General features: G+C 41.5%; 11 non-coding genes across 11 annotated transcripts; all 11 read left to right on the plus strand.

Moving 5' to 3' along the window:
* Positions 1–17,130: 17,130 nt before the first annotated feature.
* Positions 17,131–17,203, plus strand: TRNAV-UAC (transfer RNA valine (anticodon UAC)). Its single transcript has one exon. It is a non-coding gene; the product is annotated as a tRNA-Val (tRNA).
* Positions 17,204–17,869: 666 nt separating this feature from the next.
* Positions 17,870–17,942, plus strand: TRNAF-AAA (transfer RNA phenylalanine (anticodon AAA)). Its single transcript has one exon. It is a non-coding gene; the product is annotated as a tRNA-Phe (tRNA).
* A 3,132-nt stretch (positions 17,943–21,074) lies between these two features.
* On the plus strand, positions 21,075–21,147 carry TRNAV-UAC (transfer RNA valine (anticodon UAC)). The gene has a single exon. It is a non-coding gene; the product is annotated as a tRNA-Val (tRNA).
* Positions 21,148–21,813: 666 nt separating this feature from the next.
* On the plus strand, positions 21,814–21,886 carry TRNAF-AAA (transfer RNA phenylalanine (anticodon AAA)). Its single transcript has one exon. It is a non-coding gene; the product is annotated as a tRNA-Phe (tRNA).
* A 7,732-nt stretch (positions 21,887–29,618) lies between these two features.
* On the plus strand, positions 29,619–29,691 carry TRNAA-UGC (transfer RNA alanine (anticodon UGC)). Its single transcript has one exon. It is a non-coding gene; the product is annotated as a tRNA-Ala (tRNA).
* A 27,036-nt stretch (positions 29,692–56,727) lies between these two features.
* TRNAV-CAC (transfer RNA valine (anticodon CAC)) lies at positions 56,728–56,800 on the plus strand. Its single transcript has one exon. It is a non-coding gene; the product is annotated as a tRNA-Val (tRNA).
* Positions 56,801–58,398: 1,598 nt separating this feature from the next.
* On the plus strand, positions 58,399–58,471 carry TRNAV-CAC (transfer RNA valine (anticodon CAC)). The gene has a single exon. It is a non-coding gene; the product is annotated as a tRNA-Val (tRNA).
* A 2,464-nt stretch (positions 58,472–60,935) lies between these two features.
* On the plus strand, positions 60,936–61,008 carry TRNAV-CAC (transfer RNA valine (anticodon CAC)). Its single transcript has one exon. It is a non-coding gene; the product is annotated as a tRNA-Val (tRNA).
* Positions 61,009–62,387: 1,379 nt separating this feature from the next.
* On the plus strand, positions 62,388–62,460 carry TRNAV-CAC (transfer RNA valine (anticodon CAC)). Its single transcript has one exon. It is a non-coding gene; the product is annotated as a tRNA-Val (tRNA).
* A 2,163-nt stretch (positions 62,461–64,623) lies between these two features.
* Positions 64,624–64,696, plus strand: TRNAV-AAC (transfer RNA valine (anticodon AAC)). Its single transcript has one exon. It is a non-coding gene; the product is annotated as a tRNA-Val (tRNA).
* A 1,644-nt stretch (positions 64,697–66,340) lies between these two features.
* Positions 66,341–66,413, plus strand: TRNAV-AAC (transfer RNA valine (anticodon AAC)). The gene has a single exon. It is a non-coding gene; the product is annotated as a tRNA-Val (tRNA).
* The last annotated feature ends 5,676 nt before the right edge of the window (positions 66,414–72,089 follow it).

The following is a 72,089-nucleotide window of genomic DNA, read 5'->3' on the forward strand; positions in this document are numbered from 1 at the left end:
AGCATACTCGCTCATCACTATTCATTACCAAAAATACTTTCCTTCAGCAATAAAAAGGCCACGTCAGTCACAATTCTGCTCTGTTTGCCAATACACAGTAACTGTCCATCAGGTTTCATAGTGTAGTGTTCATCACTTCTGCTTAATACGCAAAAGGTCCTGAGTTAAATCCCCAGTTAAACCAATCTGTTCTTGGTGTTGAAATAATACCCTATCCAACTACAATATATGAAGTTCTTGGCTTTGTTGTCGAATGATGGGATGTTTTGGCTTCCATCACCAACAGAACTAATAATTTTTTTCCCCTGGCGGTCAAAACTCGTTTTCAATTGCCATTGCTTTGCAGGATTTCACAGGTTTCATAGTGTGGTGGTCATCAAGTCTGCTTCACATGCAGAACGTTCTGGGTTCAATCCCCAGTAAAACCAATCTTTTTTCGGTGTTGAAGTAATTTGCTCTCAACCTGTAGTATATGAAATTCTTGGTTTCGTTGCCAAATGACAATACATATTGGCTTCCATCACAAAGAGAACTACGATTTTGGGTTTCTTTTTTATTGACCATTTTAGCAGAAAACATAATCCCATATTATAAAAATCCTTTTTGTTTCAAAATATATAGTTCCCATAAATACAAAAGCAAACGACTAAACTGTGTAGAAAAAAGTAACACATTCAATGTAAACTTCAATTTAAGCAATATCCCTTTGTAGGACTAAAACTGGTAAAATATGTAATAAAAATTGTAAATTTTTCATTACCAAAAATACTTTTCTTCAGCAATAAAAAGGCCCTGTCAGTCACAATTTTGCTCCGATAGCCAATACTCTATAAATTTTTTTGGCAGGTTTCATAGTGTAGTGGTAATCATGTGTGCTTTACATGCAGAAGGTCCTGATTCAATCCCCAGTGAAACCTATCTGTTCTTGGTGTTGAAGTAATACTCTATCAACCTGCAATATAAAAATTTCTTGGCTTTGTTCATGAATAACGGGATGTTTTGTCTTCCATCACCAACAGTACTACGAATTATTTTTTTTTTTCCCCTGGCGGTCAAAACTAGAGATGAGCGAACCAGTCGCGGTTCTGCTCGAGGTCGGTTCACCGAACTGAGCTCCCGTTCGAGTTTGGTTCGTCGAACGTTCGACGAACCGGACTCGAACTGCATAGGAAACAATGGCTGGCATTCACAAAGATATAAAAACACCTAGAAAACACCCTCAAAGGTGTCCAAAAGGTGACAAACAACTCACAACACAACACAAACACATGGGAAAGTGACAAGGACATATACTCATGCGAAAACAAAAGAGCTGGACAAGGAAAAAGAGGAGGACACACAGATATATGAGTATATGCAAGGAAACATCGATGCCATTACTGTGTAACTTGAGCCCTGCTCATTTTAGGCTTCCAATCTGGATAAATTGCCTGAGATTGCCACGTACGCTTTGGGGATCTTGTCGTGTCCTGCAGCCAGCGTTCTCTCGGAACCTTTCTTCAGTGCTGCTGAAGGTCTGCTGGCAGATAAGCACACGTGTCTGTCCACTGACAATGTGGACATGGCTCTCAGAGGACTTTTCTTCCCCTGGGTCACCCAAGGGATGGGAAAGGCACGCGTATTTTTGAGAGTGTTTCATGCAAAGCATCTTTTTCTTTTTCAAAAGGGGGGTCAACTGATGCCAGTCAAGTAGGGTGTGTGTGGCCCAATTAGTGGCAACGAGGGAGACTGTGGTTGGAGTCCCCTCGCTGTGTTTCTAAAAGAACCAAGATGAACAAGTCATGGCTCTCAGAGGACTTTTCTTCCCCAGGGTCAGCCAGGGGATGGGAAAGGCACGCGTATTTTTGAGAGTGCTTCATGCAAAGCATCTTTTTCTTTTTCAAAAGGGGGTTCAACTGATGCCAGTCAAGTGGGGTGTGTGTGGCTCAATTAGTGGCAACGAGGGAGACTGTGGTTGGAGTCCCCTCGCTGTGTTTCTAAAAGAACCAAGATGAACAAGTCATGGCTCTCAGAGGACTTTTCTTCCCCTGGGTCAGCCAGGGGACGGGGAAGGCACGCGTATTTTTGAGAGTGCTTCATGCAAAGCATCTTTTTCTTTTTCAAAAGGGGGGTCAACTGATGCCAGTCAAGTGGGGTGTGTGTGGCCCAATTAGTGGCAACGAGGGAGACTGTGGTTGGAGTCCCCTCGCTGTGTTTCTAAAAGAACCAAGATGAACAAGTCATGGCTCTCAGAGGACTTTTCTTCCCCTGGGTCAGCCAGGGGACGGGAAAGGCACGCGTATTTTTGAGAGTGCTTCATGCAAAGCATCTTTTTCTTTTTCAAAAAGGGGGGTCAACTGATGCCAGTCAAGTGGGGTGTGTGTGGCCCAATTAGTGGCAACGAGGGAGACTGTGGTTGGAGTCCCCTCGCTGTGTTTCTAAAAGAACCAAGATGAACAAGTCATGGCTCTCAGAGGACTTTTGTTCCCCTGGGTTAGCCAGGGGATGGGAAAGGCACGCGTATTTTTGAGAGTGCTTCATGCAAAGCATCTTTTTCTTTTTCAAAAGGGGGGTCAACTGATGCCAGTCAAGTGGGGGGTGTGTGGCCCAATTAGTGGCAACGAGGGAGACTGTGGTTGGAGTCCCCTCGCTGTGTTTCTAAAAGAACCAAGATGAACAAGTCATGGCTCTCAGAGGACTTTTCTTCCCCTGGGTCATCCAGGGGATGGGAAAGGCACGCGTATTTTTGAGAGTGCTTCATGCAAAGCATCTTTTTCTTTTTCAAAAGGGGGGTCAACTGATGCCAGTCAAGTGAGGTGTGTGTGGCCTAATTAGTGGCAACGAGGGAGACTGTGGTTGGAGTCCCCTCGCTGTGTTTCTAAAAGAACCAAGATGAACAACTCATGGCTCTCAGAGGACTTTTCTTCCCCTGGGTCAGCCAGGGGATGGGAAAGGCACGCCTATTTTTGAGAGTGCTTCATGCAAAGCATCTTTTTCTTTTTCAAAAGGGGGTCAACTGATGCCAGTCAAGTGGGGTGTGTGTGGCCCAATTAGTGGCAACGAGGGAGACTGTGGTTGGAGTCCCCTTGCTGTGTTTCTAAAAGAACCAAGATGAACAAGTCGTGGCTCTCAGAGGACTTTTCTTCCCCTGGGTCATCCAGGGGATGGGAAAGGCACGCGTATTTTTGAGAGTGCTTCATGCAAAGCATCTTTTTCTTTTTCAAAAGGGGGGTCAACTGATGCCAGTCAAGTGGGTGTGTGTGGCCCAATTAGTGGCAACGAGGGAGACTGTGGTTGGAGTCCCCTCGCTGTGTTTCTAAAAGAACCAAGATGAACAAGTCATGGCTCTCAGAGGACTTTTCTTCCCTTGGGTCAGCCAGGGGACGGGAAAGACACGCGTATTTTTGAGAGTGCTTCATGCAAAGCATCGTTTTCATTTTGAAAAGAGGGATAAAGTGATGCCAGTCAAGTGGGGTGTGTGGGGCCCAATTAGTGGAAACGAGGGAGACTGTGGTTGGAGTCCCTTCGCTGTGTTTTACATGATTTTCGAAGGGCATGACATGCCTAAGAGGTTGAGTTTCATCATCTGCAACTTGTTGGCAACAGAAAGGCTGCCTTTACACCCTTTTGAGACCGAGGATTTTCGAGACCTTATGCCCATTGCAGTACCCCAAGAGCCGATGGCCAGTCGTCACTCCTTCTCCAAGAAAGGCGTGCCCGCGCAACCACAGTAGGTCGCACACAACCTCACCGATTCCTTGAGAAACCCTGTGTGTGACAGGGTGCATTTCACCACAGATACTTGGACCAGTAAGCATGGACAGGGGAGTTACATGTTGCTGACTGGGCACTAGGTAACTATGGTGAGAGATGGAGAAGGGTTTGCTGTACAAGTCAATCCTTCCTCTGTATGTACAAGTTCCTCCACTGCTTCTGCCTCCTCAACCTCGTGTGGGTCCTCCACCTCGGCCCAAACCCTGTGTGGTCAGTCCACCCTTCCTTGTAACTGCGCCCAAGGAATCCCACACACCTCCTTACTATGCTGGCAGCAGAGCTCAAGGCCATCAGGCGGTCAAATGTTTACTTTGAAATGTAGGGGAAATGTGAGACACCGCTGAGGAATTGTGGACGGTTAGCTCTGGAGAGTGAGACCGAGTTTCATCAATGGTTGTCTCCACTCAACCAGCAGCCAGGGAAGGTCGGGTGCGACAATGATGCAAACCAGTCTGCGACCCTTCTTCAGGACAATGTGGCACACGTGCCTTGTATGGCTCACGTGTTGAACCTGGTTGTCCAGCAATTTTTAAAACACTATCCCGGCCTACATGGCCTTCTGCAGAGGGCACGGTGTAATGCCTGCCTGGATCGACACACTCAGATGGGCTGTAAAGGATAGGCTAGAGGCAAGCCACTCACCAAGCTGGACACCCAGAACCCTGAAACCCTTTAACCCCTATACAGTGATTTGGAATTACACAGGGAACAAGTTGATCAATACCTGTGGAAGGCTGCAGTTCCAGAGAATAGTAGTCATGCAGGGTCAAAAACATTAATTGAGGAAGAGGAACAGAATGGGATGGCCAGGACTTAATCAGAAAACAAGCAGAGGTGAAATGCGGATCGGCCAACGAAGTACATAAACAGCAAGCAGGAAAAGTAGTCAGGTAACAAGCACACAAACTCATAAAACTGAACTGGGGGTAACAGTAACAAAAGGTTCATAGCTTTGTCTGGCAGTGGTCTGCAGACAGGAGGGGCCTAAAAAAGGGTGTGGTGTCTTCCCATTGGTTGTAGCTGAATGATGGTACTTCATCTGTGAGATACCCACCACCTACATTCAGCCTGTGGCTCTGTATCTGTCAAGGTAACGCAACCCAGTGGGTGACCATAACCTGCGTCCACCTGCGCCGCAGGCATCGACTCCTTTCCCATCATCAGCACTATGCACGAAAGGAACACGTTGTCACCTGGCGACCGGAGTACAAATTGATTGAGTGGACTACGTTGGTAACTTAACAGCTGTGTGCGGCAATGATGCAAACCTGTCTGCGGCCCTTCGTCAGGGCAATGTGACACACGTGCCTTGTATGGCTCATGTGTTGAATCTGATTCTCCAGCAATTTTTAAAATACCATCCCGGCCTACATGGCCTTGTGCAGCGGGCACGCTGCTATGTGCTCACTTTCATCCTTCGCACCCAGCAGCTCAACAACTTTCATCGCTCCTGAAGTCTTAGGGTCTGGCGGTTAAACGCAGGAAATACGATGTTCCAGCACGCAGGAATTGGAATCTGCTCATGTTGCAGCGTCTGTGGAAGCCCCGCAGAGCCCTGCTGAAATACGGTATGATGTATACCCTGGGCTAACTTGATCCAGAGGTGGTGCAGATCACGCTGCTGGAGTGGTGTCAGATCAAGGACCTATGCACCCTTCTACACAGTTTACAAATGTCGACGAAGATGTTTAGCACTAGCGATGCCATTCTCAGCGTGACAATTCTGGTCATCTACAAGATGGAGCACACTGTAAGCATTATTCGGAGTCAGGTGTTGGTCCAAGAGGAAGGGGAGGAAGTACAGGAGGAGTCATATGCAGAAGGGATAATAAGATGTACAAGGTCCATACGTTGAGCGGCACCTAGGCGGCAGTCATGGTGGGGGATAGGGATTAACAAGGGCACATACTATCAGCAAAAATTGTTGAGGAAGGTGCAGGAGCCCATGAAGAAATGGAGGACGAACTTGCGATGGGCATGGAAGACTCAGCAGATGAGTGAGAGCTTGCTCACATTTCGGTTGTGCGAGGTTGGGGGGAGAGGGCAGAGGAAGGAGGCACGATTCTCACCTCTCTGCCACCAACAAACCAAGGGCTTGGTCCTCCTGGATGCACAAGACACATGAGCGCCTTCTTGCTGCACTACCTACAACATGACCCTCGGATTGTACGAATTCGAAGTAATGCTAACTACTGGGTTGCCACACTGTTAGATCCCCGGTACAAGACAAAATTTGGCGAAATAATATCAGCCATAGAAAGGGACGCACGTATACAGGAGTATCTGCAGAAGGTGGTACGGATTCTTAGATCTGCTTTTCCAGTAAACACCAGTGCTGCACAGAGTGAATCTCAACGCTTTGTCATGGATAGGAGGAAATGGGCTTTTACTTGTCCACATCTGAGGGACCGAGGGCTGGCTGCTGGGCTGAGATGGCATTAAGTATGGTGTCCCTGCAGAGTTGCACTTTTGGTCATATACCAAATGAGTTGAAAAAGGACAAATGCTGGTGGAAAGGGGAACAGGTGTGTTGGAAAGGGGAAAAAAGTTTTTGTGAGTGGGTTTGGTGGTTAAGCAAAAGTAACATTTGATGAAGAAACACCATCTGTTACGGTGGGACTGGCAGATTTGGATAAGGTGGTATATACTATGTTACCGGTATATAACGAAAATTAATCCTTTTCCATCTGGGAGCAGTCAATGTTCACCGTGCTCCCAGATGGAAAAGGAGAGGTTGGCAAATGGAAAGTTAGGTGGAGGATACAGATCTGTGTGGCTATGAAACTAATAGTTGCCCGAACCGAGTTAGACGCCACTCGGATCTTGAGACTGGGAGCCCTGTTAGCGTCACAGGGTCCAAACGCCCACCCAGCCCAGGAACTCCCTGTTAACATCACAGGGGCCATTGAGTACGCTGACCGTGTGTATTGGGGCCACACCTGTGGACAGCAGGCACATCAGCAGCAGCAGGCCTGTTAATGCCACTGGGCTGCACAAGCAGGACTTGTAGGACAGGAGCTGGTCTTAACCGTTCTGAGTTACCAACTGTGGTGGCGGCCTGCATCGACGCCCTATCCCTGCCTACCTCTGGCCTAAAGCCGCAATGGGTTCAACACATGGAGGTGTGCTCTTTCGGAGCATAATAGAAGACTGCGCACCTCCTTGTTGGCTCCAGCCCGTTTTATAACCTGGGTCCGCCCCAAACCAGGGTGGACCACAATGCACCTCCTGGAGACAAAAGCAGAGTGACACGTCATGAGTGGCATAACTAGCGTCCTATTTGGAACCGCAACTTCAATAATGACCTCATGACTGCCACAACACAAACACCTCACCAGTCATCGTCTGACCATTAATAATGAGGTGACAAGTCATAGGGGCGGGCCTCTGCAAGCCATTTGGGAGTGGCCTCGCCACATCGTCAGGACACCTGATGCCCTGTGGTCTATATGGCCCCCCCACATCAGGGGCAGGGCCAAAGAGTTCATTACCGGACCTAGTTTCTGATGCAGTAAGTGCCTGAGCATGGTCAGTTGCATGAAATAGAGTCTCTGAAAAAAGACTATCAGCTTTAGCATGGTGTCTCGGCACAAAACAGGACTTAGACCCGGCACGGAATGCAAGTACCTGTGCAAAGAGGCTTTTCACACTAAGTGTGGGAGCATGCGCTGTATCCCGAAATGAAGACTTAGCGTCAGGAATGGCACAGTCAGGCTGAGCATACTCACTAGGAGAAACACTGTAGTTGGGCTGCAGCTGGGGTAAATCGGAACACGCATGCGCACTAGCTGCCTTTCCACACTTACATGTGGAGGAGAAATTGCTCTTCGGGTGTGGACTTGGAGATGCTGTCTATGAACAGAAGGAAAAGCTAAAGAAAGCCTCACTTTCTATCCCTCCGAATTATCAAATGCAGCAATGAATTCCCTGAGTTTGCTATAACATTAGCGTAGCAAAATGTGCATGAGGGTGTCCTGCACAGGTGCTAGAAATAGCTTGGCACCAGTTGGACAATAATGGAATACAACATCCAGTTCTATGATGCCACTAAATGGCAGTATTTTTTGCTATCAATATAGCTTATTAAAAACAGAGCAGGAGGGTGTCCTGCACAGGTGCTGCACATAGATTTGCACCAGTGGGCCACTAATGGAGTACAACAGCCACTTCTTGTATGCCACTAAGTTTACTCAATTTTTGGTATTATAATGTCTTAGTAAGTAACAATGAGTTTGAGTGTGCAATGCAGGCAGACGTGCTGCAAATATCTTTGCACTAGTGGGACTATACAGAAGTCCAATAGCCACGTTTAGGATGCCACTAGGTTCACTCAGTGTTTGCTAGTATAATGGCTTAGTAACAATGAGTTTGAGTGTGCAATGCAGGCAGACGTGCTGCAAATATCTTTGCACTAGTGGGACAATACAGAAGTCCAACAGCCACTTATATGATGCCACTAAGTTCACTCAGTGTTTGCTAGTATAATGGCTTAGTAACAATTACTTTGAGTGTGCAATGCAGGCAGACGTGCTGCAAATATCTTTGCACTAGTGGGACAATACAGAAGTCTAATAGCCACGTTTAGGATGCCACTAGTTTCACTCAGTGTTTGTTAGTATAATGGCTTAGTAACAATGAGTTTGAGTGTGCAATGCAGGCAGACGTGCTGCAAATATCTTTGCACTAGTGGGACTATACAGAAGTCCAATAGCCACGTTTAGGATGCCACTAGGTTCACTCAGTGTTTGCTAGTATAATGGCTTAGTAACAATGAATTTGAGTGTGCAATGCAGGCAGACGTGCTGCAAATATCTGTGCACTAGTGGGACTATACAGAAGTCCAATAGTCAACTTTAGGATGCCACTAATTTCACTCAGTGTTTGCTAGTATAATGGCTTAGTAACAATGAGTTTGAGTGTGCAATGCAGGCAGCAGTGCTGCAAATATCTTTGCACTAGTGGGACTATACAGAAGTCCAATAGCCACGTTTAGGATGCCACTAGGTTCACTCAGTGTTTGCTAGTATAATGGCTTAGTAACAATGAGTTTGAGTGTGCAATGCAGGCAGACGTGCTGCAAATATCTTTGCACTAGTGGGACTATACAGAAGTCCAATAGCCACGTTTAGGATGCCACTAGGTTCACTCAGTGTTTGCTAGTATAATGGCTTAGTAACAATGAGTTTGAGTGTGCAATGCAGGCAGAGGTGCTGCAAATATCTGTGCACTACTGGGACTATACAGAAGTCCAATAGCCTTGTTTAGGATGCCGCTAAGTTCACTCAGTGTTTGCTAGTATAATGGCTTAGTAACAATGAGTTTGAGTGTGCAATGCATGCAGACGTGCTGCAAATATCTTTGCACTAGTGGGACTATACAGAAGTCCAATAGCCACGTTTAGGATGCCACTAGGTTCACTCAGTGTTTGCTAGTATAATGGCTTAGTAACAATGAGTTTGAGTGTGCAATGCAGGCAGAGGTGCTGCAAATATCTGTGCACTACTGGGACTATACAGAAGTCCAATAGCCACGTTTAGGATGCCACTAAGTTCACTCAGTGTTTGCTAGTATAATAGATTAGTAACAATGAGTTTGAGTGTGCAATGCAGGCAGACGTGCTGCAAATATCTTTGCACTAGTGGGACTATACAGAAGTCCAATAGCCACGTTTAGGATGCCACTAGGTTCACTCAGTGTTTGCTAGTATAATGGCTTAGTAACAATGAGTTTGAGTGTGCAATGCAGGCAGAGGTGCTGCAAATATCTGTGCACTACTGGGACTATACAGAAGTCCAATAGCCAAGTTTAGGATGCCGCTAAGTTCACTCAGTGTTTGCTAGTATAATGGCTTAGTAACAATGAGTTTGAGTGTGCAATGCATGCAGACGTGCTGCAAATATCTTTGCACTAGTGGGACTATACAGAAGTCCAATAGCCACGTTTAGGATGCCACTAGGTTCACTCAGTGTTTGCTAGTATAATGGCTTAGTAACAATGAGTTTGAGTGTGCAATGCAGGCAGAGGTGCTGCAAATATCTGTGCACTACTGGGACTATACAGAAGTCCAACAGCCACTTATATGATGCCACTAAGTTCACTCAGTGTTTGCTAGTATAATGGCTTAGTAACAATTACTTTGAGTGTGCAATGCAGGCAGACGTGCTGCAAATATCTTTGCACTAGTGGGACTATACAGAAGTCCAATAGCCACGTTTAGGATGCCACTAGGTTCACTCAGTGTTTGCTAGTATAATGGCTTAGTAACAATGAATTTGAGTGTGCAATGCAGGCAGACGTGCTGCAAATATCTGTGCACTAGTGGGACTATACAGAAGTCCAATAGTCAACTTTAGGATGCCACTAATTTCACTCAGTGTTTGCTAGTATAATGGCTTAGTAACAATGAGTTTGAGTGTGCAATGCAGGCAGCAGTGCTGCAAATATCTTTGCACTAGTGGGACTATACAGAAGTCCAATAGCCACGTTTAGGATGCCACTAGGTTCACTCAGTGTTTGCTAGTATAATGGCTTAGTAACAATGAGTTTGAGTGTGCAATGCAGGCAGACGTGCTGCAAATATCTTTGCACTAGTGGGACTATACAGAAGTCCAATAGCCACGTTTAGGATGCCACTAGGTTCACTCAGTGTTTGCTAGTATAATGGCTTAGTAACAATGAGTTTGAGTGTGCAATGCAGGCAGACGTGCTACAAATATCTTTGCACTAGTGGGACTATACAGAAGTCCAATAGCCACGTTTAGGATGCCACTAGGTTCACTCAGTGTTTGCTAGTATAATGGCTTAGTAACAATGAGTTTGAGTGTGCAATGCAGGCAGACGTGCTGCAAATATCTGTGCACTAGTGGGACTATACAGAAGTCCAATAGCCACGTTTAGGATGCCACTAAGTTCACTCAGTGTTTGCTAGTATAATGGCTTAGTAACAATGAGTTTGAGTGTGCAATGCAGGCAGACGTGCTGCAAATATCTTTGCACTAGTGGGACTATACAGAAGTCCAATAGCCACGTTTAGGATGCCACTAGGTTCACTCAGTGTTTGCTAGTATAATGGCTTAGTAACAATGAGTTTGAGTGTGCAATGCAGGCAGAGGTGCTGCAAATATCTGTGCACTAGTGGGACTATACAGAAGTCCAATAGCCACGTTTAGGATGCCACTAAGTTCACTCAGTGTTTGCTAGTATAATGGCTTAGTAACAATGAGTTGGAGTGTGCAAAGTGCAGGAGGGTACAGTGGCAGGGTTGTGGGTTTCTGGGTAGAGGAAAGAAAACCTGCCTTTCTATCCCTCCTAATGGAGAAATGCAGCGAGGAAATCCCTGGCCTTAGCTATATAGACGCTGTCATCTTGTAAAAAAACCAAAGAGAAAAATTGCATGAAAAATACCCTGACTATAAATAAATAAATTGCAAGTGCTTAATAAACAGGGTACTTAGTGTATACATTTTTGCAAAAAGGTAAAAAGCTGTCTCACCTCGTCACGGTGTACCCATCTGAGACAGTCCCTAACCTACTGAAGTTAAAAACATTATCCATACCTGACTTGTGTCATGTCAAACTCCAATATGAATGGTGGCAAGTGGTCAGCTGTGTCCCAGATTAAATACACAGTGAAGTGAGACGCAATTAGTTGTTCAGTCTCAGTATTAGGAGGGCTGCGCCCCCAACTTGCAAAAAAGCAAGATAACATACAAAAAACACAAAAAACCTGAGCTGAAACAATGTTCAGTAAACATGCAACATTAAGCATGTGAATTGCAGCCTTAAGACGAGAAAAAAACCAAAGAGAAAAATTGCATGAAAAATACCCTGACTATAAATAAATAAATTGCAAGTGCTTAATAAACAGGGTACTTAGTGTATACATTTTTGCAAAAAGGTAAAAAGCTGTCTCACCTCGTCACGGTGTACCCATCTGAGACAGTCCCTAACCTACTGAAGTTAAAAACATTATCCATACCTGACTTGTGTCATGTCAAACTCCAATATGAATGGTGGCAAGTGGTCAGCTGTGTCCCAGATTAAATACACAGTGAAGTGAGACGCAATTAGTTGTTCAGTCTCAGTATTAGGAGGGCTGCGCCCCCAACTTGCAAAAAAGCAAGATAACATACAAAAAACACAAAAAACCTGAGCTGAAACAATGTTCAGTAAACATGCAACATTAAGCATGTGAATTGCAGCCTTAAGACGAGAAAAAAACCAAAGAGAAAAATTGCATGAAAAATACCCTGACTATAAATAAATAAATTGCAAGTGCTTAATAAACAGGGTACTTAGTGTATACATTTTTGCAAAAAGGTAAAAAGCTGTCTCACCTCGTCACGGTGTACCCATCTGAGACAGTCCCTAACCTACTGAAGTTAAAAACATTATCCATACCTGACTTGTGTCATGTCAAACTCCAATATGAATGGTGGCAAGTGGTCAGCTGTGTCCCAGATTAAATACACAGTGAAGTGAGACGCAATTAGTTGTTCAGTCTCAGTATTAGGAGGGCTGCGCCCCCAACTTGCAAAAAAGCAAGATAACATACAAAAAACACAAAAAACCTGAGCTGAAACAATGTTTAGTAAACATGCAACATTAAGCATGTGAATTGCAGCCTTAAGACGAGAAAAAAACCAAAGAGAAAAATTGCATGAAAAATACCCTGACTATAAATAAATAAATTGCAAGTGCTTAATAAACAGGGTACTTAGTGTATACATTTTTGCAAAAAGGTAAAAAGCTGTCTCACCTCGTCACGGTGTACCCATCTGAGACAGTCCCTAACCTACTGAAGTTAAAAACATTATCCATACCTGACTTGTGTCATGTCAAACTCCAATATGAATGGTGGCAAGTGGTCAGCTGTGTCCCAGATTAAATACACAGTGAAGTGAGACGCAATTAGTTGTTCAGTCTCAGTATTAGGAGGGCTGCGCCCCCAACTTGCAAAAAAGCAAGATAACATACAAAAAACACAAAAAACCTGAGCTGAAACAATGTTCAGTAAACATGCAACATGCAAAAATGTATACACTAAGTACCCTGTTTATTAAGCACTTGCAATTTATTTATTTATAGTCAGGGTATTTTTCATGCAATTTTTCTCTTTGGTTTTTTTCTCGTCTTAAGGCTGCAATTCACATGCTTAATGTTGCATGTTTACTGAACATTGTTTCAGCTCAGGTTTTTTGTGTTTTTGGCTGTCATCTTGTGTAGCTGTTAAACTCTGTTTTCAGGACCTGTCACCTATGGCTCTGACCCTGCCGGTATGAGCCCTTAAAAGGACTGATAGAAAGTGCTATCCTTATGCTGTCCAGCGCTGTGTATGGAGCGTAAACAGCTGTATCGGTGATAGGAGCTGCGCCAGTGATGTCTGACACCAAGGACGCAGAAGGCAGATAATGGCATGCTGGAGGAAAATGTCCGTTTTTATAATACAGGGACATGTGACATGGACATCCTATCACACATGCCGTTGCTTCTCTGGCTAAAAGTCCACTTAGCTGTGTGTGTCTGGGATTGGCTGACATGCTGGCCCTCCCCACTACACGCGCGCGCTTAGGGAAGGAAGAAAAGGAAAAAAAAAAAATGGCGATCGCCATTATCCATACAGCAGTGATCTGAACGCGCTGTTCCCGCACACTATACACTGAAATGTCATAATAGTGTGAGTCACAGAGTGACTTACACTATTACAGCGGAAAGCCAGCTAGGAATTAGCTGTTTTTTTTGCTGCTAGAACCGTTCTCTAACGTATCTAGAACTATCAAGCTTTTACCAAAAAGCTCGAGTTCTAGATCGATCTAGAAAAGCCCCCAAAATCACTCGAGCTGCGAACTGGAGAACCATGAACCACGAACCACGAACCGCGCTCAACTCTAGTCAAAACTCGTCTCTAGTTTTTATTACTGTGCAGGATTTCACAGGTTTTCTAGTGTGGTTGTCATCAAGTCTGCTTCACATGCAGTAAGTTCTGGGTTCAATTCCCAATGAAACCAACCTGTTTTCGGTGTTGAAGTAATTTCCTATCAACCTGTAAGAAATGAAATTCTTGGTTTTGTTGCCAAATGACAATACATTTTGGCTTCCATCACAAAGAGAACTACGAATTTGGGTTTCTTTTTTATTGACCTTTTTAGCAGAAAACATAATCTCATATTATAAAAATCCTGTTTGTTTCAAAATATATAGTTCCCATAAATACAAAAGCAAACGACTAAACTGTGTAGAAAAAAGTAAGACATTCAATGTAAACTTGAATTTAAGCAATACCCCTTTGTAGGAATAAAACTGGTAAAATATGTAATAAAAATTGTAAATGTTTCATTAATAAAAATACTTTCCTTCAGCAATAAAAAGGCACCGTCAGTCACAATTCTGCTCTGCTTGCCAATACACAATAACTCTTCATCAGGTTTCATAGTGTAGAGGTCATCACGTCTGCTTAACACGCAGAAGGTCCTGCGTTCAATCCCCAGTGATACCAATCTGTTCTTGGTGTTGATATAATACCCTATCCAACTACAATATATGAATTTCTTGGCTTTGTTGTCGAATAACAGGATGTTTTGGCTTCCATCACCAACAGAACTTTGAATTTTTTTTTTTTCCTGGCAGTCAAATTTCGTCTCTAATTGCCGTTACTTTGCAGGAATCACAGGTTTTAAAGTGTGGTGGTCATCAAGTCTGCTTCATATGCAGAACGTTCTGGGTTCAATACCCAGTGAAACCAATCTGTTTTCGGTGTTGAAGTAATTTCCTATCAACCTGTAAAGTATGAAATTCTTGGTTTCGTTGCCAAATGACAATACATTTAGGCTTCTATCACAAGGAGAACTACGATTTTGGGTTTCTTTTTTATTGAACATTTTAGCAGAAAACATAATCCCATATTATAACAATCCTGTTTGTTTCAAAATTTATAGTTCCCATAAATACAAAAGCAAACGACTAAACTGTGTAGAAAAAAGTAACACATTCAATGTAAACTTCAATTTGAGCAATATCCCTTTGTAGGAATAAAACTGGTAAAATATGTAATAAAAATTGTAAATGTTTCATTACCAAAAATACTTTCCTTCATCAATAAAAAGGCCCCGTCAGTCACAATTCTGCTCTGCTAGCCAATACACAGTAACTTTTCATTAGGATTCATAGTGTAGTGGTCATCACGTCTGCTTAACACGCAGAAAGTCCTGGGTTTAATCCCCAGTAAAACCAGTCTGTTCTTGGTGTTGAAATAATACCCTATCCAACTACTTTACATGAAGTTCTTGGCTTTGTTGCCGAATGACGGGATGTTTTAGCTTCCATAACCAACAGAACTACGAATTTTTTTTTTCCTGGCAGTCAAAACTCATCTCTAATTGCCATTACTTTGCAGGTCTTCACAGGTTTTAAAGTGTGGTGGTCATCAAGTCTGCTTCATATGCAGAACGTTCTGGATTCAATACCCAGTTAAACCAATCTGTTTTCTGTGTTGAAGTAATTTCCTATCAACCTGTAAAGTATGAAATTCTTGGTTTCGTAGCCAAATGACAATACATTTTGGCTTCTATCACAAGGAGAACTACGATTTTGGGTTTCTTTTTTATTGAACATTTTAGCAGAAAACATAATCCCATATTATAAAAAAACCTGTTTGTTTTAAAATATATAGTTCCCATAAATACAAAAGCAAACGACTAAACTATGTAGAAAAAAGTAACACATTCAATGTAAACTTCAATTTAAGCAATATCCCTTTGTAGGAATAAAACTCGTAAAATATGTAATAAAAATTGGAAATTTTCATTACCAAAAATACTTTCCTTCAGCAATGACGTAGGGTTCCCCCTAGTTTTGTAGCCAGCTAGGGTAAAGCAGACGGCTGCAGCCTGCAGACCACAGCTGGCAACCTCACCTTGGCTGGTAATCCAAAACTGAGGGCACCCCATGCTGTTATTTTAAATTAAATAAATAATTAAAAAAAAACACGTAGGGGTCCCCCAAAATTGGATCACCAGCCAAGGTAAAGCAGACAGCTGGGGCCTGATATTCTCAGACTAGGGAGGTCCATGGTTATTGGACTCTCCCCAGCCTAAAAATAGCAGGCCGCAGCCGCCCCAGAAGTGGTGCATCCATTAGATGCGCCAATCCTGGTGCTTCGCGCCAGCTCATCCCGCGCCCTGGTGCGGTGGCAAACGGGGTAATATATGGGGTTAATACCAGATGTGTAATGTCACCTGGCATCAAGGCCTGGGGTTGGTGAGGTCAGGCGTCTATCAGATACCCGACATCACCAACCCAGTCAGTAATAAAAAAAAATAGACGACAAACACATTTTTATTTGAAAAAACACTCCCCAAAACATTCCCTCTTTAACCAATTTATTAGAATGAAAAACAATTCCAGGTCTGGTGTAATCCAAGGGGTTGCCATGACGATCCACACTGTCCCAGTCAATGAAGAGCAGGATGTTCCCCATTGGCTGGGAGAGCAGTGCAGTGACCTGAGCTAACATCAATGGGTCAGCCCAGGTCACTGCAGGGCATGACAAGTGCTACTGTCAGCGAGGTACATTACCTGCACTGATCTCCAGCACACTGACAGCCCCTGTCACTGAGTTCAATGACCGGCGCCTTCACACCAAGTATCGCGAGAGGCCCGTGACGTCACCACTAGTCAATCTCGGGTTGGAAGCGAGGTGATGTGACAAGCGGCAGGCATGGAGGACAGTCACAGCGCTGAGGTCGGGATGGTGGGACTTCATCACCGCAGGTAAGCCGAGCGGGACCATGTGTGTGTACGTGTGTACAATACATGCCGCGGACAGGAGGGGGCGGAGCGAGCTGAGCGGGGAAGTGTGGGCTTCCTGCACGTAACTAGGATAAACATCGGGTTACTAACCAAAGCGCTTTGGTTGGATACCCGATGTTTATCTTGGTTACCAGCTTCTGGCAAGCTGCCAGCGATGGCTCTTGCACACTGTAGCTGTAAAATGCCCTGCTTTTTGTTGCTAGAACCGTTCTCGAACGTATCTAGAACTATCGAGCTTTTGCAAAAAGCTCGAGTTCTAGTTCGATCTCGAACAGCCCCCAAAATCACTCGAGCCTAGAACTGGAGAACCTCGAACCTCGAACCGCGCTCAACTCAAGTCATCACGTCTGCTTAACACGCAAAAGGTCCTGAGTTTAATCCCCAGTAAAACCAATCTCTTCTTAGTGTTGAAATAATACCCTATCTAACTACAATATATGAAGTTCTTGGCTTTGTTGCCGAATAACGGGATGTTTTGGCTTCCATCACCAACAGATCTACGATTTATTTTTTTTTTGCCCTGGCGGTCACAACTCGTCTCTAATTGCCATTGCTTTGCAGGATTTCACAGGTTTCATAGTGTAGTGGTAATCACGTCTGCTTTACACGCAGAAGATCCTGGGTTCAAACCCCAGTGAAACCCATCTGTCCTTTGTGTTGAAATAATATCCTATCAACCTGCAATATATTAAGTACTTGGCTTTGTTGCCGAATAACAGGATGTTTTGGCTTCCATCACCAACAGAACTACGAATTATTTTTTTTTTCCCCTGGTGGTAAAAACTCGTCTCTAATTGCCATTACTTTGCAGGATTTCACAAGTTTTAAAGTGTGGTGGTCATCAAGTCTGCTTCATATGCAGAACGTTCTGGATTCAATACCCAGTTAAACCAATCTGTTTTCGGTGTTGAAGTAATTTCCTATAAACCTGTAAAGTATGAAATTCTTGGTTTCGTTGCCAAATGACAATACATTTTGGCTTCTATCACAAGGAGAACTACGATTTTGGGTTTCTTTTTTATTGAACATTTTAGCAGAAAACATAATCCCATATTATAAAAAAACCTGTTTGTTTTAAAATATATAGTTCCCATAAATACAAAAGCAAACGACTAAACTATGTAGAAAAAAGTAACACATTCAATGTAAACTTCAATTTAAGCAATATCCCTTTGTAGGAATAAAACTCGTAAAATATGTAATAAAAATTGGAAATGTTTCATTACCAAAAATACTTTCCTTCAGCAATAAAAAGGCCCCGTCAGTCACAATTCTGCTCTGCTAGCCAATACACAGTAACTTTTCATCAGGATTCATAGTGTAGTGGTCATCATGTCTGCTTAAAACGCAGAAGGTCCTGGGTTTAATCCCCAGTAAAACCAGACTGTTCTTGGTGTTGAAATAATACCCTATCAAACTACAATATATGAAGTTATTGGCATTGTTGCAGAATGAAGGGATGTTTTGGCTTCCATCACCAACAGAACTAAAAATTTTTTTTTTTTTTCCCTGGCGGTCAAAACTCGTCTCCAATTGCCATTGCTTTGCATGATTTCACAGGTTTCATAGTGTAGTGGTCATCATGTCTGCTTAACACGCAGAAGGTCATGGGTTTAATCCCCAGGAAAACCAGTCTGTTCTTGGTGTTGAAATATTACCCTATCCAACTGCAATACATGAAGTTCTTGGCTTTGTTGCCGAATGATGGGATGTTTTAGCTTCCATAACCAACAGAACTACGATTTTTTTTTTTTTCCTGGCAGTCAAATTTCGTCTCTAATTGCCGTTACTTTGCAGGAATCACAGGTTTTAAAGTGTGGTGGTCATCAAGTCTGCTTCATATGCAGAACGTTCTGGGTTCAATACCCAGTGAAACCAATCTGTTTTCGGTGTTGAAGTAATTTCCTATCAACCTGTAAAGTATGAAATTCTTGGTTTCGTTGCCAAATGACAATACATTTAGGCTTCTATCACAAGGAGAACTACGATTTTGGGTTTCTTTTTTATTGAACATTTTAGCAGAAAACATAATCCCATATTATAACAATCCTGTTTGTTTCAAAATTTATAGTTCCCATAAATACAAAAGCAAACGACTAAACTGTGTAGAAAAAAGTAACACATTCAATGTAAACTTCAATTTGAGCAATATCCCTTTGTAGGAATAAAACTGGTAAAATATGTAATAAAAATTGTAAATGTTTCATTACCAAAAATACTTTCCTTCATCAATAAAAAGGCCCCGTCAGTCACAATTCTGCTCTGCTAGCCAATACACAGTAACTTTTCATTAGGATTCATAGTGTAGTGGTCATCACGTCTGCTTAACACGCAGAAAGTCCTGGGTTTAATCCCCAGTAAAACCAGTCTGTTCTTGGTGTTGAAATAATACCCTATCCAACTACTTTACATGAAGTTCTTGGCTTTGTTGCCGAATGACGGGATGTTTTAGCTTCCATAACCAACAGAACTACGAATTTTTTTTTTCCTGGCAGTCAAAACTCGTCTCTAATTGCCATTACTTTGCAGGTCTTCACAGGTTTTAAAGTGTGGTGGTCATCAAGTCTGCTTCATATGCAGAACGTTCTGGATTCAATACCCAGTTAAACCAATCTGTTTTCTGTGTTGAAGTAATTTCCTATCAACCTGTAAAGTATGAAATTCTTGGTTTCGTGGCCAAATGACAATACATTTTGGCTTCTATCACAAGGAGAACTACGATTTTGGGTTTCTTTTTTATTGAACATTTTAGCAGAAAACATAATCCCATATTATAAAAAAACCTGTTTGTTTTAAAATATATAGTTCCCATAAATACAAAAGCAAACGACTAAACTATGTAGAAAAAAGTAACACATTCAATGTAAACTTCAATTTAAGCAATATCCCTTTGTAGGAATAAAACTCGTAAAATATGTAATAAAAATTGGAAATTTTCATTACCAAAAATACTTTCCTTCAGCAATGACGTAGGGTTCCCCCTAGTTTTGTAGCCAGCTAGGGTAAAGCAGACGGCTGCAGCCTGCAGACCACAGCTGGCAACCTCACCTTGGCTGGTAATCCAAAACTGAGGGCACCCCATGCTGTTATTTTAAATTAAATAAATAATTAAAAAAAAACACGTAGGGGTCCCCCAAAATTGGATCACCAGCCAAGGTAAAGCAGACAGCTGGGGCCTGATATTCTCAGACTAGGGAGGTCCATGGTTATTGGACTCTCCCCAGCCTAAAAATAGCAGGCCGCAGCCGCCCCAGAAGTGGTGCATCCATTAGATGCGCCAATCCTGGTGCTTCGCGCCAGCTCATCCCGCGCCCTGGTGCGGTGGCAAACGGGGTAATATATGGGGTTAATACCAGATGTGTAATGTCACCTGGCATCAAGGCCTGGGGTTGGTGAGGTCAGGCGTCTATCAGATACCCGACATCACCAACCCAGTCAGTAATAAAAAAAAATAGACGACAAACACATTTTTATTTGAAAAAACACTCCCCAAAACATTCCCTCTTTAACCAATTTATTAGAATGAAAAACAATTCCAGGTCTGGTGTAATCCAAGGGGTTGCCATGACGATCCACACTGTCCCAGTCAATGAAGAGCAGGATGTTCCCCATTGGCTGGGAGAGCAGTGCAGTGACCTGAGCTAACATCAATGGGTCAGCCCAGGTCACTGCAGGGCATGACAAGTGCTGCTGTCAGCGAGGTACATTACCTGCACTGATCTCCAGCACACTGACAGCCCCTGTCACTGAGTTCAATGACCGGCGCCTTCACACCAAGTATCGCGAGAGGCCCGTGACGTCACCACTAGTCAATCTCGGGTTGGAAGCGAGGTGATGTGACAAGCGGCAGGCATGGAGGACAGTGACAGCGCTGAGGTCGGGATGGTGGGACTTCATCACCGCAGGTAAGCCGAGCGGGACCATGTGTGTGTACGTGTGTACAATACATGCCGCGGACAGGAGGGGGCGGAGCGAGCTGAGCGGGGAAGTGTGGGCTTCCTGCACGTAACTAGGATAAACATCGGGTTACTAACCAAAGCGCTTTGGTTGGATACCCGATGTTTATCTTGGTTACCAGCTTCTGGCAAGCTGCCAGCGATGGCTCTTGCACACTGTAGCTGTAAAATGCCCTGCTTTTTGTTGCTAGAACCGTTCTCGAACGTATCTAGAACTATCGAGCTTTTGCAAAAAGCTCGAGTTCTAGTTCGATCTCGAACAGCCCCCAAAATCACTCGAGCCTAGAACTGGAGAACCTCGAACCTCGAACCGCGCTCAACTCAAGTCATCACGTCTACTTAACACGCAAAAGGTCCTGAGTTTAATCCCCAGTAAAACCAATCTCTTCTTAGTGTTGAAATAATACCCTATCTAACTACAATATATGAAGTTCTTGGCTTTGTTGCCGAATAACGGGATGTTTTGGCTTCCATCACCAACAGATCTACGATTTATTTTTTTTTTGCCCTGGCGGTCACAACTCGTCTCTAATTGCCATTGCTTTGCAGGATTTCACAGGTTTCATAGTGTAGTGGTAATCACGTCTGCTTTACACGCAGAAGATCCTGGGTTCAAACCCCAGTGAAACCCATCTGTCCTTTGTGTTGAAATAATATCCTATCAACCTGCAATATATTAAGTACTTGGCTTTGTTGCCGAATAACAGGATGTTTTGGCTTCCATCACCAACAGAACTACGAATTATTTTTTTTTTCCCCTGGTGGTAAAAACTCGTCTCTAATTGCCATTACTTTGCAGGATTTCACAAGTTTTAAAGTGTGGTGGTCATCAAGTCTGCTTCATATGCAGAACGTTCTGGATTCAATACCCAGTTAAACCAATCTGTTTTCGGTGTTGAAGTAATTTCCTATAAACCTGTAAAGTATGAAATTCTTGGTTTCGTTGCCAAATGACAATACATTTTGGCTTCTATCACAAGGAGAACTACAATTTTGGGTTTCTTTTTTATTGAACATTTTAGCAGAAAACATAATCCCATATTATAAAAAAACCTGTTTGTTTTAAAATATATAGTTCCCATAAATACAAAAGCAAACGACTAAACTATGTAGAAAAAAGTAACACATTCAATGTAAACTTCAATTTAAGCAATATCCCTTTGTAGGAATAAAACTCGTAAAATATGTAATAAAAATTGGAAATGTTTCATTACCAAAAATACTTTCCTTCAGCAATAAAAAGGCCCCGTCAGTCACAATTCTGCTCTGCTAGCCAATACACAATAACTTTTCATCAGGATTCATAGTGTAGTGGTCATCATGTCTGCTTAAAACGCAGAAGGTCCTGGGTTTAATCCCCAGTAAAACCAGACTGTTCTTGGTGTTGAAATAATACCCTATCAAACTACAATATATGAAGTTATTGGCATTGTTGCAGAATGAAGGGATGTTTTGGCTTCCATCACCAACAGAACTAAGAATTTTTTTTTTTTTTCCCTGGCGGTCAAAACTCGTCTCCAATTGCCATTGCTTTGCATGATTTCACAGGTTTCATAGTGTAGTGGTCATCATGTCTGCTTAACACGCAGGAGGTCATGGGTTTAATCCCCAGGAAAACCAGTCTGTTCTTGGTGTTGAAATATTACCCTATCCAACTGCAATACATGAAGTTCTTGGCTTTGTTGCCGAATGACGGGATGTTTTAGCTTCCATAACCAACAGAACTACGAATTTTTTTTTTTTCCTGGCAGTCAAATTTCGTCTCTAATTGCCGTTACTTTGCAGGAATCACAGGTTTTAAAGTGTGGTGGTCATCAAGTCTGCTTCATAAGCAGAACGTTCTGGATTCAATACCCAGTTAAACCAATCTGTTTTCGGTGTTGAAGTAATTTCCTATAAACCTGTAAAGTATGAAATTCTTGGTTTCGTTGCCAAATGACAATACATTTTGGCTTCTATCACAAGGAGAACTACGATTTTGGGTTTCTTTTTTATTGAACATTTTAGCAGAAAACATAATCCCATATTATAAAAAAACCTGTTTGTTTTAAAATATATAGTTCCCATAAATACAAAAGCAAACGACTAAACTATGTAGAAAAAAGTAACACATTCAATGTAAACTTCAATTTAAGCAATATCCCTTTGTAGGAATAAAACTCGTAAAATATGTAATAAAAATTGGAAATGTTTCATTACCAAAAATACTTTCCTTCAGCAATAAAAAGGCCCCGTCAGTCACAATTCTGCTCTGCTAGCCAATACACAGTATCTTTTCATCAGGATTCATAGTGTAGTGGTCATCATGTCTGCTTAACACGCAGAAGGTCCCGGGTTTAATCCACAGTAAAACCAGTCTGTTCTTGTTGTTGAAATAATACCAAACTACAATATACGAAGTTCTTGGCTTTGTTGCAGAATGATGGGATGTTTTGGCTTCCATCACCAACAGAACTAAGAATTTTTTTTTTTTTCCCTGGCGGTCAAAACTCGTCTCCAATTGCCATTGCTTTGCAGGATTTCACAGGTTTCATAGTGTAGTGGTCATCACGTCTGCTTAACACGCAGAAGGTCCTGGGTTTAATCCCCAGTAAAACCAGTCTGTTCTTGGTGTTGAAATAATACCCTATCCAACTGCAATACATGAAGTTCTTGGCTTTGTTGCCGAATGACGGGATGTTTTAGCTTCCATAACCAACAGAACTACGAATTTTTTTTTTCCTGGCAGTCAAATTTCGTCTCTAATTGCCATTACTTTGCAGGAATCACAGGTTTTAAAGTGTGGTGGTCATCAAGTCTGCTTCATATGCAGAATGTTCTGGGTTCAATACCCAGTGAAACCAATCTGTTTTCGGTGTTGAAGTAATTTCCTATCAACCTGTAAAGTATGAAATTCTTGGTTTCGTTGCCAAATGACAATACATTTTGGCTTCTATCACAAGGAGAACTACGATTTTGGGTTTCTTTTTTATTGAACATTTTAGCAGAAAACATAATCCCATATTATAACAATCCTGTTTGTTTCAAAATTTATTGTTCCCATAAATACAAAAGCAAACGATTAAACTGTGTAGAAAAAAGTAACCCATTCAATGTAAACTTCAATTTAAGCAATATCCCTTTGTAGGAATAAAACTGGTAAAATATGTAATAAAAATTGTAAATGTTTCATTACCAAAAACACTTTTCTTCAGCAATAAAAAGGCCCCGTCAGTTACAATTCTGCTCTGCTTGCCAATACACAGTAACTTTCCAGAAGGTTTCATAGTGTAGTAGTCATCACATCTGCTTAACAATGGTTCAATCCCCAGTAAAAGCAATCTGTTCTTGGTGTTGAAATAATACCCTATCAAACTACAATATATGAAGTTCTTGGCTTTGTTGCCGAATGATGGGATGTTTTGGCTTCCATCACCAACAGAACTAATAATTTTTTTCCCCTGGCGGTCAAAACTCGTTTTCAATTGCCATTGCTTTGCAGGATTTCAGAGGTTTCATAGTGTAGTGGTCATCACGTCTGCTTCACACGCAGAAGGTCCTGGGTTCAATTCTCAGTGAAACCAGTCTGTTTTCGCTGTTGAAGTAATTTGCTATCAACCTGTATTATATAAAATTCTTGGTTTCGTTGCCAAATGACAATACATTTTGGCTTCCATCACAAAGAGAACTACGATTTTGGGTTTCTTTTTCATTGTCCATTTTAGCAGAAAACATAATCCCATATTATAAAAATCCTGTTTGTTTTAAAATATATAGTTCCCATAAATACAAAAGCAAACGACTAAACTGTGAAGAAAAAAGGAACACATTCAATGTAAACTTCAATTTAAGCAATATCCCTTTGTAGGAATAAAACTGGTAAAATATGTAATAAAAATTGTAAATGTTTCATAACCAAAAATACTTTCCGTCAGCAATAAAAAGGCCCCGTCAGTCACAATTCTGCTCTGCTAGCCAATACACAGTATCTTTTCATCAGGTTTCATAGTGTAGTGGTCATCACGTCTGCTTAACACGCAGAAGGTCCTGGGTTTAATCCCCAGTAAAACCAATTTGTTCTTAGTGTTGAAATAGTACCCTATCTAACTACAATACATGAAGTGCTTGGCTTTGTTGCCGAATGACGGGATGTTTTGGCTTCCATCACCAACAGACCCACGAATTATTTTTTTTTTCCCCTGCCGGTCAAAACTCGTCTCCAATTGCCATTGATTTGCAAGATTTCACAGGTTTCATAGTGTAGTGGTTATCATGTCTGCTGTACACCCAGAAGATCCTGGGTTCAAACCCCATTGAAACCCATCTGTCCTTGGTGTTGAAATAATACCCTATCAACCTGCAATATATTAAGTACTTGGCTTTGTTGCCGAATAACAGGATGCTTTGGCTTCCATCACCAACAGAACTACGAATTATTTTTTTTTTCCCCTGGTGGTCAAAACTCGTCTCTAATTGCCATTACTTTCCAGGATTTCACAGGTTTCAAAGTGTAGTAGTCAACTCATCTGCTTCACACGAAGCAGGTCCTGGGTTCAATCCCTAGTAGAAACAAGCTGTTTTCGCTGTTGAAGTAATTTGCTATCAACCTGTAATATAAAAAATTCTTTGTTTCGTTGCCAAACGACAATTCATTTTGGCTTCCATCACAAAGAGAACTACAATTTTGGGTTTCTTTTTTATTGTCCATTTTAGCAGAAAACATAATCCCATATTATAAAAATCCTGTTTGTTTCAAAATATATAGTTCCCATAAATACAAAAGCAAACGACTAAACTATGTAGAAAAAAGTAACACATTTAATGTAAACTTGAATTTAAGCAAAATCTCTTTGTAGGAATAAAACTGATAAAATATGTAATAAAAATTGTAAATGTTTCATTAACCAAAAATACTTTCCTTCAGCAATGAAAAAGGCCCCGTCAGTCACAATTCTGCTCTGCTTGCCAATACACAGTAACTTTCCATAAGGTTTCATAGTGTAGTGGTCATCACATCTGCTTAACATGCAGAAGTTCTTGGGTTCAATCCCCAGTAAAACCAATCTGTTCTTAGTGTTGAAATAATACCCTATCAAACTACAATATATGAAGTTCTTGGCCTTGTTGCCGAATGATTGGATATTTTATCTTCCATCATCAACAGAACTACGAATTATTTTTTTTTTCCCCTGGCGGTCAAATCTCGTCTCTAATTGCCGTTACTTTGCAAGATTTCACAGGTTTCAAAGTGTAGTAGTCATCACATCTGCTTCACAGGCAGAAGGTCCTGGGTTTAATCCCTAGTAAAAACAAGCCGTTTTCGCATGGCGTCTATTAGATACCCAACATCATAAACTGTCAGTACTAACAAAAGAAAAAAAATCGACAAAAGAAATTTATTTGAAAAAACAGTCCCCAAAACATTTCCTCTTTCACCAATTTATTGTAAGAAAATAAATAAAGGGGTCCCACGACGACTCTGGACCGTCTAGAATATGGGGGGGACACTTAGGGAACGTATCCCCCATTTTCTAGGAGTGCGGACCCTTCATGTGAGGAGTGTGGGTGCAATGAATCTGCACTCACTCTTCTCGGGTCCACAGCAGCAGAGTCCATGTCGTAATGGTTGCTACCAAAGCTGCAATGCCCTGCTCATGAGGTAAGGGCATGCCTAATCAGGAGAACTACTGTAGAGGAAGCTCTGCTCACTGGTATATAGGTGCTCAGAGGTAAGTCACAAGTCAGTAAGTCACAACGGATAGTAATGCAAAATCACTCTTTATTGGTCCGTATTAAGAAATTTTTTTTTTTCATAAGCATATATGTTTTTGTCCAAAACAAGTTACAAATGACGTTTCGGCCTGAGCCTTCGTCAGATTGGACTTATCTGCATGTAATCATGAAAAATGACAATAATCAGTATCACATAAGAGTGAGAGAACAATAACATAAACTCGAACAATGTAGAGGTACAATTGGGATGCAGCAAAAAAAATGCAACACAGCAAGAAATGAAACACATGATACAAATGTCATAATACAGTACAAGGACAATATAGTAATGACAAATATGGGGTCAGAGTAGGCTTAGACAGCTCTGGTACGAAAGATGTCAATCATAAAGTAACATGTGCAGTAGGTGTAGAGCTACAGTATGCATGGCAGAGCTAATGGGTAGACCGACCATAGAAAAAGAACGGAGAAAAAGTGGAGAAAAAGTGGAGAAAAAATGGAGAAAAAATGGAGAAAAAGTGGAGAAAAAATGGAGAAAAAAAAGTGGAGAAAAAGTGGAGAAAAAGTGGAGAAAAAGTGGAGAACAAAATGGAGAAAAAGTGGAGAAAAAGTGGAGAAAAAGTGGAGCACCCTTTGGTGCCTTTCATGTGGCACTAAGGGGTGCTTAGCTTTGTATTTAGCCAAAAAAATGAAAAAAAAAATGACGTAGGGTTCCCCCTAGTTTTGTAGCCAGCTAGGGTAAAGGTACCTCCCATATTGGGGCTCATTCACAGAAATAGTGATGGAGCGTTCATGTTGCCCACAGTGATCTGGCCCGGCGTGCGCGCGCCTAAGAAAAAGGACACGCCCGCCCGCATGCGCTGCACGTCACGGCGAGCGAGTTGCCGACAGAGAGGGTTGGCATGGCGACCGGACGATACATCCGGTCTCCCTGCTGACTCCGTGTCATGTGACCGCTGACCGCACTAGTGCGGTCAGGTGGCAGATGACGCACTCAACAGGCGACGGGTTCGCGTGAGGTGCATCATGGGGCGGGGCGCGCCCACAACATCTACCAGGGAGCGCGCATTTGCGCCTGATCACGGGTCCTATAAAGGATGCGATTTCAATACTTCACACAAGCCTCCTGACAAAACCAGAGTGGTGAAACGCGCGTAGAGGTATAGGTGACGGCTTCTGACCACGGGGTGACCAACTTATGACCACTGAAATGACTTCAGGTATGGACTAAAGACAGACAGTGATTGTTTATACAGGCAAAATCAGGCTATATGTCGGGGTGTGGACTGGTTAATTTCCAATTAGGATATGTGCACTATCTTGGTTTGAGTATACCGTTTTAACACCACAGGTCCTATTTAATATTTAGGCATATCATCGGTGGTCTATATATGGGTACATAGGTGTTTTACATATGTTTACCTTAGGACCTATGCACTGCGTGGCACCATCAATTCAAGCTAATTTGGGCCAATTACTTTGACTTTGTTGGTCCGTTGGATAGATTGTGTCCATGTATGGTCCCAGTGTGATGTGCCATATGTCTCATTAGATAAAAGGCCTTTTGATATTTGTCATGTGAAAGCACACTGGTGTGTTAAACAGAATTAAATATATACCAATTCCTGCATTAGTGTCTATAAATACTGGAGTCTGATACATAATACATGAGTGTTTGTCACCATCTGCTTGGAAATCGTCACCTTATTTATACATGTGCGGCTATACTATCATTCCCTGATATTCACGAAACTGTTGTCCTACATTTATCTTTGAATTATATTATGATAACATTATGAGTAAAAATAAAAATTCACTTTTGATTAAGAATTTATGGATTCCTGTACAATTATTGTAGGTTAAAATAGGGTAAAGGTGATGGCTGCAGCCTGCAGACCACAGCTGGCAACCTCACCTTGGCTGGTAATTCAAAACTGAGGGCACCCCATGCTGTTATTTTAAATTAAATAAATAATTAAAAAAAAAACACGTAGGGGTCCCCCAAAATTGGATCACCAGCCAAGGTAAAGCAGACAGCTGGGGCCTGATATTCTCAGACTAGGGAGGTCCATGGTTATTGGACTCTCCCCAGCCTAAAAATAGCAGGCCGCAGCCGCCCCAGAAGTGGTGCATCCATTAGATGCGCCAATCCTGGTGCTTCGCCCCAGCTCATCCCGCGCCCTGGTGCGGTGGCAAACGGGGTAATATATGGGGTTAATACCAGATGTGTAATGTCACCTGGCATCAAGGCCTGGGGTTGGTGAGGTCAGGCGTCTATCAGATACCCGACATCACCAACCCAGTCAGTAATAAAAAAAAATAGACGACAAACACATTTTTATTTGAAAAAACACTCCCCAAAACATTCCCTCTTTAACCAATTTATTAGAATGAAAAACAATTCCAGGTCTGGTGTAATACAAGGGGTTGCCATGACGATCCACACTGTCCCAGTCAATGAAGAGCAGGATGTTCCCCATTGGCTGGGAGAGCAGTGCAGTGACCTGAGCTAACATCAATGGGTCAGCCCAGGTCACTGCAGGGCATGACAAGTGCTGCTGTCAGCGAGGTACATTACCTGCGCTGATCTCCAGCACACTGACAGCCCCTGTCACTGAGTTCAATGACCGGCGCCTTCACACCAAATATCGCGAGAGGCCCATGACGTCACCGCTAGTCAGTCTCGGGTTGGAAGCGAGAGAAGGTGATGTGACCAGCGGCAGGCATGGAGGACAGTGACAGCGCTGAGGTCGGGATGGTGGGACTTCATCACCGCAGGTAAGCCGAGCGGGACCATGTGTTGTGTGTGTACGTGTGTACAATACATGCCGCGGGCAGGAGGGGGTGGAGCGAGCTGAACGGGGAAGTGTAAGCTTCCTGCACGTAACTAGGATAAACATCGGGTTACTAACCAAAGCGCTTTGGTTGGATACCCGATGTTTATCTTGGTTACCAGCTTCTGGCAAGCTGCCAGCGATGGCTCCTGCACACTGTAGCTGTAAAAAGCCCTGCTTTTTGCTGCTAGAACCGTTCTCGAACGTATCTAGAACTATCGAGCTTTTGCAAAAAGCTGGAGTTCTAGTTCGATCTCGAACAGCCCCCAAAATCACTCGAGTCTAGAACTGGAGAACCTCGAACCTCGAACCGCGCTCAACTCTAGTCATCACGTCTGCTTAACACGCCAAAGGTCCTGGGTTTAATCCCCAGTGAAACCAATCTCTTCTTAGTGTTGAAATAATACCCTATCTAACTACAATATATGAAGTTCTTGGCTTTGTTGCCGAATGACGGGATGTTTTGGCTTCCATCACCAACAGAACTACGATTTTTTTTTTTTCCCCTGGCGGTCAAAACTCGTCTCTAATTGCCATTGCTTTGCAGGATTTCACAGGTTTCATAGTGTAGTGGTAATCCCGTCTGCTTTGCACGCAGAAGATCCTGGGTTCAAACCCCAGTGAAACCCATCTGTCCTTGGTGTTGAAATAATACCCTATCAACCTGCAATATATTAAGTACTTGACTTTGTTGCCAAATAACAGGATGTTTTGGCTTCCATCACCAACAGAACTACGAATTATTTTTTTTTTCCCCTGGTGGTCAAAACTCGTCTCTAATTGCCATTACTTTGCAGGACTTCACAGGTTTCAAAGTGTAGTAGTCATCACATCTGCTTCACAGGCAGAAGGTCCTGGGTTTAATCCCTAGTAAAAACAAGCCGTTTTTGCTGTTGAAGTAATTTGCTATCAACCTGTAATATATAAACTTCTTGAATTCAGTGCCAAATGACAATACATTTTATCTTCCATCACAAAGAGAACTACGATTTTGGGTTTCTTTTTTATTGTCCATTTTAGCAGAAAACATAATCCCATATTATAAAAATCCTGTCTGTTTCAAAATATATAGTTCCCATAAATACAAAAGCAAACGACTAAACTATGTAGAAAAAAGTAACACTTTTAATGTAAACTTCAATTTAAGCAAAATCCCTTTGTAGGAATAAAACTGGTAAAATATGTAATAAAAATTGTAAATGTTTCATTAACCAAAAATACTTTCCTTCAGCAATAAAAAGGCCCCGTCAGTCACAATTCTGCTCTGCTTGCAAATACACAGTAGCTTTCCATAAGGTTTCATAGTGTAGTTGATAAGGCCGTAATTTAGGTTGATGCAATCTAATCATGCATCCCTCTTAAACTGTCTGCAGTCCAAATTATGAGTCACTCGTGGTAGCATGCATTACCCTCTCTTTCACTCACACCAGAGAGACATACTCAGATATGAATAGAAAGTAAGACTGATTTATTTCCGGAAGTGTTACAAATATATATAACCTTATTGGCTAGGTGCCAAGAATACGTAACACGTCTCCTATTGGATAAAGTAGAACAGCTTATTCTGTGATATACAATTTACTGTAATGTGCTTGGTTCCTCATTTATATTAAGCAATGTCAGCATGATTCACTGGTCACAAGAATAGCCCAGACTGTCTGTCTGAGTCTTATGCCAAGAGATATGTGGGGTACAGTTCAAACAACATCTTAAATCTTGTTCTTTATGGATATCTCCATGTAACTCCTGTATACTCATAATAATGATAATCACATCCCTAACAGTCCCCCCTTTGGAGATAGCCAAAAAGTCTTTCCTTACGTTTCCAGGTCTATTGATCTGTCCTAATGCTGATGGTTACCTCACTCACATACGAGATACCCCATCCCTTGTGGATGAATCTTCCCACGCAACAGACTATGCATAGGAAGCCAGATCCTGACCGTGTTCTCTAGACTGTCCTCATGGCTATGTTCCCCTGGCCCACGTTATTCAGGAAGGGGGAACGTGGCACTAGTCCTTTAATTGGCTAATATTTATCAGGGTTGGGTTCACTCAGAGTCTCATGCTCCTCAGTCCTCAGGCGGTAATGGTGGGACATCAAAGGTGGGATGTAGAGTCGTCTTCCAGTCCACATGCTTAGATATCATCATCCTGGCACAAAGTATCGGGTAGAAGAGGGAAGACAGCCATCTCCTGGTCTCAGGCAGGTCCGACATCTCTTTGTAGTGGAATGCATGGATCTTCGTCCGAAAGAAAAAGAGTGAGGGAAGAGAGAGAGAAAGAGAGAGAGAAAGATTGAGAAGAGAGGGAGAGAGAGAGAGGAAAAGAGAAAAGAGAGAGAAAAAGAGAGAGGAAAAGAGGAGAGAGAAAAAGAAAAGAGAGAGAAATCTAGATCTGGTTGGATCTGGAGGAGAAAACTTCAAAAACGTGTATTAGGCAAATGTTTAAACAAACAACAAGCTTAGTTGAAGTATCTGGCGCTACTTCTAAACAGGATTTCAGAGGGTCTCAACCTAGTGATCCCTGCTGAGGTGTGTCTGACACTGAACAATTCAAGGGGAAGACTCTCATGCCCTTGCCTTCTACACTGCCCCATCCTCCCAACCTTCCCTCTATTCTGTGGCTGGTATGGGGTGTGTAGAGTCAGTTCTGTGTCTAAGGCCTGCCATATCTCATTGGCTGGCAGTGAAAGCAGGTCACTAGCCACTTTCCATGGTCTCCGGGAGCCCACAGCTGCACCCTATCTCAGTCCTCTTCTTCTGGGACTTGCTCTTGTAGGGTCAGGACAACGTTTTCTCAAGACTTTCCATCCTTCCTTTCTTCTTCACATCTGGGTCATTCGAAAAGCACAGATTGACTGACTGTTTCTCTCGTAAGTGGTCTTGGGGCTTCTTTGGATGTTCTGTCAGTGAGGGCACTTCTTACTGCTTCCCTTGACTCCTCCAATGTAGGCCTCAACCCTGCTCACCGCGACTCTGTCTGGCAATAGCAAAGCTTCCATCCGTTCTTCTATGGCCTCATAGCGGCGTACAGTTCCATTGTCAGTGATCAAGTCTCTTATCCTCCACAGAGTAGATGCTGGCTGCCATCTTGCAGGCTTCAGCGAGAGCACATACATCTGCTTCTTCACAGACAGGCATGCGGGTAGCGACTGCTCTATCAGCACAGCGTCTTCTGCTACCAGCACCATACCCATGTGGAACCGTCTTCTTGATGCACATCTTGATCCATCCGCAAAGATGTTAAGTCAGGGTCCAAAGGTGTATCCGTCACGGTATCGAATCCAGAGTTTCAGCTATGCCAGAGTCGACTACCTCTTCCACCAAGGTGTCAGAGGTGGGACACTCCCCCCTTGGAAGAGGGAGAAGTTCAGCAGGATTAAGGACCCCACACCGAGAGATGGTGACTTTGTCAGGGAGCAGTGATGTCATACGGGCACTGATCTTCAACTGGTGCTTTAGGTAGGTGTTCAATCTGGCTGAGTAGTGTTCAAAGGACTGCTATCTTCCTCCATTGCAAACATGTAGAATGACTTCTGGGCTGGAGATGACATGATTATACTCTTCAGGTGACTGTAACTGTAACTCAGGTGACTTTGACTGTAGCTCAGATGACTGACTGTAACTCAGGTGTTACCAGCTGTAGTTGTTTGCATATGGGCTCTCGGAGACCTGATACAAAGGACTATACCCAGGTTTGTAAGAAAGAGCAATGGGTGTAACTTTGGGGTCAGGAGAACATTGAAATTCTAAAAACTAAAATCCCCTAAAATCCCGGGGAAAGAGAAAAGAGCACAAGAGGGTTTGGAAACTACCAAGCAGCACCCCCTGACTACATCTACACAACTAGGAAAAAGCAGTGGAGCGTATCTACTCTACCTCTCCTGTGCTGACCCTGTAACTCGGGGCCCTGCACTCTCCGTCATCCCGACGGTAGACCTGATGGTGGTCAGGGCCGAGCCTCCAGCGTATCCCTATCTCCTGTCAGACCCTGCAAACTAAGACACAAAGGATTACTGGGTGCTGCCAACGAAAACTTTAATATATGTCAACTCCTGATGATCAATGTCCCCTTGGGACCACATGAACCTTCACCCTCTCTATCAGGGAACTCTTGTGCAAGACACCAGGCAGGATAACATACAAGTGAAAATATCTCAAAACTAGGCTAAGTAACAACTGCCATATGCAGAAAAATATTCACTGTCCACCAGGACTAATAGTGAGCAGTCTATATGGTCTACTAAATTGTATAACATACAGAAAAAACAAATATGCAAAAGTGAAGGGAAAAGGTCCACAGGACTATCAGCAATAACCTCTGCTAAGGTTCATTAGTGGAAAAATGGAGTGTGTGTGTTCCAGGTCCCTGTCTCCCCCCTCTGCAGTCCCTGCTATGTCGGCAATAAACAGAGCAGTGACTTTGGCTGCTAAAACAAAAAAATGGGGAACTGGGTGTCATGTATTGTGACATCTACATTCAGGAGGTATTCAATCTGTCACCGGGAATATGGATTATATAGGGACCCCTGGGCTGACCCTGTAACTAGGGACCCTGTACTCGCCCTCATCTCGACGGTAGACCTGATGGTGGTCAGGGCCGAGCCTCCAGCGTATCCCTATCTCCTGTCAGCCCCTGCAATAACTATCCCCATACCATACCCCACCCAGGGCTGAGTGACAGAAAGAAATCTACATTCAGAACAGGAAATAATGGGGTGGGCTTACGTGGACACAAGTCCACCCTATATATCAGCTTATATTTCTTATTTTCACAGACAGGTAAAATACACATAGTGCAGTTGCTAGATTCAGAATTACTCATCAATTCACATCTAGAATTCTCCATTTCAACATACGTGTGTCATTTATAACTAAACTTCACCGAATTTCATTCACAGGACTGAAATGGAAACTAACACTTCCCTGTTTTTTTTTTTCCCTTCTTTCTTTTCAACTCTCCTACGGTGTTTCACACCAAAAACTGCGTACATTATACATAAAACATCTTCCAGTGTCACTTGGGTGATAAGGTACATACACCCTCACTGCAAACCTGGCTCCATTACTGGCCAGAAAGAATCCCCAGCTTTAATCTGGGTGAAAACATCTTTCAGGGAAAACTATATATGAGATATTATGTCAGAGAGAGAATTCACGATATACATACACCTCCATGAGAACGGTCTATCGACTACTCAATAATTCCGATTAAGACCAAAGTTTAGGGGTCTTCCCCAATGTATTCAATTCTAGGTAAGAATACATTGACATCTACTAAAACAAGACCAGTGAGTACGCATACAACGTTCAACTCACTGCTTTAGCAGGAAAACCATATCAGGTAACAGTCTAACAGTCAGGGCTCTTTCTCCCACTTTTTCCTTAACACTGCACCTGTACATCAGGTCCAAGGTATCAAACATCAATTATTGATGACACGTCACTCATAGGTGTATATATCTCAGTGTTCCTTCACAAGGACTGCAGCCTCTTGAGGCTTCCATGTCACATATTTAGGGCGTTCTTGTCTGGGACTATCGGAATAATGGTGCGATGCCATGTGTGGCCTGACGTCCTCAAATAGGACAGCACCTGTGGTTTACCTCTACTAGGGACAGTGTTGGTGGTGGGGTGGATCATTGTTAAATCATTGTCATCTTCCTGACACCCCTCGGTGTCTTCTGCTGCTCCAGCAACAAATAGGCCAGTGGCCTTGGGACTTAAGATGGCCGGAAAAGGGAACTAGGTGCGGCCCAACCTTAAATGACGTCTGGGCAGGCTAGGGAGGGTGTTTGGTGGGCAGGGGGACAAACTACACAAGTCCAACCCTCTGGGGACGACTTATAAGGAGGGGGGCGTTGTTTCCTAATGGGCTTGGCCACTTCCTGAGATGCCATTTTCTGATCTGGTGCAATATAGAAATATCTACTATGCCAATTTTCTAACATCTTTTGACGTTCTATACCATGCCTCAGCATCCATAAGGAGATCTTTATCTTTCAAGATCCCTCGCTTATTTAACAAAACTTGACAGGTGTGGACTGATTAGACCCCATGCTTCAAGGGTATACAACCCAAAACTAACACGTCAATCTGGATGTCTGCTATGCCGTAATCCACTTCCTCTTCTGGACCAGCGATTTTACACATCCACAGAATACACAGAATTTCTATCTCAGTCCACAGACCAGGTTGTCCTACCAGGAAGAGGTGTCACGTGGGTGATAGATACTAAATTCACCCTCACTATCTCTTACTTCATGTACCAGCAACCTCTGTTCACACTATATACACCTTATTTGAACGGTCCGTCCAGAACATCAATAATACTGTTTAAAACCAAAGTCAAAAAAGGGATTCTGCCAATGTTCTCCTACCTAGGATCGCAGAGAACATCAAATTCCACCAGATACAGTCAGGGTCACACCATGACGCTGTACCGGCCAAAACCAATCCCCCTATCGTCTCCTCTCTGTGGAAGACCACCAGGATACAGTCAGGACTCTTACCATGACACCTGTACCTGCCCTTTAGATTTATCAATTACTGACTATCAACCGGACACGTTACGTTACCCACCCTTGTATACTCTATATACTCAAACAGAATACTTCAAAGGTACATTTTTCCTTTTCTCATAGAATAAACAGCTTCAATATATCAAAGTAGATTCCCGTGACACAGCTTCCTCTTTTTGCATAACCCAGTAAGTACGAACCAACAAAGCACATAGAACTTCCTCTTTTTGCAGCCCACCTCGCTGCAAACAAACACAGTGATTAGAGCGATACCAGCAAGTATTCCACCTGCTGCAAATAGACAGACATTTTTACACAGGTAGACACAGGTCAATACAATGACATAACAATAAGGACACTATATACACCATCCAGGTGGCTGATCTCACCTGCAGATATAACCATATATATCCATATATATGTATCCAGCGTATATCACAACTTCCTCATTTTCCTCTACTTTCAACTCAGAGAAAAACGAAACTATAGAACTTCTGCTTTTCTCAAAGAGCAGACAAAAACCACATTACATAAATTACAGACAGCTTAAGGTGAACCTGACCACCTTGGTGTGGGATCTCTTAGGACGGCTTATCTCATGCGAGATGGCGGTCATTAGGTGTCTAGACTGGGACAGCCCAACCCCCCCTTCGAAATGCAAGTACACGCAAGAGGTTTGCAAGGTGAGATTATACAAATGATCTCACCTGCAGCTGGAGTTGCGCAATTCTCCACCTCTCGTGTAGTTGCCTTCCGACTGAAGCGGCAGCATGGCTGTCCGCCATCCAGAGCTCCGTCCTAAGGCTCGTTGGGCGCCAAATGATAAGGCCGTAATTTAGGTTGATGCAATCTAATCATGCATCCCTCTTAAACTGTCTGCAGTCCAAATTATGAGTCACTCGTGGTAGCATGCATTACCCTCTCTTTCACTCACACCAGAGAGACGTACTCAGATATGAATAGAAAGTAAGACTGATTTATTTCCGGAAGTGTTACAAATATATATAACCTTATTGGCTAGGTGCCAAGAATACGTAACACGTCTCCTATTGGATAAAGTAGAACAGCTTATTCTGTGATATACAATTTACTGTAATGTGCTTGGTTCCTCATTTATATTAAGCAATGTCAGCATGATTCACTGGTCACAAGAATAGCCCAGACTGTCTGTCTGAGTCTTATGCCAAGAGATATGTGGGGTACAGTTCAAACAACATCTTAAATCTTGTTCTTTATGGATATCTCCATGTAACTCCTGTATACTCATAATAATGATAATCACATCCCTAACATAGTGGTCATCACGTCTGCTTAACATGCAGAAGGTCCTGGGATCAATCCCCAGTAAAACCAATCTGTTCTTGGTGTTAATACTCAATCAAACTACAATATATGAAGTATTTGGCTTTGTTGCCGAATGATGGGATATTTTAGCTTCCATCATCAACAGAACTACGAATTATTTTTTTTTGTTCCCCTGGCGATCAAAACTCGTCTCTAATTGCCATTACTTTGCAGGACTTCACAGGTTTCAAAGTGTAGTAGTCATCACATCTGCTTCACAGGCAGAAGGTCCTGGGTTTAATCCCTAGTAAAAACAAGCCGTTTTTGCTGTTGAAGTAATTTGCTATCAACCTGTAATATATTCTTACCATTACTTTGCAGGTTTTCACAGGTTTCAAAGTGTAGTGGTCATCACGTCTGCTTAACATGCAGAAGGTCCTAGGTTCAATCCCCAGTGAAACCAATCTGTTGTTGGTGTTGAAATAATACCCTATGCAACTACAATATATGAAGTTCTTGGCATTGTTGCCGAATGACAGGATCTTTTGGCTTCCATCACCAATAGAACTACGAATTATTTTTTTTTTCCCCTGGTAGTCAAAACTCGTCTCTAATTGCCATTACTTTGCAGGATTTCACAGGTTTCAAAGTGTAGTAGTCATCACGTCTGCTTCACACGCAGAAGGTCCTGGGTTCAATCCACAGTAAAAACAAGCCTTTTTCGCTGTTGAAGTAATTTGCTATCAACCTGTAATATCTAAAATTTTTGCTTTCGTTGCCAAATGACAATACATTTTGGCTTCCATCACAAAGAGAACTACGATTTTGGCTTTCTTTTTTATTGACCATTTTAGCAGAAAACATAATCCCATATTATAAAAAAAACTGTTTGTTTCAAAATATATAGTTCTTATAAATACAAAAGCAAACGACTAAACTATGTAGAAAAAAGTAGCACATTCAATGTAAACTTCAATTTAAGCAATATTCCTTTGTAGGAATAAAACTGGTAAAATATGTAATAAAAATTGTAAATGTTTCATTACCAAAAAATACTTTCCTTCAGCAATAAAAAGGCCCCATAAGTCACAATTCTGCTCTGCTAGCCAATACACAGTAACTTTTCATCAGGATTCATAGTGTAGTGGTCATCACGTCTGCTTTACACGCAGAAGGTCCTGGGTTCAATCCCCAGTAAAACCAGTCTGTTCTTGGTGTTGAAATAATACCCTATCCAACTACAATACATGAAGTTCTTGGCTTTGTTGCCGAATGACGGGATGTTTTGGCTTCCATAACCAACAGAACTACGAATTTTTTTTTTTTTTTTCCTGGCAGTCAAAACTCATCTCTAATTGCCATTACTTCGCAGGATTTCACAGGTTTTAAAGTGTGGTGGTCATCAAGTCTGCTTCATATGCAGAACGTTCTGGGTTCAATCCCCAGTGAAACCAATCTGTTTTCGGTGTTGAAGTAATTTCCTATCAACCTGTAAAGTATGAAATTCCTGGTTTCGTTGCCAAATGACAATACATTTTGGCTTCTATCACAAGGAGAACTACGATTTTGGGTTTCATTTTTATTGAACATTTTAGCAGAAAACATAATCCCATATTATAAAAAAAACTGTTTGTTTCAAAATATATAGTTCTTATAAATACAAAAGCAAACGACTAAACTATGTAGAAAAAAGTAGCACATTCAATGTAATCTTCAATTTAAGCAAAATCCCTTTGTAGGAATAAAACTGGTAAAATATGTAATAAAAACTGTAAATGTTTCATTAACCAAAAACACTTTTCTTCAGCAATAAAAAGGCCCCGTCAGTTACAATTCTGCTCTGCTTGCCAATACACAGTAACTTTCCAGAAGGTTTCATAATGTAGTGGTCATCACGTCTGCTTAACACTGGTTCAATCCCCAGTAAAAGCAATCTGTTCTTGGTGTTGAAATAATACACTATCAAACTACAATATATGAAGTTCTTGGCTTTGTTGCCGAATGATGGGATGTTTTGGCTTCCATCACCAACAGAACTACAAATTATTTTTTTTTTTCCCTGGTGGTCAAAACTCGTCTCTAATTGCCATTACTTTGCAGGATTTCACAGGTTTCAAAGTGAAGTAGTCATCACGTCTGCTTCACACGCAGAATGTCCTTGGTTCAATCCCCAGTAAAGACAAGCTGTTTTCGCTGTTGAAGTAATTTGCTATCAACCTGTAATATCTAAAATCCTTGCTTTCGTTGCCAAATGACAATACATTTCGGCTTCCATCACAAAGAACCACGATTTTGGCTTTCTTTTTTATTGACCATTTTAGCAGAAAACATAATCCCATATTATAAAAATCCTGTTTGTTTTAAAATATATAGTTCCCATAAATACAAAAGCAAATGACTAAACTGTGTAGAAAAAAGTAACACATTCAATGTAAACTTCAATTTAAGCAATATCCCTTTGTAGGAATAAAACTGGTAAAATATGTAATAAAAATTGTAAATGTTTCATTACCAAAAATACTTTCCTTCAGCAATAAAAAGGCCCCGTCAGTCACAATTCTGCTCTGCTAGCCAATACACAGTAACTTTTCATTAGGATTCATAGTGTAGTGGTCATCACGTCTGCTTAACACGCAGAAAGTCCTGGGTTTAATCCCCAGTAAAACCAGTCTGTTCTTGGTGTTGAAATAATACCCTATCCAACTACAATACATGAAGTTCTTGGCTTTGTTGCCGAATGACGGGATGTTTTAGCTTCCATAACCAACAGAACTACGAATTTTTTTTTTTTCCTGGCAGTCAAAACTCATCTCTAATTGCCATTACTTTGCAGGATTTCACAGGTTTTAAAGTGTGGTGGTCATCAAGTCTGCTTCATATGCAGAACTTTCTGGATTCAATACCCAGTTAAACCAATCTGTTTTCGGTGTTGAAGTAATTTCCTATCAACCTGTAAAGTATGAAATTCTTGGTTTCGTTGCCAAATGACAATACATTTTGGCTTCTATCACAAGGAGAACTACGATTTTGGGTTTCTTTTTTATTGAACATTTTAGCAGAAAACATAATCCCATATTATAAAAAAACCTGTTTGTTTTAAAATATATAGTTCCCATAAATACAAAAGCAAACGACTAAACTATGTAGAAAAAAGTAACACATTCAATGTAAACTTCAATTTAAGCAATATCCCTTTGTAGGAATAAAACTGGTAAAATATGTAATAAAAATTGTAAATGTTTCATTACCAAAAATACTTTCCTTCAGCAATAAAAAGGCCCCGTCAGTCACAATTCTGCTCTGCTAGCCAATACACAGTAACATTTCATCAGGTTTCATAGTGTAGTGGTCATCACGTCTGCTTAACACGCAGAAGGTCCTGGGTAGAGATGAGCGAACCGGTCCCGGTTCGGCTCGAGGTCGGTTCGCCGAACGGAGCTCCCGTTCGAGTTCGGCTCGTCGAACGTTCGACGAACCGAACTCGAACTGCATAGGAAACAATGGCAGGCAATCACAAACACAGAAAAACACCTAGAAAACACCCTCAAAGGTGTCCAAAAGGTGACAAACAACTCACAACACATGGGAAAGTGACAAGGACATATACTCATGTGAAAACAAAAGAGCTGGACAAGGGAAAAGAGGAGGACACACAGATATATGAGTATATGCAAGGAAACATCGATTCCATTATTGTGCAACTTGAGCCCTGCTCATTTTAGGCTTCCAATCTGGATAAATTGCCTGAGCTCGCCACGTACGCCTTGGGGATCTTGTCATGTCCTGCAGCCAGCGTTCTCTCGGAACCTGTCTTCAGTGCTGCTGGTGGTCTGCTGGCAGATAAGCACACGCGTCTGTCCACTGACAATGTGGACATGGCTCTCAGAGGACTTTTCTTCCCCTGGGTCAGCCAGGGGACGGGAAAGGCATGCGTATTTTTGAGAGTGCTTCATGCAAAGCATCTTTTTCTTTTTCAAAAGGGGGCTCAACCGATGCCAGTCAAGTGGGGTGTGTGTGGCCCAGTTAGTGGCAACGAAGGAGACTGTGGTTGGAGTCCCCTCGCTGTGTCTCTAAAAGAACCAAGATGAACAAGTCATGGCTCTCAGAGGACTTTTCTTCCCCTGGGTCAGCCAGGGGACGGGAAAGGCACGCGTATTTTTGAGAGTGCTTCATGCAAAGCATCTTTTTCTTTTTCAAAAGGGGGCTCAACCGATGCCAGTCAAGTGGGGTGTGTGTGGCCCAGTTAGTGGCAACGAAGGAGACTGTGGTTGGAGTCCCCTCGATGTGTCTCTAAAAGAACCAAGATGAACAAGTCATGGCTCTCAGAGGACTTTTCTTCCCCTGGGTCAGCCAGGGGACGGGAAAGGCACGCGTATTTTTGAGAGTGCTTCATGCAAAGCATCTTTTTCTTTTTCAAAAGGGGGCTCAACCGATGCCAGTCAAGTGGGGTGTGTGTGGCCCAGTTAGTGGAAATGAGGGAGACTGTGGTTGGAGTCCCCTCGCTGTGTCTCTAAAAGAACCAAGATGAACAAGTCATGGCTCTCAGAGGACTTTTCTTCCCCTGGGTCAGCCAGGGGACGGGAAAGGCACGCGTATTTTTGAGAGTGCTTCATGCAAAGCATCTTTTTCTTTTTCAAAAGGGGGCTCAACCGATGCCAGTCAAGTGGGGTGTGTGTGGCCCAGTTAGTGGAAACGAGGGAGACTGTGGTTGGAGTCCCCTCGCTGTGTCTCTAAAAGAACCAAGATGAACAAGTCATGGCTCTCAGAGGATTTTTCTTCCCCTGGGTCAGCCAGGGGACGGGAAAGGCACGCGTATTTTTGAGAGTGCTTCATGCAAAGCATCTTTTTCTTTTTCAAAAGGGGGCTCAACCGATGCCAGTCAAGTGGGGTGTGTGTGGCCCAGTTAGTGGAAACGATGTGGTTGGAGTCCCCTCGCTGTGTTTTACATGCTTTTAGAAGGGCATGACATGGCTTGGAGGTTGACTTTCATCATCTGCAAACTGTTGGCTACCAAAATGCTGCCTTTCCAACAAATGTGGTTATAGACAATGAGGAACATACTGATGAAGATGAGACGCAGATACCCGATTGGGATGACAACTTAAATATTCGGTCAGGGCAAGAAGAGGCTCTGTCTGAGGGGGAGGGGAGTGCAAACACAACAATTGATGATGAAGTCCTAGATCCCACCTACTGTCAACCCACAGTCAGACACTCGAGGAGGTCAACAGAGGCGGTGGAGGAGGATGCAACCGACGTCGAAGTAACCTTGCGCCTTCCTGGACACAGTCGGAGCACTGGTAGCACGTCTACAACTGCATCCTCAGCCAACACTCTGCCTCTGAGCATTATTCGGGGTGGATCAACAGGTCGCATGTAATATTACATCATGAGGGCTGGGCATGCTGTGATGGGGGGCGTGCTTGGGCATATGGGGGAGGGGAGGGGGGACGGGCTGTTTGGCTGGGGATGGAGGTGGCCCACTACCGGCAGGGTTTAAAAGGAGAACCAAGTGTATCGGCTCTCCCCCTTTATCCTGACATCATGCTGTCCTGAAACCGGTTGGCAAAGCCTTGTATCAAGCCTCCTGATGATCCGTGTCCGGAGAAACGCGTAGAGGCGGAACCGGGGCGATTCTGGGACTCACACATGAACCCTCCTCACACGATAAGTGTTTGATGTGTTTCATTTTTGACCAACCTCAATGATCATATTTGGTTGTTCCTAGGCAGTTGCACTGGGTATGCGCTGATATATTTTGTGCAGGAGCAAACCGGCCGTATGTAAGAGCCAGCATCGGAGGCCAGGGTGTGTTCATTAGTCTGCACACTTTATTTCACTAAGCACCTTAATGTTTATTACTGTGCATACCTAGGCTTACGTTTCGGCATCTAATGCATGCATTTGCTACAGACATTGCCTTTTGGGGTTATATAGGACTATCAGCAGTTTGACAACTTCTTCCATGAATCGTCACATGAATAAATATCATATGGCCTGGTGGGAAACTCACCGTGCTGCAATGCGGCCTAGCAGAGCCAACCATCCACCGCCTGCCCCTTCCAGTGCATCCGCGCGCTCGTCATCTTCTAGGACTGTGGGGACAGCTGTCACACCTGTTTTTCCACCCACAACTTCCACCACTGTAACCGCAACAGGCAGTTTGCTTGGTAGGTCGTCAGTTGGTTTGGAAGGGGAAACAAGTGATTGTGTACAGCTCTCTCAAACATCGATAGCACCAACGTTGGATGAAGGCAACATCATGTCTCCGCCTGCACTTTCCTCACAAACCTGCATTTTTCCAGGGACACCCTACTCAACACCGTCTACACACAGCAGCCAGATCTCTGTCCCTCAGATGTGGTCAAATAAAAGGCCACTTCCTGCGACCCATGACAAAGCTAAGAGGTTGACTCTATCCCTCTGTAAGCTGTTGGCTACCGAAATGCTGCCTTTCCGCCTAGTGGACACACAGGATTTTAGAGACCTTATGTCTGTCGCTGTGCCCCAGTACCAGATGCCTAGTCGCCACTACTTCTCTAAGAAAGGTGTGCCCGCGCTACACCAGCATGTCACACACAACATCACCGCTTCCTTGAGAAACTCTGTGTGTGAACGGGTGCATTTCACCACCGATACTTGGACCAGTAAGCATGGACAGGGACGTTACATGTCGCTGACTGGCCACTGGGTAACTATGGTGATAGGTGATGGTGAAGGGTCTGCTGCACAAGTCTTGCCGTCCACACGACTTGTGTGTCAATCCTCTGTCTGTCCAAGTTCCGCCACTGCTTCTGCATCCTCCACCTCATCTGGGTCCTCCACCTCCGCCCCAAGCCTGCCTGGTCAGGCCACCAGCGTTCTCACTGCGCAGAAGGAATCACGCAACCCTCATTACTATGCTGGCAGCAGAGCGCAACGGCATCAGGCGGTCTTTAGCTTGACATGTCTTGGGAATAAGAGTCACACAGCTGAGGAGTTGTGGTCAGCTCTGCGGTCCGAGTTTCATAAATGGTTGTCTCCACTCAACCTGCAGCCTGGTAAAGCCGTGTGCGACAATGCTGCAAACCTGGGTGCGGCACTTCGCCTGGGCAAGGTGACACACGTACCTTGTATGGCTCACGTGTTGAACCTTGTCGTCCAGCAATTTTTAACACACTATCCCGGCCTAGATGGCCTTCTGAACAGGGCACGAAAACTGTCTGCTCACTTCCGCCGTTCAAGCGCCGCAGCTGAGCGACTTGCATCGCTCCAGAAGTCTTTCGGCCTGCCGGTTCATCGCCTGAAATGCGATGTGGCGATACGCTGGAATTCAACTCTCCACATGTTACAGCGACTGTGGCAGCACCGCAGAGCCATGGTGCAATACGTCATGACGTATAGCCTGGGCCAACGAGATGCAGAGGTGGGGCAGATCACCCTGATGGAGTGATCTCAGATCAAGGACCTATGCACCCTTCTGCACAGTTTCGACATGGCGATGAATATGTTTAGCGCTGACAATGCCATTATCATCATGACGATTCCAGTCATTTACATGCTGGAGCACACGCTAAACACTATTCGGAGTCAGGGGGTGGGACAACAGGAAGGGGAGGAACTACAGGAGGATTCATATGCGCAAGACACAACAACATCACCAAGGTCCAGACGTTCATCATCACCAACGCGGCAGGCATGGGACCATGGGGGACAGGGATCAACAAGGGCGCATGGTAGCAGGAGAGATGTTGAGGAAGGTGCAGGAGGACATGAAGATATGGAGGACGAACTGTCCATGGACATGGAAGACTCAGCAGATGAGGGGGAGCTTGGTCAAGTTTCAGTTGAAAGAGGTTGGGGGGAGATGTCAGAGGAAGAAAGAACGGTTAGCACCTCTATGCCACAAACACAGCGTGGACTTGGTCCGCATGGCTGCGCAAGACACATGAGTGCCTTCTTGTTGCACTACCTCCAACATGACCCTCGTATTTTCAAAATTAGAAGTGATTATGACTACTAGCTTGCCACACTATTAGATCCCCGGTACAAGTCCAAATTTTGTGACATAATTCCACCCATAGAAAGGGACGCACGTATGCAGGAGTATCAGCAGAAGCTGTTACTCGATCTTAGCTTGGCTTTTCCACCAAACAACCGTGCAGGTGAAGGGAGTGATTCTTCCAGTTGGAACTTGACAAACATGGGACGGCCTCGTCATCTTCAACAGTCTACCCGTACCAGTAGGACCGGATCTGGTGCTGGTAACAGCAATTTTATGGAATCTTTTAATAATTTTTTTAGACCCTCCTTTGCAAGGCCACCAGAGACAACAAGTCTGACACATAGTCAACGGATGGAGAGGATGATACAGGAGTATCTCCAAATGAACATCGATGCAATGACTTTTCAAATGGAGCCTTGCTCCTTTTGGGCTTCAAATCTAGAAAAATGTCCAGAGCTCTCCAGTTACGCCTTGAAGATTTTGTCGTGTCCAGCTGCCAGCGTTTTCTCTGAACGTGTCTTCAGTGCTGCTGGGTGTGTGCTGACAGATAAGCGCACGCGTCTGTCCAGTGACAATGTGGACAGACTGACGTTCATCAAAATGAACAAGTCATGGATCCAGAATGAATTTACTACCCCTGTGTCATCCTGGGGAGAGTAAATGCTTGTGGATTTGGAATGTGCTTGATGCAAATCAAAACATCCTGTTTGCAACTAGGGCACAAGTGCTGCCACTGAATGGGTGGGTGTGTGTGGGGCACAATTTTTGGAAAAAAGGGAGGCTCCGCTTGGAGTAACCCTTGCTTACATTGTTTTTAAAAGGAGACAAGATGACCAAGTCATGGTTCAGCAAAGACTTTATCTACCTACCCCGGTGTCATGCTGGGGACGGTTAATTATGGCGTATTTTTGAATGTGCTTGATGCAAATCAAAATATCCTGTTTGCAGCTATGGCACAAGTGCTGCCACTGATGGGGTGTCTGTGTGCCCAAGTTTTGGAAAAAAGGTAGACTCCGCTTGGAGTAACCCTTGCTTGCTGTGTTTTTTAAAAATGATACAAGATGAACAGATCTGAAGGCAAGATGAAGGCAACATCATGTCTCCGCCTGCACTTTCCTCACAAACCTGCATTTTTCCAGGGACACCCTACTCAACACCGTCTACACACAGCAGCCAGATCTCTGTCCCTCAGATGTGGTCAAATAAAAGGCCACTTCCTGCGACCCATGACAAAGCTAAGAGGTTGACTCTATCCCTCTGTAAGCTGTTGGCTACCGAAATGCTGCCTTTACGCATGGTGGACACACAGGATTTTAGAGACCTTATGTCTGTCACTGTGCCCCAGTACCAGATGCCCAGTCGCCACTACTTCTCTAAGAAAGGTGTGCCTGCGCTACACCAGCATGTCGCACACAACATCACCGCTTCCTTGAGAAACTCTGTGTGTGAACAGGTGCATTTCACCACCGATACTTGGACCAGTAAGCATGGATAGGGATGTTACATGTCGCTGACTGGGCACTGGCAAACTATGGTGAGAGATGGAGAAGGGTCTGCTGTACAAGTCTTGCCGTCCCCACGAGTTGTTTCAATCCTTGTTCTGTATGTAGAAGTTAATACACTGCTTCTGCCTCTTCAACCTCGTGTGGGTCCTCCACCTTGGCGCAAACCCTGTGTGGTCAGGCCACCCTTCCTTGCAACTGCGCACAAGGACTACCACACACCTCCTTACTATGCTGGCAGCAGAGCTCAATGCCATCAGGCGGTCAAAGTTTTACTTTGAAATGTATGGGAAATGTGAGTCACACCGCTATTCCAGAGAATAGTAGTCAGGCAGGGTCAAAACATTAATTGAGGAACAGGAACAGAATGGGACGGCCATGACTTAATCAGAAAACAAGCAGAGGTGAAATGCGGATCGGCCAACAAGGTACATAAACAGCAAGCAGGAAAAGTAGTCAGGTAACAAGCACACAAAATCATAAAACTGAACTGGGGGTAAAATTAACCAGAGGTTCATAGCTATGTCTGGCAGTGGTCTGCAGACAGGATGGGCATAAAAAAGGGTGTGGTGTCTTCACATTGGTTGTAGCTGAATGATGGTATTTCATCTGTGAGATACCCACCAGCTACATTCAGCCAGAGATTCTGCATCTGTCAAGGTAATGCAGCCCAGTGGGTGAGCATAACCTGCGTCCACCTGCGCCGCTGGCATCGACTCCTCTCCCATCATCAGCACTATGCATGAAAGGAACACGTTGTCACCTGGCGACTGGAGTACAAATTGCCGGAGCGGACTCCGTTGGTGACTTAACAGCCGTGTGCGGCAATGATGCAAACCTGGCTGCGGGCCATCCTCAGGGCAATGTGACACACGTGCCTTGTATGGCTCACGTGTTGAATCTGATTCTCCAGCAATTTTTAAAACACCATCACGGCCTACATGGCCTTGTGCAGCGTGCACGCTCGCTATGTGCTCACTTCCATCGTGCGCACACAGCAGCTCCACAACTTTCATCACTCCGGAAGTCTTAGGGTCTGGCAGTTAAACGCCGGAAATGCGATGTTCCGACACGCAGGAATTGGAATCTGCACATGTTGCAGCGTGTGTGGCAGCACCGCAGAGCCCTGCTGAAATACGGTATGACATATAGCCTGGGATAACTTGATCAAGAGGTGGTGCAGATCACGCTGCTGGAGTGGTGTCAGATCAAGGACCTATGCACCCTGCTACACAGTTCACAAATGTCGACGAAGATGTTTAGCACTGGCAATGTCATTCTCAGCGTGACAATTCTGGTCATCTACATGATGGAGCACACTGTAATTATTATTCGGAGTCAGGTGTTGGGACAAGAGGAAGGGGAGGAAGTACAGGAGGAGTCATATGCGGAAAGGATAACAAGATCTACGAGGTCCAGATGGTCAGCGGCACCTATGCGGCAGTCATGGTGAGGGAGAGGGATTAACAAGGGCGCATAGTATCAGCAAAAAGTGTTGATGAAAGTGCAGGAGCCCATGAAGAAATGGAGGACGAACTGGCGATGGGCATGGAAGACTCAGCAGATGAGTGAGAGCTTGCTCACATTTCGGTTGTGCGAGGTTGTGGGGAGAGGGCAGAGGAAGGAGGCACGATTCTCACCTCTCTGCCACCAACACACCAAGGACTTGGTCCTCCTGGATGCACAAGACACATGAGCGCCTTCTTGCTGCACTACCTACATAACCCTCGTATTGTATGAATTTGAAGTAATCCTGAATACTGGGTTGCCACACTGTTAGATCCCCGGTACAAGACAAAATTTGGCGAACTAATTCCTGCCATAGAAATAGACGCACGTATACAGGAGTATCTGCAGAATGTGGTACACAATCTTAGATCTACTTTTCCACTAAACACCAGTGCTGCACAGAGTGAATCTCAACGCTTTGTCATGGATAGGAGGAAATGGTCTTTTACTTGTCCACATGGGAGGGACCGAGGGATGGCTGCTGTGCTGAGATGGCGTTGAGTACGGTGTCCCTGCACAGTTGCACTTTTGGTCATATCCCAAAATGAGTTGAAAAAGGACAGATGCTGTTGGAAAGGGGAACAGGTGTGTTGGAAAGGGGAAAAAAGTTTTGGTCCGTGGATTTGGTGGTTAAGCAACTGTAACATTTGCTGAAGAAACAACATCTGTTACAGTGGGACTGGCAGATTTGGATAAAGTGGTATATAATCTGTGACCGCTATATAACGAAAATTAATAAGAAAAGAAAGAGAAAGGTATATATCCCCATCAGCAGTCAGTGTCCACCGTGCTCCCAGTTGGAAAAGGAGAGGTTGGCAACTTGAAGGTTTAATGGAGGATACAGAGCTGTGTGGCTATGAAACTAATAGTAGCCTGAACCGAGTTAGACGCCATTCGGATCTGGAGACTGTGAGCCCTGTTAGCGTCACAGGGTCCACATGCCCACCCAGCCCAGGAACTCCGTGTTAACAACACAGGGGCCATTGAGTACGCTGACCGTGTGCGTAGGGGCCACACCTGTGGACAGCAGGCACATCAGCAGCAGCAGGCCTGTTAATGCCACTGGGCTGCACAAGCAGGACTGTTAGGACAGGAGCTGGTCTTAACCGTTCTGCGTTACCAACTGTGGTGGTGGCCTGCATCCACCACCCTATCCCTGCCTACCTCTGGCCTAAAGCCGCAATGGGTTCAACACATGGAGGTGTGCTCTTTCGGAGCATAATAGAAGACTGCGCACCTCCTTGTTGGCTCCAGCCCCTTTTATAACCTGGGTCCGCCCCAAACCAGGGTGAACCACAATGCACCTCCTGGAGACAAAAGTAGAGTGACACGTCATCAGTGGCATAACTAGCGTCCTATTTGGAAACGCAACTTCAATTATGACCTCATGGCTGCCATGACCCAAACACCTCACCAGTCATCGTCTGACCATCAATAATGCGGTGACAAGTCATAGGTGTGGGCCTCTGCAAGCCATTTGGGAGGACACCTGATGCCCTGTGGTCTATATGGGACCCCCACATCAGGGCCAGGGCCAAAGAGTTCATTACCGGACCTAGTCTCTGATGCAGGAAGTGCCTGAGCATGCTCAGTAGCATGAAATACAGTCTCTGAAAAAAGACTATCAGCTTTAGCATGGTGTCTAGGCACAAAACAGGACTTAGACCCGGCACGGAATGCAAGCACCTGTGCAAAGAGGCTTTTCACACTTAGTGTGGGAGCATGCGCTGTATCCCGAAAAGAAGACTTAGTGTCAGGAATAACACAGTCAGGCTGAGCATACTCACTACGCGAAACACTGTAATTATGCTGCAGCTGGGGTACATCGGCACACGCATGCGCACTAGCTGACTCTCCACACTTAGACGTGGAGGGGAAATTTGTCTTGGAGATGCTGTCTATGAACAGAAGGAAAAGCTAAAGGAAGCCTGACTTTCTATCCCTCCGAATTATGAAATGCAGCAATGAATTCCATGAGTTTGCTATAACATTAGCGTATCAAAATGTGCATGGGGGTGTAATGTAGAGGTGCTAGAAATAGCTTGTCACCAGTGGGGCACTAATGGAATACAACAGCCAGTTCTATGATGCCACTAAATGGCAGTATTTTGTGCTATCATTATAGCTTATTAAAAACAGAGCAGGAGGTTGTCATGCAGAGGTGCTGCCCATAGATTTGCAGTAGTGTGAATAGACAAAAGTACAATAGCCACGTTTAGGATACAACTAGGTACAGTGAGTGTTTGCTAGTATAATGGCTGAGTTTAAAAAAGTTTGAGTGTGCAATGCAGGCAGACGTGCTGCAAATAACGTTCCAATACTGTGAATTGACAAAAGTACAATAGCCACGTTTAGGATACAACTAGGTACAGTGAGTGTTTGCTAGTATAATGGCTGAGTTTAAAAAAGTTAGAGTGTGCAATGCAGGCAGATGTGCTGCAAATATCGTTCCAATACTGTGAATTGACAAAAGTACAATAGCCACGTTTAGGATACAACTAGGTACAGTAAGTGTTTGCTAGTATAATGGCTGAGTTTAAAAAAGTTAGAGTGTGCAATGCAGGCAGACGTGCTGCAAATATCGTTCCAATACTGTGAATAGACAAAAGTACAATAGCCACGTTTAGGATACAACTAGGTACACTGAGTGTTTGCTAGTATAATGGCTGAGTTTAAAAAAGTTTGAGTGTGCAATGCAGGCAGACATGCTGCAAATATGTTTACAATAGTGTGAATAGACAAAAGTACAATAGTCACGTTTAGGATGCCACTAGGTACACTGAGTGTTTGCTAGTATAATGGCTGAGTTTAAAAAAGTTTGAGTGTGCAATGCAGGCAGACGTGCTGCAAATAAATTTCCAATACTGTGAATAGACAAAAGTACAATAGCCACGTTTAGGATACAACTAGGTACACTGAGTGTTTGCTAGTATAATGGCTGAGTTTAAAAAAGTTTGAGTGTGCAATGCAGGCAGACATGCTGCAAATATGTTTACAATAGTGTGAATAGACAAAAGTACAATAGCCACGTTTAGGATGCCACTAGGTACACTGAGTGTTTGCTAGTATAATGGCTGAGTTTAAAAAAGTTTGAGTGTGCAATGCAGGCAGACGTGCTGCAAATAATGTTCCAATACTGTGAATAGACAAAAGTACAATAGCCACGTTTAGGATACAACTAGGTACACTGAGTGTTTGCTAGTATAATGGATGAGTTTAAAAACGTTTTAGTGTGCAATGCAGGCAGACATGCTGCAAATATGTTTACAATAGTGTGAATAGACAAAAGTACAATAGCCACGTTTAGGATGCCACTAGGTACACTGAGTGTTTGCTAGTATAATGGCTGAGTTTAAAAAAGTTTGAGTGTGCAATGCAGGCAGACGTGCTGCAAATAACGTTCCAATACTGTGAATAGACAAAAGTACAATAGCCACGTTTAGGATACAACTAGGTACACTGAGTGTTTGCTAGTATAATGGCTGAGTTTAAAAAAGTTTGAGTGTGCAATGCAGGCAGACATGCTGCAAATATGTTTACAATAGTGTGAATAGACAAAAGTACAATAGCCACGTTTAGGATGCCACTAGGTACACTGAGTGTTTGCTAGTATAATGGCTGAGTTTAAAAAAGTTTGAGTGTGCAATGCAGGCAGACGTGCTGCAAATAACGTTCCAATACTGTGAATAGACAAAAGTACAATAGCCACGTTTAGGATACAATTAGGTACACTGAGTGTTTGCTAGTATAATGGATGAGTTTAAAAACGTTTGAGTGTGCAATGCAGGCAGACATGCTGCAAATATGTTTACAATAGTGTGAATAGACAAAAGTACAATAGACACGTTTAGGATGCCACTAGGTACACTGAGTGTTTGCTAGTATAATGGCTGAGTTTAAAAAAGTTTGAGTGTGCAATGCAGGCAGACGTGCTGCAAATAACGTTCCAATACTGTGAATAGACAAAAGTACAATAGCCACGTTTAGGATACAACTAGGTACACTGAGTGTTTGCTAGTATAATGGCTGAGTTTAAAAAAGTTTGAGTGTGCAATGCAGGCAGACATGCTGCAAATATATTTACAATAGTGTGAATAGACAAAAGTACAATAGCCACGTTTAGGATGCCACTAAGTACACTGAGTGTTTGCTAGTATAATGGCTGAGTTTAAAAAAGTTTGAGTGTGCAATGCAGGCAGACGTGCTGCAAATAACGTTCCAATACTGTGAATAGACAAAAGTACAATAGCCACGTTTAGGATACAACAAGGTACACTGAGTGTTTGCTAGTATAATGGCTGAGTTTAAAAAAGTTTGAGTGTGCAATGCAGGCAGACATGCTGCAAATATGTTTACAATAGTGTGAATAGACAAAAGTACAATAGCCACATTTAGGATGCCACTAGGTACACTGAGTGTTTGCTAGTATAATGGCTGAGTTTAAAAAAGTTTGAGTGTGCAATGCAGGCAGACGTGCTGCAAATAACGTTCCAATACTGTGAATAGACAAAAGTACAATAGCCACGTTTAGGATACAACTAGGTACACTGAGTGTTTGCTAGTATAATGGCCGAGTTTAAAAAAGTTTGAGTGTGCAATGCAAACAGACATGCTGCAAATATGTTTACAATAGTGTGAATAGACAAAAGTACAATAGCCACGTTTAGGTTGCCACTAGGTACACTGAGTGTTTGCTAGTATAAAGGCTGAGTTTAAAAAAGTTTGAGTGTGCAATGCAGGCAGATGTGCTCTGCAAATGTCTTTGCACTAGTGGGACTATAGCAAAGTCCAATAGCCACGTTTAGGATGCCACTAGGTACACTGAGTGTTTGCTAGTCAAATGGCTTAGTTTAAAAAAGTTGGAGTGTGCAATGCAGGCAGACGTGCTCTGCAAATGTCTTTGCACTAGTGGGACTATAGCAAAGTCCAATAGCCACGTTTAGGATGCCACTAGGTACACTGAGTGTTTGCTAGTAAAATTGCTTAGTTTAAAAAAGTTGGAGTGTGCAATGCAGGCAGACGTGCTCTGCAAATGTCTTTGCACTAGTGGGACTATAGCAAAGTCCAATAGCCACATTTAGGATGCCACTAGGTACACTGAGTGTTTGCTAGTAAAATGGCTTAGTTTAAAAAAGTTGGAGTGTGCAATGCAGGCAGACGTGCTCTGCAAATGTCTTTGCACTAGTGGGACTATAGCAAAGTCCAATAGCCACGTTTAGGATGCCACTAGGTACACTGAGTGTTTGCTAGTAAAATGGCTTAGTTTAAAAAAGTTGTAGTGTGCAATGCAGGCAGACGTGCTCTGCAAATGTCTTTGCACTAGTGGGACTATAGCAAAGTCCAATAGCCACAGATAGGATGCCACTAGGTACACTGAGTGTTTGCTAGTATAATGGCTTAGTTATAATGAGTTGGAGTGTGCAGAGGACAAGAGGGTACAGTGGCAGGATTGTGGTGCTCTGGGTAGAGGAATGGAAGCCTGCCTTTCTATTCCCTCCTAATGGTGAAATGCAGGGAGGAAATCCCTGACCTTGGCTACACAGACGCTGTTGCTGTTTGCAGGACCTGTCACCTATGGCTCTCTGACCCTGCCGGTTTGAGCCCTTAAAAGGACTGCTATAAAGTGCTCTCCCTAAGCTGTCTAACGCTGTGTATGCAGCGCATACAGCTGTATCGGCTATAGGACTCAGGAGGACGGAGCTGCGACAGTGATGTCTGACACCAAAGACACAGAAGGCAGATAATGACGTCCTGGAAGAAAATGTCCGGTTTTATAATGCAGGGACATGTGACATGGACATCCTATCACACATGCCGTTGCTTCTCTGGCTCAAAGTCCACTTAGCTGTGTGTGTGTCTGGGATTGGCTGACATGCTGGCCCGCCCCACAAGACGCGCGCGCTTAGGGAAGGAAGACAAGAAAAAAAAAAAAAAAAATGGCGATCGCCATTATACAAATAGCAGTCATCTGAAGGCGCTGTTCACGCACACTATACACTGAAATGTGATAATAGTGTGATTCACAGAGTGACTTACACTATTACAGCAGAAACCAAGCTATGATTTAGCTTGTTTTTTGCTGCTAGAACCGTTCTCGAACGTTTCTAGAACTATCGAGCTTTTGCAAAAAGCTCGAGTTCTAGTTCGATCTAGAACATGCCCCAAAATCACTCGAGCCTAGAACTGGAGAACCACGAACCACGAGCCGCGCTCAACTCTAGTCCTGGGTTCAATCCCCAGTGAAACCAATCTCTTCTTGGTGTTGAAATAATACCCTATCCAACTACAATATATGAATTTCTTGGCTTTGTTGCCGAATAACAGGATGTTTTGTCTTCCATCACCAACAGAACTTTGAATTTGTTTTTTTTCCCTGGCGGTCAAAATCGTCTCCAATTGCCATTGCTTTGCTGGATTTCACAGGTTTCAAAGTGTAGTGGTCATCATGTCTGCTTAACATGCAGATGGTCCTGGGTTCAATCCCCAGTGAAACCAATCTGTTCTTGGTGTTGAAATAATACCCTATGCAACTACAATATATGAAGTTCTTGGCATTGTTGCCGAATGACGGGATGTTTTGGCTTCCATCACCCATAGAACTACGAATTATTTTTTTTTTCCCTGGTGGTCAAAACTCGTCTCTAATTGCCATTACTTTGCAGGATTTCACAGGTTTCAAAGTGTAGTAGTCATCACGTCTGCTTCACACGCAGAATGTCCTGGGTTCAATCCCCAGTAAAGACAAGCCGTTTTCGCTGTTGAAGTAATTTGCTATCAACCTGTAATATCTAAAATCCTTGCTTTCATTGCCAAATGACAATACATTTTGGCTTCCATCACAAAGAACTACGATTTTGGGTTTCTTTTTTATTGAACATTTTAGCAGAAAACATAATCCCATATTATAAAAATCCTGTTTGTTTCAAAATTTATAGTTCCCATAAATACAAAAGCAAACGACTAAACTGTGTAGAAAAAAGTAACACATTCAATGTAAACTTCAATTTAAGCAATATCCCTTTGTAGGAATAAAACTGGTAAAATATGTAATAAAAATTGTAAATGTTTCATTACCAAAAATACTTTCCTTCAGCAATAAAAAGGCCCCGTCAGTCACAATTCTGCTCTGCTAGCCAATACACAGTAACTTTTCATTAGGATTCATAGTGTAGTGGTCATCACGTCTGCTTAACACGCAGAAAGTCCTGGGTTTAATCCCCAGTAAAACCAGTCTGTTCTTGGTGTTGAAATAATACCCTATCAAACTACAATATATGAAGTTCTTGGCTTTGCTGCAGAATGATGGGATGTTTTAGCTTCCATCACCAACAGAACTACGAATTTTTTTTTTTCCTGGCAGTCAAATTTCGTCTCTAATTGCCATTACTTTGCAGGAATCACAGGTTTTAAAGTGTGGTTGTCATCAAGTCTGCTTCATATGCAGAACATTCTGGGTTCAATACCCAGTGAAACCAATCTGTTTTCGGTGTTGAAGTAATTTCCTATCATCCTGTAAAGTATGAAATTTTTGGTTTCGTTGCCAAATGACAATACATTTTGGCTTCTATCACAAGGAGAACTACGATTTTGGGTTTCTTTTTTATTGAACATTTTAGCAGAAAACATAATCCCATATTATAACAATCCTGTTTGTTTCAAAATTTATAGTTCCCATAAATACAAAAGCAAACGATTAAACTGTGTAGAAAAAAGTAACACATTCAATGTAAACTTCATTTTAAGCAATATCCCTTTGTAGGAATAAAACTGGTAAAATATGTAATAAAAATTGTAAATGTTTCATTACCAAAAACAATTTTCTTCAGCAATAAAAAGGCCCCGTCAGTTACAATTCTGCTCTGCTTGCCAATACACAGTAACTTTCCAGAAGGTTTCATAGTGTAGTAGTCATCACGTCTGCTTAACACTGGTTCAATCCCCAGTAAAAGCAATCTGTTCTTGGTGTTGAAATAATACCTTATCAAACTACAATATATGAAGTTCTTGGCTTTGTTGCCGAATGATGGGATGTTTTGGCTTCCATCACCAACAGAACTAATAATTTATTTTTTTTCCCCTGGCGGTCAAAACTCGTCTCTAATTGGCATTACTTTGCAGGATTTCACAGGTTTCAAAGTGTAGTAGTCATCACGTCTGCTTCACACGCAGAATGTCCTGGGTTCAATCCCCAGTAAAGACAAGCCGTTTTCGCTGTTGAAGTAATTTGCTATCAACCTGTAATATCTAAAATCCTTGCTTTCATTGCCAAATGACAATACATTTTGGCTTCCATCACAAAGAACTACGATTTTGGCTTTCTTTTTTATTGACCATTTTAGCAGAAAACATAATCCCATATTACAAAAATCCTGTTTGTTTTAAAATATATAGTTCCCAAAAATACAAAAGCAAACGACTAAACTGTGTAGAAAAAAGTAACACATTCAATGTAAACTTCAATTTAAGCAATATCCCTTTGTAGGAATAAAACTCGTAAAATATGTAATAAAAATTGGAAATGTTTCATTACCAAAAATACTTTCCTTCAGCAATAAAAAGGCCCTGTCAGTCACAATTCTGCTCTGCTAGCCAATACACAGTAACTTTTCATCAGGATTCATAGTGTAGTGGTCATCATGTCTGCTTAACATGTAGAAGGTCCTGGGTTTAATCCCCAGTAAAACCAGTCTGTTCTTGATGTTGAAATAATACCCTATCAAACTACAATATATGAAGTTCTTGGCTTTGTTGCAGAATGATTGGATGTTTTGGCTTCCATCACCAACAGAACTAAGAATTTTTTTTTTTTTTCCCTGGCAGTCAAAACTCGTCTCCAATTGCCATTGCTTTGCAGGATTTCACAGGTTTCATAGTGTAGTGGTCATCACGTCTGCTTCACACGCAGAAGGTCCTGGGTTCAATCCCCAGTGAAACCAATCTGTTTTCGCTGTTGAAGTATTTTGCTATCAACAGGATTTCACAGGTTTTATAGCGTAGTGGTCATCACGTCTGCTTAACACACAGAAGGTCCTGGATTTAATCCCCAGTAAAACCAGTCTGTTCTTGGTGTTGAAATAATACCCTATCCAACTGCAATACATGAAGTTCTTGGCTTTGTTGCCGAATGACGGGATATTTTAGCTTCCATAACCAACAGAACTACGAATTTTTTTTTTTTCCTGGCAGTCAAATTTCGTCTCTAATTGCCATTACTTAGCAGGAATCACAGGTTTTAAAGTGTGGTGGTCATAAAGTCTGCTTCATATGCAGAACGTTCTGGGTTCAATACCCAGTGAAACCAATCTGTTTTCGGTGTTGAAGTAATTTCCTATCAACCTGTAAAGTATGAAATTCTTGGTTTCGTTACCAAATGACAATACATTTTGGCTTCTATCACAAGGAGAACTACGATTTTGGGTTTCTTTTTTATTGAACATTTTAGCAGAAAACATAATCCCAGATTATAACAATCCTGTTTGTTTCAAAACTTATAGTGCCCTCAAATACAAAAGCAAACGATTAAACTGTGTAGAAAAAAGTAACACATTCAATGTAATCTTCAATTTAAGCAATATCCCTTTGTAGGAATAAAACTGGTAAAATATGTAATAAAAATTGTAAATGTTTCATTACCAAAAACACTTTTCTTCAGCAATAAAAAGGCCCCATCAGTTACAATTCTGCTCTGCTTGCCAATACACAGTAACTTTCCAGAAGGTTTCATAGTGTAGTAGTCATCACATCTGCTTAACACTGGTTCAATCCCCAGTAAAAGCAATCTGTTCTTGGTGTTGAAATAATACCCTATCAAACTACAAGATATGAAGTTCTTGTCTTTGTTGCCAAATGATGGGATGTTTTGGCTTCCATCACCAACAGAACTAATAATTTTTTTCCCCTGGCTGTCAAAACTCGTTTTCAATTGCCATTGCTTTGCAGGATTTCACAGGTTTCATAGTGTAGTGGTCATGACGTCTGCTTCACACGCAGAAGGTCCTGGGTTCAATCTTTTTTATTGAACATTTTAGCAGAAAACATAATCCCATATTATAACAATCCTGTTTGCTTCAAAATTTATAGTTCCCATAAATACAAAAGCAAACGATTAAACTGTGTAGAAAAAAGTAACACATTCAATGTAATCTTCAATTTAAGCAATATCCCTTTGTAGGAATAAAACTGGTAAAATATGTAATAAAAATTGTAAATGTTTCATTACCAAAAACACTTTTCTTCAGCAATAAAAAGGCCCCGTCAGTTACAATTCTGCTCTGCTTGCCAATACATAGTAACTTTCCAGAAGGTTTCATAGTGTAGTAGTCATCACGTCTGCTTAACACTGGTTCAATCCCCAGTAAAAGCAATCTGTTCTCGGTGTTGAAATAATACCCTATCAAACTACAATATATAAAGTTCTTGGCTTTGTTGCCAAATGATGGGATGTTTTGGCTTCCATCACCAACAGAACTAATAATTTTTTTCCCCTGGCGGTCAAAACTCGTTTTCAATTTCCATTGCTTTGCAGGATTTCACAGGTTTCATAGTGTAGTGGTCATCACGTCTGCTTCACACGCAGAAGGTCCTGGGTTCAATCCCCAGTGAAACCAATCTGTTTTCGCTGTTGAAGTATTTTGCTATCAACAGGATTTCACAGGTTTTATAGCGTAGTGGTCATCACGTCTGCTTAACACACAGAAGGTCCTGGGTTTAATCCCCAGTAAAACCAGTCTGTTCTTGGTGTTGAAATAATACCCTATCCAACTGCAATACATGAAGTTCTTGGCTTTGTTGCCGAATGACGGGATATTTTAGCTTCCATAACCAACAGAACTACGAATTTTTTTTTTTTCCTGGCAGTCAAATTTCGTCTCTATTTGCCATTACTTAGCAGGAATCACAGGTTTTAAAGTGTGGTGGTCATCAAGTCTGCTTCATATGCAGAACGTTCTGGGTTCAATACCCAGTGAAACCAATCTGTTTTCGGTGTTGAAGTAATTTCCTATCAACCTGTAAAGTATGAAATTCTTGGTTTCGTTACCAAATGACAATACATTTTGGCTTCTATCACAAGGAGAACTACGATTTTGGGTTTCTTTTTTATTGAACATTTTAGCAGAAAACATAATCCCAGATTATAACAATCCTGTTTGTTTCAAAACTTATAGTGCCCATAAATACAAAAGCAAACGATTAAACTGTGTAGAAAAAAGTAACACATTCAATGTAATCTTCAATTTAAGCAATATCCCTTTGTAGGAATAAAACTGGTAAAATATGTAATAAAAATTGTAAATGTTTCATTACCAAAAACACTTTTCTTCAGCAATAAAAAGGCCCCATCAGTTACAATTCTGCTCTGCTTGCCAATACACAGTAACTTTCCAGAAGGTTTCATAGTGTAGTAGTCATCACGTCTGCTTAACACTGGTTCAATCCCCAGTAAAAGCAATCTGTTCTTGGTGTTGAAATAATACCCTATGAAACTACAATATATGAAGTTCTTGGCTTTGTTGCCGAATGATGGGATGTTTTGGCTTCCATCACCAACAGAACTAATAATTTTTTTCCCCTGGCGGTCAAAACTCGTTTTCAATTGCCATTGCTTTGCAGGATTTCACAGGTTTTATAGTGTAGTGGTCATCACGTCTGCTTCACACGCAGAAGGTCCTGGGTTCAATCCCCAGTGAAACTATCTGTTTTCGCTGTTGAAGTAATTTGCTATCAACCTGTAATATATAAAATTCTTGGTTTCGTTGCCAAATGACAATACATTTTGGCTTCCATCACAAAGAGAACTACTATTTTGGGTTTCTTTTTTATTGTCCATTTTAGCAGAAAACATAATCCCATATTATAAAAATCCTGTTTGTTTAAAAATATATAGTTCCCATAAATACAAAAGCAAACGACTAAACTGTGTAGAAAAAAGTAACACATTCAATGTAAACTTCAATTTAAGCAATATCCCTTTGTAGGAATAAAACTGGTAAAATATGTAATAAAAATTGTAAATGTTTCATTACCAAAAATACTTTCCTTCAGCAATAAAAAGGCCCTGTCAGTCACAATTCTGCTCTGCTAGCCAATACACAGTAACTTTTCATCAGGATTCATAGTGTAGTGGTCATCATGTCTGCTTAACACGCAGAAGGTACTGGGTTTAATCCCCGGTAAAACCAGTCTGTTCTTGGTGCTGAAATAATACACTATCCAACTGCAATACATGAAGTTCTTGGCTTTGTTGCCGAATGACGGGATGTTTTAGCTTCCATAACCAACAGAACTACGAATTTTTTTTTTTCCTGGCAGTCAAATTTCGTCTCTAATTGCCATTACTTTGCAGGAATCACAGGTTTTAAAGTGTGGTGGTCATCAAGTCTGCTTCATATGCAGAACGTTCTGGGTTCAATACCCAGTGAAACCAATCTGTTTTCGGTGTTGAAGTAATTTCCTATTAACCTGTAAAGTATGAAATTCTTGGTTTCGTTGCCAAATGACAATACATTTTGGCTTCTATCACAAGGAGAACTACGATTTTGGGTTTCTTTTTTATTGAACATTTTAGCAGAAAACATAATCCCATATTATAACAATCCTGTTTGTTTCAAAATTTATAGTTCCCATAAATACAAAAGCAAACGATTAAACTGTGTAGAAAAAAGTAACACATTCAATGTAATCTTCAATTTAAGCAATATCCCTTTGTAGGAATAAAACTGGTAAAATATGTAATAAAAATTGTAAATGTTTCATTACCAAAAACACTTTTCTTCAGCAATAAAAAGGCCCCATCAGTTACAATTCTGCTCTGCTTGCCAATACACAGTAACTTTCCAGAAGGTTTCATAGTGTAGTAGTCATCACGTCTGCTTAACACTGGTTCAATCCCCAGTAAAAGCAATCTGTTCTTGGTGTTGAAATAATACCCTATCAAACTACAATATATGAAGTTCTTGGCTTTGTTGCCGAATGATGGGATGTTTTGGCTTCCATCACCAACAGAACTAATAATTTTTTTCCCCTGGCTGTCAAAACTCGTTTTCAATTGCCATTGCTTTGCAGGATTTCACAGGTTTCATAGTGTAGTGGTCATCACGTCTGCTTCACACGCAGAAGGTCCTGGGTTCAATCCCCAGTGAAACCAATCTGTTTTCGCTGTTATAGTAATTTGCTATCAACCTGTAATATATAAAATTCTTGGTTTCGTTGCCAAATGACAATACATTTTGGCTTCCATCACAAAGAGAACTACTATCTTGGGTTTCTTTTTTATTGTCCATTTTAGCAGAAAACATAATCCCATATTATAAAAATCCTGTTTGTTTAAAAATATATAGTTCCCATAAATACAAAAGCAAACGACTAAACTGTGTAGAAAAAAGTAACACATTCAATGTAAACTTCAATTTAAGCAATATCCCTTTGTAGGAATAAAACTGGAAAAATATGTAATAAAAATTGAAAATGTTTCATTACCAAATATACTTTCCTTCAGCAATAAAAAGGCCCTGTCAGTCACAATTCTGCTCTGCTAGCCAATACACAGTAACTTTTCATCAGGATTCATAGTGTAGTGGTCATCATGTCTGCTTAACACGCAGAAGGTACTGGGTTTAATCCCCGGTAAAACCAGTCTGTTCTTGGTGCTGAAATAATACACTATCCAACTGCAATACATGAAGTTCTTGGCTTTGTTGCCGAATGACGGGATGTTTTAGCTTCCATAACCAACAGAACTACGAATTTTTTTTTTTCCTGGCAGTCAAATTTCGTCTCTAATTGCCATTACTTTGCAGGAATCACAGGTTTTAAAGTGTGGTGGTCATCAAGTCTGCTTCATATGCAGAACGTTCTGGGTTCAATACCCAGTGAAACCAATCTGTTTTCGGTGTTGAAGTAATTTCCTATTAACCTGTAAAGTATGAAATTCTTGGTTTCGTTGCCAAATGACAATACATTTTGGCTTCTATCACAAGGAGAACTACGATTTTGGGTTTCTTTTTTATTGAACATTTTAGCAGAAAACATAATCCCATATTATAACAATCCTGTTTGTTTCAAAATTTATAGTTCCCATAAATACAAAAGCAAACGATTAAACTGTGTAGAAAAAAGTAACACATTCAATGTAATCTTCAATTTAAGCAATATCCCTTTGTAGGAATAAAACTGGTAAAATATGTAATAAAAATTGTAAATGTTTCATTACCAAAAACACTTTTCTTCAGCAATAAAAAGGCCCCATCAGTTACAATTCTGCTCTGCTTGCCAATACACAGTAACTTTCCAGAAGGTTTCATAGTGTAGTAGTCATCACGTCTGCTTAACATGGTTCAATCCCCAGTAAAAGCAATCTGTTCTTGGTGTTGAAATAATACCCTATCAAACTACAATATATGAAGTTCTTGGCTTTGTTGCCGAATGATGGGATGTTTTGGCTTCCATCACCAACAGAACTAATAATTTTTTTCCCCTGGCTGTCAAAACTCGTTTTCAATTGCCATTGCTTTGCAGGATTTCACAGGTTTCATAGTGTAGTGGTCATCACGTCTGCTTCACACGCAGAAGGTCCTGGGTTCAATCCCCAGTGAAACCAATCTGTTTTCGCTGTTATAGTAATTTGCTATCAACCTGTAATATATAAAATTCTTGGTTTCGTTGCCAAATGACAATACATTTTGGCTTCCATCACAAAGAGAACTACTATCTTGGGTTTCTTTTTTATTGTCCATTTTAGCAGAAAACATAATCCCATATTATAAAAATCCTGTTTGTTTAAAAATATATAGTTCCCATAAATACAAAAGCAAACGACTAAACTGTGTAGAAAAAAGTAACACATTCAATGTAAACTTCAATTTAAGCAATATCCCTTTGTAGGAATAAAACTGGAAAAATATGTAATAAAAATTGTAAATGTTTCATTACCAAAAATACTTTCCTTCAGCAATAAAAAGGCCCTGTCAGTCACAATTCTGCTCTGCTAGCCAATACACAGTAACTTTTCATCAGGATTCATAGTGTAGTGGTCATCATGTCTGCTTAACACGTAGAAGGTCATCACGTCTGCTTAACACGCAGAAGGTCCTGGGTTCAATCCCCAGTGAAACCAGTCTCTTCTTGGTGTTGAAATAATACCCTATCCAACTGCAATACATGAAGTTCTTGGCTTTGTTGCCGAATGACGGGATGTTTTAGCTTCCATAACCAACGGAACTACGATTTTTTTTTTTTTTCCTGGCAGTCAAATTTCGTCTCTAATTGCCATTACTTTGCAGGAATCACAGGTTTTAAAGTGTGGTGGTCATCAAGTCTGCTTCATATGCAGGACGTTCTGGGTTCAATACCCAGTGAAACCAATCTGTTTTCGGTGTTGAAGTAATTTCCTATCAACCTGTAAAGTATGAAATTCTTGGTTTCGTTGCCAAATGACAATACATTTTGGCTTCTATCACAAGGAGAACTACGATGTTGGGTTTCTTTTTTATTGAACATTTTAGCAGAAAACATAATCCCATATTATAACAATCCTGTTTGTTTCAAAATTCATAGTTCCCATTAATACAAAAGCAAACGATTAAACTGTGTAGAAAAAAGTAACACATTCAATGTAAACTTCAATTTAAGCAATATCCCTTTGTAGGAATAAAACTGGTAAAATATGTAATAAAAATTGTAAATGTTTCATTACCAAAAATACTTTCCTTCAGCAATAAAAAGGCCCCGTCAGTCACAATTCTGCTCTGCTAGCCAATACACAGTAACTTTTCATTAAGATTCATAGTGTAGTGGTCATCACGTCTGCCTAACACGCAGAAAGTCCTGGGTTTAATCCCCAGTAAAACCAGTCTGTTCTTGGTGTTGAAATAATACCTTATCCAACTACAATACATGAAGTTATTGGCTTTGTTGCCGAATGACGGGATGTTTTAGCTTCCATAACCAACAGAACTACGAATTTTTTTTTTTCCTGGCAGTCAAAACTCGTCTCTAATTGCCATTAGTTTGCAAGATTTCACAGGTTTTAAAGTGTGGTGGTCATCAAGTCTGCTTCATATGCAGAACGTTCTGGATTCAATACCCAGTTAAACCAATCTGTTTTCGGTGTTGAAGTAATTTCCTATCAACCTGTAAAGTATGAAATTCTTAGTTTCGTTGCCAAATGACAATACATTTTGGCTTCTATCACAAGGAAAACTACGATTTTGGGTTTCTTTTTTATTGAACATTTTAGCAGAAAACATAATCCCATATTATAAAAAAACCTGTTTGTTTTAAAATATATAGTTCCCATAAATACAAAAGCAAACGACTAAACTATGTAGAAAAAAGTAACACATTCAATGTAAACTTCAATTTAAGCAATATCCCTTTGTAGGAATAAAACTCGTAAAATATGTAATAAAAATTGGAAATGTTTCATTACCAAAAATACTTTCCTTCAGCAATAAAAAGGCCCTGTCAGTCACAATTCTGCTCTGCTAGCCAATACACAGTAACTTTTCATCAGGATTCATAGTGTAGTGGTCATCATGTCTGCTTAACACATAGAAGGTCCTGGGTTTAATCCCCAGTAAAACCAGTCTGTTCTTGGTGTTGAAATAATACCCTATCAAACTACAATATATGAAGTTCTTGGCTTTGTTGCAGAATGATGGGATGTTTTAGCTTCTATCACCAACAGAACTAAGAATTTTTTTTTTTTTTCCCTGGCGGTCAAAACTCGTCTCCAATTGCCATTGCTTTGCAGGATTTCACAGGTTTCATAGTGTAGTGGTCATCACGTCTGCTTAACACGCAGAAGGTCCTGGGTTCAATCCCCAGTGAAACCAGTCTCTTCTTGGTGTTGAAATAATACCCTATCCAACTGCAATACATGAAGTTCTTGGCTTTGTTGCCGAATGACGGGATGTTTTAGCTTCCATAACCAACATAACTACGAATTTTTTTTTTTCCTGGCAGTCAAATTTCGTCTCTAATTGCCATTACTTTGCAGGAATCACAGGTCTTAAAGTGTGGTGGTCATCAAGTCTGCTTCATATGCAGAACGTTCTGGGTTCAATACCCAGTGAAACCAATCTGTTTTCGGTGTTGAAGTAATTTCCTATTAACCTGTAAAGTATGAAATTCTTGGTTTCGTTGCCAAATGACAATACATTTTGGCTTCTATCACAAGGAGAACTACGATTTTGGGTTTCTTTTTTATTGAACATTTTAGCAGAAAACATAATCCCATATTATAACAATCCTGTTTGTTTCAAAATTTATAGTTCCCATAAATACAAAAGCAAACGATTAAACTGTGTAGAAAAAAGTAACACATTCAATGTAAACTTCAATTTAAGCAATATCCCTTTGTAGGAATAAAACTGGTAAAATATGTAATAAAAATTGTAAATGTTTCATTACCAAAAACACTTTTCTTCAGCAATAAAAAGGCCCCATCAGTTACAATTCTGCTCTGCTTGCCAATACACAGTAACTTTTCATTAAGATTCATAGTGTAGTGGTCATCACGTCTGCCTAACACGCAGAAAGTCCTGGGTTTAATCCCCAGTAAAACCAGTCTGTTCTTGGTGTTGAAATAATACCTTATCCAACTACAATACATGAAGTTCTTGGCTTTGTTGCCGAATGACGGGATGTTTTAGCTTCCATAACCAACAGAACTACGAATTTTTTTTTTTCCTGGCAGTCAAAACTCGTCTCTAATTGCCATTAGTTTGCAAGATTTCACAGGTTTTAAAGTGTGGTGGTCATCAAGTCTGCTTCATATGCAGAACGTTCTGGATTCAATACCCAGTTAAACCAATCTGTTTTCGGTGTTGAAGTAATTTCCTATCAACCTGTAAAGTATGAAATTCTTAGTTTCGTTGCCAAATGACAATACATTTTGGCTTCTATCACAAGGAGAACTACGATTTTGGGTTTCTTTTTTATTGAACATTTTAGCAGAAAACATAATCCCATATTATAAAAAAACCTGTTTGTTTTAAAATATATAGTTCCCATAAATACAAAAGCAAACGACTAAACTATGTAGAAAAAAGTAACACATTCAATGTAAACTTCAATTTAAGCAATATCCCTTTGTAGGAATAAAACTCGTAAAATATGTAATAAAAATTGGAAATGTTTCATTACCAAAAATACTTTCCTTCAGCAATAAAAAGGCCCTGTCAGTCACAATTCTGCTCTGCTAGCCAATACACAGTAACTTTTCATCAGGATTCATAGTGTAGTGGTCATCATGTCTGCTTAACACGTAGAAGGTCCTGGGTTTAATCCCCAGTAAAACCAGTCTGTTCTTGGTGTTGAAATAATACCCTATCAAACTACAATATATGAAGTTCTTGGCTTTGTTGCAGAATGATGGGATGTTTTGGCTTCCATCACCAACAGAACTAAGAATTTTTTTTTTTTTCCCTGGCGGTCAAAACTCGTCTCCAATTGCCATTGCTTTGCAGGATTACACAGGTTTCATAGTGTAGTGGTCATCACGTCTGCTTAACACGCAGAAGGTCCTGGGTTCAATCCCCAGTGAAACCAGTCTCTTCTTGGTGTTGAAATAATACCCTATCCAACTGCAATACATGAAGTTCTTGGCTTTGTTGCCGAATGACGGGATGTTTTAGCTTCCATAACCAACATAACTACGAATTTTTTTTTTTCCTGGCAGTCAAATTTCGTCTCTAATTGCCATTACTTTGCAGGAATCACAGGTCTTAAAGTGTGGTGGTCATCAAGTCTGCTTCATATGCAGAACGTTCTGGGTTCAATACCCAGTGAAACCAATCTGTTTTCGGTGTTGAAGTAATTTCCTATTAACCTGTAAAGTATGAAATTCTTGGTTTCGTTGCCAAATGACAATACATTTTGGCTTCTATCACAAGGAGAACTACGATTTTGGGTTTCTTTTTTATTGAACATTTTAGCAGAAAACATAATCCCATATTATAACAATCCTGTTTGTTTCAAAATTTATAGTTCCCATAAATACAAAAGCAAACGATTAAACTGTGTAGAAAAAAGTAACACATTCAATGTAAACTTCAATTTAAGCAATATCCCTTTGTAGGAATAAAACTGGTAAAATATGTAATAAAAATTGTAAATGTTTCATTACCAAAAACACTTTTCTTCAGCAATAAAAAGGCCCCATCAGTTACAATTCTGCTCTGCTTGCCAATACACAGTAACTTTCCAGAAGGTTTCATAGTGTAGTAGTCATCACGTCTGCTTAACACTGGTTCAATCCCCAGTAAAAGCAATCTGTTCTTGGTGTTGAAATAATACCCTATCAAACTACAATATATGAAGTTCTTGGTTTGTTGCCGAATGATGGGATGTTTTGGCTTCCATCACCAACAGAACTAATAATTTTTTTCCCCTGGCGGTCAAAACTCGTTTTCAAATGCCATTGCTTTGCAGGATTTCACAGGTTTCATAGTGTAGTGGTCATCACGTCTTCTTCACACGCAGAAGGTCCTGGGTTCAATACCCAGTGAAACCAATCAGTTTTTGCTGTTGAAGTAATTTGCTATCAACAGGATTTCACAGGTTTCATAGTGTAGTGGTCATCACATCTGCTTAACACGCAGAAGGTCCTGGGTTTAATCCCCAGTAAAACCAGTCTGTTCTTGGTGTTGAAATAATACCTTGTCCAACTGCAATACATGAAGTTCTTGGCTTTGTTGCCGAATGACGGGATGTTTTAGCTTCCATAACCAACAGAACTACGAATTTTTTTTTTTCCTGGCAGTCAAATTTCGTCTCTAATTGCCATTCCTTTGCAGGAATCACAGGTTTTAAAGTGTGGTGGTCATCAAGTCTGCTTCACATGCAGAACGTTCTGGGTTCAATACCCAGTGAAACCAATCTGTTTTCGGTGTTGAAGTAATTTCTTATCAACCTGTAAAGTATGAAATTCTTGGTTTCGTTGCCAAATGACAATACATTTTGGCTTCTATCACAAGGAGAACTACGATTTTAGGTTTCTTTTTTATTGAACATTTTAGCAGAAAACATAATCCCATATTATAACAATCCTGTTTGTTTCAAAATTTATAGTTCCCATAAATACAAAAGCAAATGATTAAACTGTGTAGAAAAAAGTAACACATTCAATGTAATCTTCAATTTAAGCAATATCCCTTTGTAGGAATAAAACTGGTAAAATATGTAATAAAAATTGTAAATGTTTCATTACCAAAAACACTTTTCTTCAGCAATAAAAAGGCCCCATCAGTTACAATTCTGCTCTGCTTGCCAATACACAGTAATTTTCCAGAAGGTTTCATAGTGTAGTAGCCATCACGTCTGCTTAACACTGGTTCAATCCCCAGTAAAAGCAATCTGTTCTTGGTGTTGAAATAATACCCTATCAAACTACAATATATGAAGTTCTTGGCTTTGTTGCCGAATGATGGGATGTTTTGGCTTCCATCACCAACAGAACTAATAATTTTTTTCCCCTGGCTGTCAAAACTCGTTTTCAATTGCCATTGCTTTGCAGGATTTCACAAGTTTCATAGTGTAGTGGTCATCACGTCTGCTTCACAATCAGAAGGTCCTGGGTTCAATCTTTTTTATTGAACATTTTAGCAGAAAACATAATCCCATATTATAACAATCCTGTTTGTTTCAAAATTTATAGTTCCCATAAATACAAAAGCAAACGATTAAACTGTGTAGAAAAAAGTAACGCATTCAATGTAATCTTCAATTTAAGCAATATCCCTTTGTAGGAATAAAACTGGTAAAATATGTAATAAAAATTGTAAATGTTTCATTACCAAAAACACTTTTCTTCAGTAATAAAAAGGCCCCGTCAGTTACAATTCTGCTCTGCTTGCCAATACATAGTAACTTTCCAGAAGGTTTCATAGTGTAGTAGTCATCACGTCTGCTTAACACTGGTTCAATCCCCAGTAAAAGCAATCTGTTCTCGGTGTTGAAATAATACCCTATCAAACTACAATATATGAAGTTCTTGGCTTTGTTGCCGAATGATGGGATGTTTTGGCTTCCATCACCAACAGAACTAATATTTTTTTTCCCCTGGCTGTCAAAACTCGTTTTCAATTGCCATTGCTTTGCAGGATTTCACAGGTTTCATAGTGTAGTGGTCATCACGTCTGCTTCACACGCAGAAGGTCCTGGGTTTAATCCCCAGTAAAAATCAGTCTTTTCTTGGTGTTGAAATAATACCCTATCCAACTGCAATACATGAAGTTCTTGGCTTTGTTGCCGAATGACGGGATGTTTTAGCTTCCATAACCAACAGAACTACGAATTTTTTTTTTCCTGGCAGTCAAATTTCGTCTCTAATTGCCATTACTTTGCAGGAATCACCGGTTTTAAAGTGTGGTGGTCATCAAGTTTGCTTCATAAGCAGAACGTTCTGGATTCAATACCCAGTGAAACCAATCTGTTTTCGGTGTTCAAGTAATTTCCTATGAACCTGTAAAGTATGAAATTCTTGGTTTCGTTGCCAAATGACAATACATTTTGGCTTCTATCACAAGGAGAACTACGATTTTGGGTTTCTTTTTTATTGAACATTTTAGCAGAAAACATAATCCCATATTATAACAATCCTGTGTGTTTCAAAATTTATAGTTCCCATAAATACAAAAGCAAACGATTAAACTGTGTAGAAAAAAGTAACACATTCAATGTAAACTTCAATTTAAGCAATATCCCTTTGTAGGAATAAAACTGGTAAAATATGTAATAAAAATTATAAATGTTTCATTACCAAAAACACTTTTCTTCAGCAATAAAAAGGCCCCATCAGTTACAATTCTGCTCTGCTTGCCAATACACAGTAACTTTCCAGAAGGTTTCATAGTGTAGTAGTCATCACATCTGCTTAACACTGGTTCAATCCCCAGTAAAAGCAATCTGTTCTGGGTGTTGAAATAATACCCTATCAAACTACAATATATGAAGTTCTTGGCTTTGTTGCCGAATGATGGGATGTTTTGGCTTCCATCACCAACAGAACTAATAATTTTTTTCCCCTGGCGGTCAAAACTCGTTTTCAATTGCCATTGCTTTGCAGGTTTTCACAGGTTTCATAGTGTAGTGGTCATCACGTCTGCTTCACACGCAGAAGGTCCTGGGTTCAATCCTTAGTGAAACCAACCCGTTTTCGCTGTTGAAGTAATTTGCTACCAACAGGATTTCACAGGTTTCATAGTGTAGTGGTCATAACGTCTGCTTAACACGCAGAAGGTCCTGGGTTTAATCCCCAGTAAAACCAGTCTGTTCTTTGTGTTAAAATAATACCCTATCCAACTGCAATACATGAAGTTCTTGGCTTTGTTGCCGAATGACGGGATGTTTTAGCTTCCATAACCAACAGAACTACGAATTTTTTTTTTTTCCTGGCAGTCAAATTTCATCTCTAATTGCCATTACTTTGCAGGAATCACAGGTTTTAAAGTGTGGTGGTCATCAAGTCTGCTTCATATGCAGAACGTTCTGGGTTCAATACCCAGTGAAACCAATCTGTTTTCGGTGTTGAAGTAATTTCCTATCAACCTGTAAAGTATGAAATTTTTGGTTTCGTTGCCAAATGACAATACATTTTGGCTTCTATCACAAGGAGAACTACGATTTTGGGTTTCTTTTTTTTTGGACATTTTAGCAGAAAACATAATCCCATATTATAACAATCCTGTTTGTTTCAAAATTTATAGTTCCCATAAATACAAAAGCAAACGATTAAACTGTGTAGAAAAAAGTAACACATTCAATGTAAACTTCAATTTAAGCAATATCCTTTTGTAGGAATAAAACTGGTAAAATATGTAATAGAAAATTGTAAATGTTTCACTACCAAAAATACTTTCCTTCAGCAATAAAAAGGCCCCGTCAGTCACAATTCTGCTCTGCTAGCCAATACACAGTAACTTTTCATTAAGATTCATAGTGTAGTGGTCATCACGTCTGCTTAACACACAGAAAGTCCTGGGTTTAATCCCCAGTAAAACCAGTCTGTTCTTGGTGTTGAAATAATACCTTATCCAACTACAAAACATGAAGTTCTTGGCTTTGTTGCCGAATGACGGGATGTTTTAGCTTCCATAACCAACAGAACTACGATTTTTTTTTTTCCTGGCAGTCAAAACTCGCCTCTAATTGCCATTACTTTGCAGGATTTCACAGGTTTTAAAGTGTGGTGGTCATCAAGTCTGCTTCAAATGCAGAACGTTTTGAATTCAATACCCAGTTAAACCAATCTGTTTTCGGTGTTCAAGTAATTTCCTATGAACCTGTAAAGTATGAAATTCTTGGTTTCGTTGCCAAATGACAATACATTTTGGCTTCTATCACAAGGAGAACTACGATTTTGGGTTTCTTTTTTATTGAACATTTTAGCAGAAAACATAATCCCATATTATAACAATCCTGTGTGTTTCAAAATTTATAGTTCCCATAAATACAAAAGCAAACGATTAAACTGTGTAGAAAAAAGTAACACATTCAATGTAAACTTCAATTTAAGCAATATCCCTTTGTAGGAATAAAACTGGTAAAATATGTAATAAAAATTATAAATGTTTCATTACCAAAAACACTTTTCTTCAGCAATAAAAAGGCCCCATCAGTTACAATTCTGCTCTGCTTGCCAATACACAGTAACTTTCCAGAAGGTTTCATAGTGTAGTAGTCATCACATCTGCTTAACACTGGTTCAATCCCCAGTAAAAGCAATCTGTTCTGGGTGTTGAAATAATACCCTATCAAACTACAATATATGAAGTTCTTGGCTTTGTTGCCGAATGATGGGATGTTTTGGCTTCCATCACCAACAGAACTAATAATTTTTTTCCCCTGGCGGTCAAAACTCGTTTTCAATTGCCATTGCTTTGCAGGTTTTCACAGGTTTCATAGTGTAGTGGTCATCACGTCTGCTTCACACGCAGAAGGTCCTGGGTTCAATCCTTAGTGAAACCAACCCGTTTTCGCTGTTGAAGTAATTTGCTACCAACAGGATTTCACAGGTTTCATAGTGTAGTGGTCATAACGTCTGCTTAACACGCAGAAGGTCCTGGGTTTAATCCCCAGTAAAACCAGTCTGTTCTTTGTGTTAAAATAATACCCTATCCAACTGCAATACATGAAGTTCTTGGCTTTGTTGCCGAATGACGGGATGTTTTAGCTTCCATAACCAACAGAACTACGAATTTTTTTTTTTTCCTGGCAGTCAAATTT

This window comes from Anomaloglossus baeobatrachus, chromosome 2, assembly GCF_048569485.1.
Source record: "Anomaloglossus baeobatrachus isolate aAnoBae1 chromosome 2, aAnoBae1.hap1, whole genome shotgun sequence".
Taxonomy (NCBI): domain Eukaryota; kingdom Metazoa; phylum Chordata; class Amphibia; order Anura; family Aromobatidae; genus Anomaloglossus; species Anomaloglossus baeobatrachus.